This window comes from Eptesicus fuscus, chromosome 22 (assembly GCF_027574615.1).
Source record: "Eptesicus fuscus isolate TK198812 chromosome 22, DD_ASM_mEF_20220401, whole genome shotgun sequence".
Lineage (NCBI taxonomy): Eukaryota > Metazoa > Chordata > Mammalia > Chiroptera > Vespertilionidae > Eptesicus > Eptesicus fuscus.
This window is the reverse complement of record NC_072494.1, coordinates 13939379-14008217: the sequence shown is the minus strand read 5'-3', so window position 1 is coordinate 14008217 and position 68839 is coordinate 13939379. Positions and strand designations below refer to the sequence as shown.

Here is a 68839-nt window from a genome sequence, read left to right as displayed (position 1 = left end):
CGCGTGGTCCGTCCCCGCTCGGGGAGGGCACCAGGGGGGCTGCTCTCCTGCCATGGAGTTGGAACCTTTCAAAGCTTCCTCCTGGGCCCCCTCTGGGGTGTCAGCTTTCCCTGCCGGTCTCCAAACTGTCAACTCAGTAACAATCTCCACCAATGTCGGTGGGGAGTCACAGTGCACCGGGCATCGTCCCATTAAAACTGTCTCCATCTCGCCCTAACCGGTTTGGCTCAGTGGATAGAACGTCGGTCTGCAGACTGAAGGGTCCCAGGTTCGATTCCGGTCAAGGGCACGTACCTTGGTTGCAGGCACATCCCCGGGGGGGGGGGTGTGCAGGAGGCAGCTGATCGATGTTTCTCTCTCATCGATGTTTCTAACTCTCTCTCCCTCTCCCTTCCTCTCTGTAAAAAATCAATAAAATATATTTTTAAAAATACTGTCTCCATCTCATTTAAACCCCACAGAACCCGAGGTGGTGGCCTGGTGACGTGCCCCCTTCACAGGGCCCGTCGGGGAGGGAACTGCAGTGGGACCCCGAGCTCACCCACAGACAGAGCGAGTCGCAGGAGGGCCCGCAGCCTTGCACAGGGGATCCCACCTGGGCCCGCAGCAGAGCACACAGGTCCTGCCTGGTCCTCGCGCGATGGGAAACCAGCACAATGTGGGCCACCCGTGGCCTGGAGCTGGGACGTGGGCTCCGGGCTCTGCACCCCCCACCATGTGGCTCCAGCAGCTCACAACCCCCTGGGTCGGGGTGGGGGTGGGGGAGGGGGACCCTGTTCCTCTGCAAATTAAGGGGATGGCCTGCACCTCTCCAGCCCTCCCAGCCCCAAAAGGTGTGAGCTCCTCCGGCTGGGACGCTGGCACCGGAAAACGCTGGCTGAGCCGCCAGCCCTCCTCCTTGCCCCGGCGCGCCCAGGAAGGCGCCGGAAAGGTGCTGGCAAAGGGGCCGGGGACCGAGTTCTGGCTCCAGGGCTGCTTCCAAAGTCCCACGCTTGGCCTCCCCTGCCTCTGGCTCTCCTCTGATCAATGAAAGCAGCGCCCACCAGCCCCTCCCCCCTTTACAGGGCTGAGACGGTGGGTCTGAACCGCCCTGGGAGACTGGGGGGCTCTCCGCACACTGAGGAGTTAGGGCTGTGATGCCCTCTTACCCTCTACCTGCTGCCGTTTCCCAGTCGCTGAGATGAGGACGGGACCGATGTGAGAAACGACAGGCGGGACTGGGCATGACTGCCGCCTCGGGCTCACCAAACCACCGCCGCCGGGACCAGGCACCCAACCCGACCCGACCGACCGGCGGCAGCAGGCCCTGCGGTGGGGGAGGAAGGCCGGAGCAGCCTGGGGGTGAATTGCCTTCAGGTGGCCAGGTGAGGCCCGGGCCGTGGGGGAGCCAGCGAGAGGGGTTTTCCTTCTGGCGCTGGCCCTGCGCGGGCTCACGGGGGCTCACAGGTGAAGCCTCAGGGAGCTGACCCCAAAATGACAATCGTTCATTAGACACTGTCACTGAGCTCCCACCATGTACCAGACACTGGGAAACAGCTGCAGAATGCCCGAGGGGGAGCCCCGCCGCGGAGTTTCCGCGCGCCCCTGCCCTTCCAGAGCCCCCAGCGTCAAGGACTGCGGGCCTCCCTGGGGACAGCACAGGAGAGAGGCAAGTTGGAGTGGCAGCCGGAGCCGGACGAGGGAAGCTGGGGAGCCCAAGCCCCGGCTTGCACAGGAGGCCTCTGAGCAGGGACGGGCACACGTCTCAGCCCCAGGAAGAGCCGTGGTCACGTTAGAGCCCCAGCACTGCCACTGGGCCGCGGGGACAGCCAGAGGCAGGCGCGTCTTGCCTGTGTGGGCAATGGCCCCGGGCTGTGCTGACCTCCGGCCTCGGCCTGCGCCTCCTCCACAAGCCCCCCGCCCCGGCCTGACCTCGGGCCTTGGTGTGCAGTCTTCCCCCTGGTCCCCAACAAGGTGCCTGCTGGGCGGAGGCAGGTCTCCCCCTCGCCTTAGCCGCTCCGCCACCTCGCTCACCCCACGCACCCAACTTTTCCTTCTCGGTTTGTGTCCCCAGTTCGCGAGGGCCAAGGGCTCCGTGAACGTTTATTTCTAAGCCTGTTGCTGGTTCCCCTCATGGCACACGCCACGTCAACAGCGACTGACGTGTCATCAGGGAGTCCTCAATGCCAGGTCCTCGGGGAAACCCAGAGGTGTAAGGCGAGGCCTGCTCTTAGGAGTGTCTGATCTGCTCTTAGGAGTGTCTGATCTGCTCTTAGGAGTGTCTGATCTGCTCTTAGGAGTGTCTGATCTGCTCTTAGGAGTGTCTGATCTGCTCTTAGGAGTGACTGATCTAGTTACTGAAACGTAATCATCGCGTGAGGAAGCAGCCTGCCGACAATCCTCCTGCCCCCGGATGGTGGATTACGTGCTGAACGCCGCGGCGGGGAGAGGTCATGCCCGGGCAGCTTAGGCTCTTGCGAGAGGCAGCAGTGAGCCGCCTGGAAGGATGAGTGGGGTGTGAGGGAAGAGGCAGGAGGCATTCCGTGGAGGGCAGCCCTAGCTGCCTGGCTCAGTGGATAGAGCGTCAGCCTGCCCACGCCCGGGTTGTGGGCTCGATCCCCATTAGGGGGCCTGCAGGAGGCAGCCGATCAATGATTCTCTCTCATCATTGATGTTTCTCTATCCCTCTCCCTCTCCTTTCCTCTCTGAAATCAATTGAGAGAGAGAGAGAGAGAGAGAGAGAGAGAGAGAGAGAGAGAGAAGAAGGCATTCCATGGATGCCATGGCCAGTGTCATGCATTCTTTTTAAAATGTATTTTATTGATTTTTTACAGAGAGAAAGGGAGAGGGATAGAGAGTTAGAAACATCGATGAGAGAGAAACATTCATCAGCTACCTCCTGCACACACCCCACCGGGGATGTGCCCGCAACCAAGGTATGTGCCCTTGACCAGAATCGAACCCGGGACCCTTCAGTCCGCAGGCCGACGCTCTATTCACTGAGCCAAACCAGTCAGGGCTTGTCATGCATTTTGTATTGATCACTGTCACTGTGATCCAATAGGAGGTGATAGCTTAGTCAGGTGGTGGACTAGGACACATTACTTTGTCTGCTACTCCCTCGGGGAATAAATGCCTTCAGCATCACCTCACAATCTAAGTGTGAGGTGCTATCAGCCCCGACAGGCGAGGTAGGAATCCCCTAAACTGACACATTTCCATTGGCCCAGGGGAAGGGACTCTTGAAACAGAAATCAGGCTTTTATTGGGAAATAATTTGAAGTGTGCTTCCTGCATACGTGTGATCACTCAGACTGGTGACCAGGCACCTCTATTTCTATGATCCCCGCAGGCAACTGTCAGGCACACCTAAGTGAGAGACTCCCTGGCCCGGAGAGAGAGTTGTTGTGGGGGGGTTGGGGGGGTGGGATGTAGGGGAGTAGAGGGTCAGAGGGACCCGGGGAGAGAGATGGAGGTGGCCCTGGCAGGTGAGGGGCTCACTCAGAGAGAAGCAGAGCTGGGGCTGGGAGGCTGGATGTTCCAAGTTCAGAAGATAGGGAGGGAGGCGTTGCAGGAAAGAAGGCCCTGGCTTGAGGGGGGGGCGGGTAGGGTTTCAGCCTGTTTCGGGTGAGGGAGGCAGGCTGCCACCACAGGGCAAGGCTTTGAACTCCAGGCTAAGAGCCAGGACCAGATCCTGAAGCTGCCAAAGGCAGGGAAGCCCTAGCCGGTTTGGCTCAGTGGATAGAGCGTCGGCCTGTGGACTGAAGGGTCCCAGGGTTCGATTCCAGTCAAGGGCACATTCCCCAGGTTGTGGGCTCAATCCCCAATAGGGGGCGTGCAGGAGGCAGCCAATCAATGATTCTCTCTCATCATTGATGTTTCTATCTTTCCCTCTCCCTTCCTCTCTGAAATCAATTTAAAAAATAGATTAAGAAAACAAACAAACAAACAAAAACAAAAGCAGGGGAGGCTGTGAGCAGAAGAGGGAGACCCTTTCCAGCACCAGGAGCAAACGGAGCTTCTTCTTCACCCACTCAGGGCCCTCGGGGTCTCGGAGGTGAGCCAGGCCTGTGGTCAGAGGGGCAGCCCACGCCACCTTCTGCCTCAACTCCTATTGCCTTCACAGCATGCCCTGACTTCTATTTCTGACTTCAAGTCCTTGGTATGTACAAAATTCTTACTTCTCCTCTGCCTGCCCTGCCCGCCTCTCTGGCCACAGTTTTGAGTTCTGTACCCTGATTCTACCCTTTTATGTTTGCTTTTCTTAGGCCTTCAGCACAATCTGTCAAGATTAGTTTGACACCAAACTGGCTCTCTCTAGAACATGCCTAGAAACCGGCTTCCTCTAGGCACAAGAGCAAGATTCACACAGGGAGAATGGCGCCTTCCTAGGGCAGTCCTGGGGTAGAGTCCTCTGTCTCCAGGGACAACTCACTGGAGAAAGAAGCCATTTCTTTTATTTTTAAAAAATATTTTTTTACTGATTTCAGAGAGAAGATGGGAGAGGGAGAGCTAGAAACATCAATGATGAGAGCATATCATTGATTGGCTGCCTCCTGCATGCCCCCTAGTGAGAGAGAGAGAGAGAGAGAGAGAGAGAGAGAGAGAGAGAGAGAGCGCGCGCGAGCAGAAGGCATTCCATGGATGCCATGGCCAAAGTGTCATGCATTTTTAAAAATATATATTTTTTATTGATTTTTTTACAGAGAGAAAGGGAGAGGGATAGAGAGTTAGAAACATCGATGAGAGAGAAACATTCATCAGTTGCCTCCCACAACCAGGGCATGTGCCCTGACTGGGAATTGAACCTTGACCTCCCTGGTTCATAGGTCAACACTCAACCACTGAGCCACACCAGGCAGGCAAAGAAGCCATTTCTTGAAGCTCAGTTGGTAGAAGTAACTTGCTATGAGTCTGGCCCATGGAATCCAGCCCTCACGTGATCTTCCCTGCTCTGCTCGGAAAGGGATACCTTCCTGCAGCCATGATAGGGCCCACACCACCTCCCGGGCCTGCCACTCTGTATGCCTCCGCCTTACTCAGAAAAATATTCTTCATTTACTGCTGGGCTTAGGTGAGAGGGTGGACATTGGGCCCAATTATCACACGGACTTTTATTCTCTTGTAGGAGCCTCTTTGGGGAGGGAAGATGAGTTTCTGACACCTTCCTTCCTTGGGACAAAATGCACTATTTCCTGCTCTTCAGTTACATCTGCAGTTGATCTTGGAATTGGTCACAGTACCTTGTGTGGCCAGTACACTGAGTGCAATCTCAGACTCAAGAATGAGACAATAGGTGGCTCTGTTTTCTCAAAATTCTTGGAGTCCTCAAGCCTCGTCCCCACCACATCCTCCCAGAGCATCTCTGTCCTCAGCAGCTGCTAAACCTGTGCCAGCCCACAGCACCTCACATTGTTGTTTTTGTTTTGATTTTTTAAAAAAAATATATTTTATTGAATTTTACAGAGAGGAAAGGGAGAGAGAGTTAGAAACATCGGTGAGAGAGAAACATTGATCAGCTGCCTCCTGCACACCTCCCACTGGGGATGTGTCTGCAACCAAGGTACATGCCCTTGACCGGAATCGAACCTGGGACCCTTGAGTCCGCAGGCCGACGCTCTGGCCCCTGAGCCAAACCAGTCAGGGCTTGTTTTGATTTTTATTGATTTTATTCTTCTATGTTTTTATTGATTTTGAGAGAGAGAGAGGAAGGGAGAGGGATAGAGAGACAGAAACTTCGATGAGTTTCATGGGCTGCCTCCTACAAGCCTTCCACTGGGGATCTGCAACCTGGGCATGTGTCCTGACCTGAAATCAAACCAGTGACCTCTTGGTTCTTGGGTCAACACTCAACCACTGAGCCACGCCGGCTGGGCTATTTGTTGATTTTAGAGAGAAAGAGAAGCTTGTTGTTCCACTTATTTATGCACTCATTGGTTGATTCTTGTATGTTCCCTGACCAGCGATCGAACCCAAAACCTTGGCATCGCGGGAGGATGCTCCAACTAACTGAGCCACCCAGCCAGGGCCAGCACCTCACATTCTGGTCCAGGAACCCCAAGGCACAAGGAGCCTGCCAAGCTGGGACGACATTACAGAACTTGGTCCTGCTGGCGTATCTGCTGCCAGATTTCTTAGTCAGAAAGACAGGTTCTGCCCAAATGGCAACATCACGTTTTTCCCCAACCCCTGGCACAGATGCCAGGCCTGCTGTGAGAACACATGAACGTACTCGGTCACTGGCGCCTCCCTGCTGAGACTTGCTGGGCTCTGAGCGAGAGAGCATCTGAGACAGCGAAGAACTCTGGGCGTCATGACGGGGCGGCTTTCAGTCCTCACACGACGCTGAGTCTTGATTTATGTGGCATATGAACTAAAAATAAATTTGAACAGCATTGTTAATCATAACACTGGCTTATTTTTCTATATGACTCTACATTTTTTCACACACATGCGATCATTTTTATTTTGTGTGTGTGTGTTTTTTTTACAATAGCCTAGGAAGTAGATAAGCTGGGGATGGCTGTCACTTTCTAAGATCCCAAGGATGGGGCTGAGTGGAGGCTTGTGTCAGAGGGAGGAGTCCTGGCTGGCTGCTCCTCATTCCCAGTGATGGGTACCATTTTATTAAATCTGTTATATCTGTTATGTCAAGACTATAACAGGGAAAATATCACTGGAGGAATCTTCCTGATTTAGCAGACAATGAGTATCCTCAAACATTCTGGATGCCTAATCCAGAAGCTCTTGCTCACGGCCATGTTTTCCAAACCCACACGTAAGAAGCTGGGCACCTGGGTTCAAACCACTTAACATAGTTGTCAAACGTGCTGATGATTTTGCAAACTTAATGGCTGCCAAGGTTATGCCCCATCAATTCATTCAATTCCACAAACATTTACTGAGCACTTCCTGTTTTCAGAATGCCAACGGACAGACGCATGGCTCAGGGCAAAGGCTGCCCCCAAGGACCCCGGGACCTGCTGAGAGGCACGGCTAGATTGACATTTGGAAATTAAATCAAGGAGCATTCTGGCTTTGGGGGTTTCTGACCAAATTAGGAGATCGGGGCATCCATCCACGTCTTGGTCCTCATCTTACCAGACGGGTCATCTCCTGTTTTTTCATCATTTCATCAGCCTAGAGCCAGCTCAGCCCATGATGGGGCGAAACAACCACCAGAAAGTGCTGGGACGTGGCCAAAGCGGAGGCAGTGCTCCCCATTTCTCACTCGTGGGCTAACCCCCCAGCATGTACTAAATGCCTACCATGTGCGAGGTGAGGTGACGCACAGAAAGGTAAGCATGGCCAGGTGGTCCCCACCCTCTAGGCTCCTGGTAGAGAACAGGTCACAACAGGCTGCTCTCCTGACTGCTGGAGGGTGAGCTAACCGGCCACGGCAAAGCCAGACCGTCAGGAGGATGGCTCAGGGAAAGAACAGGGTGAAATAATGCTCAGGAGGATGGCTCAGGGAAAGAACAGGGTGAAATAATGCGAGGGGACGCTGGGAATGAGTGGCTGGAGGCCAGCCTGGTGTAGCAATTGGGAATAGAGTGGTTCTTCTGGAACAAAGGAGTTGAGCAAACTGTGATTCCAAGAGGCCGAAAGGCAAACACCAGGCTTTCTGAAAACGGTTGCCATGACCACAGACCAAAAACAGACAGTTCCACATCAGTTTCTGGCCCCACCTGTACCCACTGGTATTAGCATCAGTATTTTCTTGGGGTAGGAACCATGCCTGACAGGAAACATTAGTTTACGATGTTATTTAATTCAACACAAATACAACTTCCTTAGTTGTCACTGGCCAACTAGCAGAGAGAAAAAAAAGTTGAACGAACTCAGCTAAATTTCTCAAAAATTTCACTTGCATACAATCTATACAGATAGTAGCTTCTAATTGTGAGATTTGGGGCAGATTACTGAATTTCTCTTTGTGTCTTTGATTCCAAATCTGTTACGATGAGGACTGTACACAGAGTAAGTGCTATAAGATGTTAACTATACCTTATTATTTTTATTAAATCACTCTGCTAAGCTCAAAGTCAGACCCATGCTCAGCGTTTCCCTGCTCTTTATCCTTTATCTGTCCTATCCCTAGAGATGCTTTTGGGTGAACATCTCCTTATTACAGAGTCTTTTAAGAAGCGTCTTTTTTATTTTTTATTTATTTATTTATTTTTTAATATATTTTATTGATTTTTTACAGAGAGGAAGGGAGAGGGATAAAGAGTTAGAAACATCGATGAGAGAGAGGCATCGATCAGCTGCCTCCTGCACACCTCCTACTGGGGATGTGCCCGCAACCAAGGTACATGCCCTTGACCGGGAATCGAACCCGGGACCCTTCAGTCCGCAGGCCGACGCTCTATCCACTGAGCCAAACCGGCCAGGGCAAGAAGCGTCTTTTTTAATCTTTGAGACAGTGTCCACAGATTTTCCTGGTACTTCCCAAGTTGCTGAGGCATCGTAAATTCTTTTCTTTATACCATATTTTCAGCCCACCAAGTCAGGAGCGGTGACAGCTGTGGTAAGCCTCCCGAGCTCTTTGGTCTGCAGCCACTACTTAATGGAAAGGGCTATTTCTGACCTTCGGTGCAGGGCAGTGACAAATGTCAAAGGCAGACCTCTCCCATCCCGCCAGGCTCCCTTCCCGCTCCGCTGTCTTCGGCCCACCTTCCTGTCCCGTCCCGTGCCTCCTTGTAGATGAGTGAATGCCGATGGGGTGTGACTGGGGGCACTGACCTAAAATACCTTCCTGCCCCTTTGGCTGGGCGTTTCATCATCTGCTTTGAACTCTGAGGTCTGAGCAAAGGGGCTTCCTGCTCCAAGTCCATGACTATAAATATGCCTCTTGGTTAGGACTGTCACCAACAGTCCCTAGATAAACCACCCTCCTGGGAAGGGGACATTAACCTGTTATTTTCCCGGGCTCTTTAGGACACAGGACCAAAACATCATCATGGATGTCTCTCTCTCTCTCCCTTCCTCTCTGAAATCAATAAAAATATATTTTAAAATTTTTTTAAATCAACCAATGAAAGCATATATAAGTGGAATAACAAATCTCTCTCTCTCAAATTAATTAAAAAGAAAATACTTTTTTAGTAGACCCAAAAATGCACAATGGCTCATGAGTAAATGGCAAATAAACATTTTTAAGTGATAGTGACCATACTTACCTGGCAGGGGAGATACATGGATCACGAAAGTGGTTTTCCCAGGGTGATGCTTATCCATTGCACTCTGCATGTGCTGACCCCTGCGATTTCCCCAAATGTGGGAAACTCCACAGCATAATTTGTGGTAGTGGGGGGCTGCGTTCATTCGCTCCCCTAAAAATAAATAAATAAATAGTAGTGACCATTTATCACCTATTCTATATCAGCCATTTTATATATACTGTATATATTATTTATGTTTAAATAAATAATTTAAAATCAAAATTAAACAAATATTTTTATTATTTATTTTTAAACTTAACACAGGTAACCCTTGTGGTTAAAAATTCAAAAACATACCGTTTTAAAAGTGAAAACCTGTTTTTTTCCTCCCCAACCCTGCACCCCATCATCTCATGGGTCGCTGCATATTCTGACTTTGGGGTACATTATTCCGAATGTGAATGGATACAGACCCATTTCCAAGTCAATCATACATATCAGACCAGCCCCATTTCACAGATGAGGACACTGCAGCACAGAGTGATTGGAGTCTCCATCCCAGACCGTAAGTACAGGAGCCGGGACTGAAATCCAGGTCTGACTCCCAAATCAGCGCATTCTTCCCGCAAAATGTTGTGGGTGAAGAACCCTGAGCCCTCGGAACGGCCTGGGCCCGACCCCGCCTGGGAGGTGCCGGGCCGGCACGAGGCTGGTGGGGAGAGGGCCTGACGCACGCGGGTCTGGGGGCGCGCGGGGCCACCCGCCCGGGCGCACAGCCCACCTGGGCCCGGGCTCGCCCACGCTGCTCGGGGACAGGCGCCGCCAGCTCCTCGGCGCCGGCTCGCAGCGCCCCCTCGGAGCGGGTCGGAGGACGGGGTCCCCCGGTGCCGAGTCCCGGCCGACCCCGCGCAGGGCCCCAGGGACAGCGCCCGGGGCGACGGCTGCCTCCAAACCGGCTGGGACCACCCGTGTCTCACCCCTGGAGCCGTCGGCGGGCCACCCCGAGTGGGTGGCCTTGGCGAACAGGGGTTGGGGGTGGGCCGCCCCACGCGGGGGCCGCCGAGGGGCGCGGGCTGGGCGCGTGGCGGGCGTGGCGGGGGCGTGGCGGGGGGCGGAGCGGCGGCCGGAGGCGGCAGAGTCCGGAGCTGGGCTCAGGGGCCGCCGTGGCCGCCGCGGAGCCTGGCCGCCTCCGGAGAGCGCCCGGGCGCAGAGGGGTTAACGGGCCGCCGGGGCCGCGCAGAGCAGGTACAGAGCTTCCCTGGGATCCCCGGCCCCGGCGCCCTCCGTCCCCGGTCCCGTTAGGCCACCCGCCCCGCGCGCCCGCGCAGCCCCCGCTCCCTGCGCCCCGCGGATGCCTTCTCACCACGACCCTGACCCCCGCTCTCATAGCCTCGCAAGACCCTCCGGTCCCTGAGGTCGAATTCCTGGGGAGGGGGCCCTGATCCCGCGGACTCTGTCCCGGTCACCCTGGAGAAGAACCAGCCAGAATTCCTGCTAAGTCACATAGTGAAATTGGAAAACATACTCAGGACGTCCTCGCACGCGCCAGCGCCTCCCGCCCTCCCCTGGAGGATGGTGTGCCCCCCCCCTTCCCCGTCGCGCCTAGAGTTGGGGGACAGGGGCGCTGGGAGGGATGCAAGTGGGTGCCCGAGATCCAGCCCAGCCTGATGACTGGGAGGAAGACACCTGCTGGGGCGGTCCTCCAGGACCCAGGAATGGAGGGCACACTGAGGACCCAGGAGTTCTACCCAGGGTAGGGGCTCCGTGCCAGCCTGAACATGCTGCCCAGCCCTCTCCCCCAAGCACCCCCACTTCTCAGAGGTGGGTGCCTCTGGGGGTAAAAGGGTCAGGTAGCCCTGCCCAGGTCTCTCTCCTCTTGGATCTTCACCGGCCAGGGTGGAGGTGTGGCCAGGAGCCGCCCAGGTTTGCCCAGAGCAGTGTCCAGCCTGGCACGGGAGCACCGCTCTGACCTCTCCCTCCTCACCCTGGGCAGCGAGAGACCCACCAGACGCGGGACATGGAAAGGGATAAAAGGCACATGTGTGTCCTGTTTCTGCAGTGGAGGGGCCGTCGGCCCCCTGCCCGGCTGTGCAGGGGGGCTGGGGTGGGACTTTTCCAGAGAGGGAGCCAGGCCTGGCGAGGGCCCCAGGAGCTCACGTCACCCCCACCCTCCACCCCTCACTTCTCCAGGGAACTGCCAAAGCCAAACCCAGCTCAGGACAGGATTATGTGTGCTGGGTAGATCCATGGGAGAGACGACAAGACGCAGAGCTGGGGTAGCAGAGAGAAGCAGAGTCAGAGGAGGAGAGGAAAGGGGACCCCGAAGCAGAGAAGGGACCCACGGTGACCATCACCCTCATCTCTCCTTCCCCTTCAGCCTCAAGTAACGGCGTCAGGCCGAGTGGAAGGTTTGGGTGGAACTCTGGCCCTTCTCTGGAACCACCACCTCCCGCCCTCTCCGTCAGGGTGGAGTTACTGACCTCAGTGGTCAGCCCAGCCAACAGCAACCCCCTCCCCAGCCCCAAGCAGCTGGGGTGACCCTGCAGGTCAGGCGCAACCATGGTGATCCTGCCCTCAAATTCCCAAGTCCTGGGGTCTTGGGGCGGGAGTGGGCTGAACGTTGCTCTCCCCAAGCACACTCCTGCCCTCCCCGCTGTCATTTCCCGGCCCCGGAGCCGGCCCACCTCGGCACTGGCTCCTTGGACTCCTTTCCCGGGTGCCTTTCAGATCCAACAGAAACATTTTTTTTTTTTCCTGGAAAGCACAACGAAGAGTGGGATGAAGAGTGGGGGTGGGAAGGGCTGGTACTGAACAGGAAGGGGCTGGAGGGCCATGGGGGAGCCACAGGAAAGTCAGGCCTTGAGTCCGGGGAGGGTTCCAAGCGCCCCTTTCCCGATGGATCGAAGCTAGACTTCGGGACGGACTCCTGGGCTCTTCAGAATGGCAGGCCTGTGACTATAGCTGCATCTTTCCTCCCCAGGTTCCCCCAGCCCATCACGGTCACCCCCGAAATAAGCTCTCATTGAACCAGTGCTGGACGCTGGCCCCTAAAGGGAGGTTCAATCGAAATGGGAAAATCCCCTGCTTCTCTAGAGATTAAGCCATCAGCCCACTTAGCTGATCCCACTTAGTTTAAGGCAGGCAGACATGTGCCCGAGCGCTTCAGAAGCAGCTTAGCTGAAAAGGGAAAAGACTGGGAGGCAGGTTGGAAACAGCAAGCCCAAGGGCTTTTTTGTCATCGCCTCAAGGGGGCGTCCGGCATGTCCTCATCCGAGCCTCCCTCCCCCCACAGGCCCTCCAGGAGGGCCGGAGTGCGAGCCAGAGGAAGACCATCCTAAGAGAGACGCACGGGCCTGAGCTGGCCTCGGAACAGTTCCTAGCTGGGCCGGGGGAGGAGCTAAGACGTTCCTGCGGGGCTGGGGGAGGAGGCCGAGGCTGAGCCCTCCACCCTCTGGCCTCAGCCGCTGGACCAGGGCGCATGCCTTCTCCCGCTCACCCTTAGGATCATAAAGGGATGGGCCAGTCTCCCCCCCCACCCACATCCTCACTTGGAGATGACCTTCTGCGGAGTCATCCCTCTCAACCCCAAGCTTTCCGGAGTAACCACCGGGCTTCTGTCCCTGCAGGGAGCACCCCTCTGCGTCCAGATGACTGAGTAGTGTGTTTACTTCCGGTCCCCTCCTCCTTTGCCCCATCGAGGAGGAGTGATGGAGAAGTGGGCAGGCAGGTAAGAAGAGGAGGGTTCCCCGGGGGTGGAGGAATGGCTGGGTCCCTGGAAGCGAGGGGAAGGAGAAGACTGGGAGGGGCGGGGGGAAGTGATGAGGTAACTTCTGCTTTCTGAGAAATCTGCATCAGGATGTGGGGAGCCTGCTGGGGTGAGGGGCTGTGTCGCAAGACCAACTCCGGCTTCCATCCGATGTCCCCACTCCGCCCTTGGTTTGCAGGCCCCCGTTTGGTCTGATGCTGCTTCTGACCCTCCCGCAGCTCTGCCTGGATCAGGAGGTGAGCCAGGGACCAGAGGCTGTGATGCTTGTCTCTCCCCTGACCTCCCACCCACCTCTCCAGGTCATGCCTCCATTTTCCAAAGCCTGTGATGAGCCCCGCCCCTTCCGCCCCCGGCCTCCCCAGCTCCCCAGCTCCCCAGCTCCTTGCCAAATAACCCCTCTGCTACTGAATGTCACTTTGGGCCGGTAACAGCCTCCCTGAGCCTTGGGCATTGGACTAGAGCCTCTCTGTATGGGTCCCTCTAAAATCATTCTAATTTTGTGTGACCTTTTTGTCTCCATAGGTGTTGTCTGGACACGCTCTTCAAACACCCCCCGAGGACGGCCAGGGCCCTGCGGGCGTCTGGGGTCCTTGGCACCAGTGGGCCCCTTGCTCCCAGCCATGTGGGGTGGGGGTGCAACACAGGAGCCGGACTTGTCAGCTCCCTACAGCTCAACTCCACCAGGGCCCACCCTTCCCATCCCGGCCCCCAAGAAATCCAGAAATCTTGCTCCCCCGGAGTCAGGGCCCCAGACCCCAAACTCCCCAAGAAACTCTCCCCCTGTACAGGCCACAGCCTCGAGGAAGAGGTGGCCCACTTCGAGGTCCTGCTTCCCAGTTAGGGAGAGAGGAGGCCCAGGAGATCCCGGGAGCCAGGAGGTGAGGGGCGGGGCTTTGAGGGAAGGGGCGGGGCTTCGGCAAGGGCTGGGGCTTGGAATAAAGGAACCGGGGAGGAAGGACAAAGGGCTGGAGCGGGTGCTTATCTCTGGTGCCAGGAAGTAGAGGGGGCAGGGGAGGCAGGGTAACAGACGACCGGAGCCATGACCCTATGTCTGCAACACCTTCTCAGGTCCCGGGTTCGAGACCCCATCAAGCCAGGAATGTTTGGTTACGGGAGAGTGCCTTTTGCTTTGCCACTCCATCGGAACCGCAGGCACCGCCAGAGACCACGCAGATCTGAGCTCTCCCAGACCTCAGAGCTTCTTCCATCCCTGACTCCAGGAGCAGAGCCATCCTCTGCAAACCACACCCCTCAAACTCACTTCCCTCCTATGCAACCATCTGCTCACACCCTGTCCCCCGCTGCAGAATCCCCAGGCCCTGAGGCTGCTCGGACAGAGGTGCCTTCGAGAACCAGGCCCCCTCCCAGGGCTCAGGCCTCTGGCAAAGAGCCCCCCTCGCTTACCCCCTCCCCAGGAGACAGTGGCTCCTTCCATGTGTCCCCTGAGCCAAGAATGCCAAGTTCCCAGGGTTGGGCCAGTCCCCAGGTGGCAGAGAGACACCCTAATCCTTTCCTTTCTGTCCCTCGGGGCTGGGGCCGAGGCCAACAGAGCCCGGAGCACTGGAGATCTGGGGGGAATCGCCACAGGTCCCCCGCAGAGTCTGCCCCTCGCTACCAGGATGGCTGGTTGCCTCTGCTAAGGGATGGCCCCCGCTCCAGCTCCCAGTGGAGCCTCTTTGCTCCCAGTAGCCCCGTCCCAAGATGTTCTGGGGAGAGTGAGCAGCTGAGAGCCTGCAGCCAAGCGGTGAGTTCTTCCTTGGACCCCCCCCCCCCCCCTCCATTACTGCTTCCCTGACCCTGCATCTGGGTCCTCAGCTTGTCAGATCTGGACCTGAGCGGGAGGGGCCTTCCATTTGACCTCCTCAGGGTAAGGGCCTTGGGGCCCCTCCATAGACCCGACTTCCTCCCTACTCCCCAAACCCAGCCCTGACCCACACCCCCGTTTTCCTCCCCAGCTTTGACTCCTCTGTATCCCCCCACCTCAGCCCTGCCCCCCTGAGCATCCAGACCCCCGGGCCCTGCAGTGTGCAGCCTTTAACTCCCAGGAGTTCATGGGCCAGCTGTACCAGTGGGAACCCTTCACAGAAGGTGAGGTTCCCAACCCATCCCTGGACAGGGAGGAGGGGGGACAGGCGGGGGCTTCAGACTGGGGGATGATCGGGAAAGGGACACCTAACCCCTCTTTTCCTCCTCTGTGGGCCCTCATGTTTCTACTCTGTCCTGTTTTCTTTCTGTTTCCCAGGACTGGGGTGAAGGAACAGCTCGGGCCCGGAAAGGGGGAGGGTCTCAGACGGGGTCAGATTGAGGGGTGGTCGGTGGAGGGGTCAGGCTGGGAGAGGATGTGTCAGGAGGTGCCCGTTGGCTGGTTTCCTCTGGGAAGAAGGCCTCCCAGGAGGTGAAGTAGACACAGTGGGCGGGGTCCTGTCCAGGAGTGACAGCCGTGGGCGGGTGCCAGGAGCCTGGGTGGGGTTATATCACCAGCTCCCCAGTCACCATCCGCTTGATTTGGGGGCCTGTCAACTTGATACCGAGACAGCCCCTCAGGAGCTCTGAGCTCACATAATCAAGCGTTTCAAGTGTCTCTCCTCTTTCACCGCCCCGGTCTCCGTGACCTAAAGTGACCTGACCCAACTTCTAAGTGACCCTCAGACGAACTTTCCAGAGCACAGAACTGTCATTGTTCCTTCATCCACAGTGACCTAGGCGACCTCCAGATGTCCAGTAGCTGATAGAAGCCAAGCTTCTGTCAGGACCCGGGGGCCTTTCCCAGTCAGCCTCCCGCCAGGGACGCCAGCTGACCACCCACCCTCCGGCCCTGTCTCTTAGTTCAGGGATCCCAACGCTGTGAGCTGAACTGCCGTCCCCGTGGCTTCCGCTTCTATGTCCGTCACACGGAGAAGGTCCAGGACGGGACCCTGTGTCAGCCAGGAGCCCTAGACATGTGTGTGGCGGGACGCTGTCTGGTGAGGAAGGACGGTCTCCTCATTTATCACCACCACCACCACGCAGCAGGCTGAGGTGGAGGCGGACAGCTCTCACCTGCCAAGCGGGGCTCGCAGGGCCGGGAGGTGGGCTGCCAGACGGCTCCCCTGCGGCTGTGGGGCTGAGAGAGAAACACATTCTCACTGTGGTGCAGAGGTCCAGGCGCACGGAGGGCCGAACGGTCCCAGGAGCACCAGGCTGGGGTGCGAGGTGGTGTCTGGCTTCGAGTGGCCCCTGCCTCACTCCCCTTTCCTCCAGAGCCCTGGCTGTGACGGGATCCTCGGCTCTGGCAGGCGTCCAGATGGCTGTGGAGTCTGTGGGGGGGACGATTCTACCTGTCACCTCGTCTCGGGGAACCTCACTGACCGCGGGGGCCCCCTGGGTTATCAGAAGATCCTGCGGATTCCGGCCGGAGCCTCCCGGCTCCAGATTGCCCAACTCCGGCCCAGCTCCAACTACCTTGGTGAGCTCCCCGGGCTCTGGGCTCTGGGCTCTGCCCTCCACACCCCCGTGCAGCCTGGCAGGCCAGCCCCAAGGGGGGGGGAGGAGGAAGCCAAGAGAGCAGGCGGGGCTGGGGCTCTGAATGGTTAGGAAGCGGTGGGACAGGACAGCGGACTCACCTCCTGCGTCCTGGCCGCCCCTGCAGCGCTTCGAGGCCCTGGGGGCCGGTCCATCATCAACGGGAACTGGGCTGTGGATCCCCCGGGGTCCTACTCGGCCGGCGGGACCGTCTTCCAGTACAACCGTCCTCCTCGGGAGGAGGGCGCAGGCGAGAGCCTGTCCGCCGAGGGCCCCACCACCCAGCCCGTGGATGTCTACGTGAGCTGGGGGCCTGGGGAAGCAGGGCTGCCGGGGAGGGGGGCCTTTCCCTCTGGGGGCAAAGATGGGGGGAAGGCGAGTGGTATGGGACCCTTGCCACCCCAAACATTCGTTATCTTCTCTTTTTCTGCCCAGATGATCTTTCAGGAGGAAAACCCAGGTGTTTTTTATCAGTATGTCATCTCTTCACCTCCTCCGAGCCCTGAGAGCCCCCCAGCGGCAGAGCCCCGTGTCCCCCAGCTCCAGCCGGGTGAGATGCCGGACCCGAGACCTAGAAGGAGGGGGAGGGGGAAAGGGAAGCTCCCCGGCAGTGGGAGCATCTGCTTTGCCTACTCCATTCTCCCTGCGCAGAGATTTTAAGGATAGAGCCCCCACCTGCTTCAGCGCCCCGCCCCACCCGGACCCCCGGCACCCTCCAGCGTCAGGTGCGGATCCCCCAGATGCCTGCCCCACCCCACCCCAGGACACCCCTGGGGTCTCCAACCGGATTCTGGAAACGAGTGGGACACTCCGAGTGCTCAGCATCCTGTGGAAAAGGTGGGACTCACACACCAGCCTGTACTCCTGGCTCCCTCAGCCCAGGTCCCCCCCCCCCTTGACACTCCTGATTGCAAACCCGAGATCCCTCGCCTGGGGGCCACACCTCGCCGACTCTGTGCCAAACCCGGGACCCCACTGACTCTGGAGCCACCCCACCCCCCTGGCTTCCCTCTCTCCCTGCAGGCGTTTGGAGCCCCATCTTCCTCTGCATTTCTCGAGAGTCAGGAGAGGAACTGGATGAACGCAGCTGTGCTGTGGGCACCAGACCCCCCGTCTCTACGGAACCCTGCCACGGCCCCCCGTGTCCCCCATAGTGAGTATGACCCACAGGGAGGGTCAGTCTGGGGAACACAGTAGTTGCTCCAGGCAGACACATCCTCGCGGCCCAGGCCTTACCTGGACCCTGCGGGCAAATGAATCTCCTGGCCACAGAGACTATGTCCGATTAACAAGGCTGGCATTCCATAGGCAGCTAGGAAATCCCCGCAGCCTGAGCCCCACAGGAGAACCCAGACTCCAGTGCTAAACATGCCCACTCCCCTCTGAGGGTCCCCGCCCCCCGCACATGGCAGCCCCCACACAGCTGTCTTCTCTTTTGCCACCGGTGGCTCTGCCTCTTCCCCGCCCCGCGCACAACCACAGCTGGGAGGCCGGTGAGTGGACGTCCTGCAGCCGCTCCTGTGGCCCTGGCACCCAGCACCGCCAGCTACGCTGCCGGCAGGAGTTTGGGGGGGGTGGCTCCTCAGTGCCCCCCGAGCGCTGTGGACACCTCCCCCGGCCCAACATCACCCAACCCTGCCAGCTGCGCCTCTGTGGCCATTGGGAGGTTCGTTCCCCCTGGAGCCAGGTGAGTGGGACCAGACAAGCAGGCTTTCCGAGGGGGCGGATCTTAAGGGAGTGGGCCCCGGGGAGCTAGAGCAGTGGTTTTCCAACTTATTTTTAATCAGCAGAAATGTTTTACAAACAACATCTCTCATGGAACCCCAATCTGTAAGTCGGATAAGAGGCTGAATCTGGGATTGGGCCCAGAGTCCCAGGCTCACCCCACAAAGCCATGTACCGGTTGAGCCAGGAATCAAAGGCAGAGCCTTGTTCAAAAGCCACAGAGCTACATATGTAATACTTTCAACAATAAAGAATGTAATTAAAAAAAAAAAAAAAGCCACAGAGCTGGAGGCTGGTGAGGAAGCCAGGCCCAGCCCCGTGGACCCCCTCCTCCCCTCAGTGTTCTGTGCGCTGTGGGCGCGGCCAGAGGAGCCGGCAGGTTCGCTGTGTCGGAAACAACGGTGATGAAGTGAGCGAACGGGAGTGCGCGTCAGGACCCCCGCGGCCCCCCAGCAAAGAGGCCTGTAACATGGGGCCCTGTACGATGGCCTGGTTCCACAGCGACTGGAGCTCCAAGGTGGGCCCCACACCCAGCACAACCTTCAATACGCATTTACTGCCTGGCCAGTGTGGCTCAGTGGTTGAGCACCGACCTATGAACCAGGAGGTCATGGTTCAATTCCCAGTCAGGGCACATGCCTGGGTTGGGGGCTCAGTCCCCAGGAGGGGGTGTGCAGGAGGCAGCCAATCAATGATTATCATCATTGATGTTTCTCTCTCTCTCCCTCTTCCTTCCTCTCTGAAATCAATTATATATAATATATATATGTATATATATACACACATACACACACACACACACACACATACATATATATAAATAAAATAAACATTTACTGAGCAAGCGCCTACTGGGTGCCAGACACTGCTGATGCTGGGAACATGGAGATAAGTGAGAAAAATTTCCACTATGAACAAAACTTCCAGCAAAGGTTCCCCTTTTCTGGCTGGTACCCTTGGGACATTCCCTAACTCCCAGGATCTGGATCCAGGACACGTCAGTCCTCTCAGCCCCTGCCTCTTCCCCTCTTCATCACCAGCATCCCCCCTCACACAGCCCCCTCTGCTCTGCTTCTCAACAGTGCTCAGCCGAGTGTGGGACTGGCATCCAGCGGCGTTCTGTGGTCTGCCTCGGGAGCGGGGAGGCCCGTGGGGCAGGCCAGGAGGACGCGGGCGCGGGAACCAGTGAGCAGAGCTGTGCCCTGGGAAGCCGCCCCCCAGACATGCGTGCCTGCAGCTTGGGCCCCTGTGAGATGACATGGTGCTGGTACACGGGGCCCTGGGCTGAGGTGAGCGGGAAGCCTGGGAGGGGGTGCCTGTCGGCGGATTCCCCGTGGGCAGTTGGGAGTGATCCCTGTTCTCCCTTCCCCTTGTACACCCAATGCTTCCTCTCCATCAGTGCTCCTCAGATTGTGGCTCAGGCACACAGCGTCGAGATGTCATCTGTGTGTCCAAACTGGGGACTGAGTTCAACGTGACTTCTCCTAGCAACTGTTCCCACCTGCCCAGGCCCCCTGCCCTGCAGCCCTGTCAGGGGCAGGACTGCCAGGACCGATGGTTCTCTACACCCTGGAGTCCGGTGAGTGCCTGGCTCCCGTGCCCTGCTCAGCGTGGGAAGGGGAGGCTCCTCTCACCAAACCCGGCACCTGTGCCCAGGACAAGGCCAGCTGCAGTTTAACACTGTCCCAGTTCCTGTTCACCTGAAAAGCAGGTGGGCCCTCTCCATGCGGGATGTCGTCATGTTCCAGGGCAGTCTCGCTCACACCCTCCTTTCAGAGGAGGAGGAGAGGCCTGGGGTTCAGGAGGAGCCTGGGGCACAGCAAAGGTTTGATTTGGTAGCTGGGGTCTCCCCAGTGTTCTCGCTCCTGCCAGGGTGGTGTGCAGACAAGGGAGGTCCAGTGCCTGACTGCCAACCAGACTCTCAGCACACGCTGCCCGGTTCACCTGCGGCCCTCCAGGAAACGGCCCTGTAACAGCCAACCCTGCAGCCAGCGCCCTGGTAAATGCCCCCCTCCCACCTCCCAGTAGAATGGAGTTGGCTGAGGTGTGGGTGGGAATGAGAAAGGACCAGCGGAGAGGGCAACACTTCTCCAGAGGGATGCATCTTGTGCCCACTGGCCTCCTCTTTCCCCAGATGACCAATGCAAGGACAGCTCTCCACACTGCCCCCTGGTGGTCCAGGCCCGGCTCTGCGTCTATCCCTACTACACAGCCACCTGTTGCCGCTCTTGTGCCCATGCCCTGGAGCGGTCTCCCCCGGAGCCCGCCTGAAATGGGTCCAGGAGAACCTCTCCTCATGGTTTCTCATGCCACCGTCGGTCACCCATCAATCGGCTCGCTTTGCACCCTCTGGCTCTCCACTTTGTCCTAGCCTCACCAGGGATGTCCCCCAGGGTGGTTGAAGGAGGCAAGATGACTGACAGTGACTATCAGACGTGTGGTTGGGTCTGTGTGGTGGTGGTGATGGTGTATGTGCACATATGTCCCCAAATGTGTATCTGGACCTGCATGGGCGTGTGTGCACTCACCAGTGTGTGTCACTTCTCACAAAGAAGTTAGACTGTGAAGGAAGGGGGAGGGGATGGTGGCGGTTTCCCCGAGACTTTTCTAGGCTGAGAGGAGAGCAAGTTTGCAGCTCCTTAGTAATCCGAGCTGCTTAGTGACTGCCCGCCCACAATCAATTCCAACTTTGTGCCCTAAACCTCAGTTCTTGTGGTCAGGCCTCACTTTCCTAAACCACCCTTTTGTCCTCAGACCCCTTCTCCCCTTACCTCGTCTCTCTATCCCACCCCTCACAGTTAATTAGCTAGGGGTGGGGGTCAGCCACTGCCAAGCTTGTCTTATCCCAGGAAAAGTGACTAACGTCCCAGAACCGGGACCAGCTGGGCAGAAGATGGAAAGAGAAAGGTTAGAATAAGGCAACCTAGCCCCTGCTCCTGCTGCCCACCTCCTGAAATGGTCCCCACCCCAGAACTAATTTATTTTTTATTAAAGAAGATTATGACAAATGAGAAACAGGCTCTTTATTGTCTTCATGGAAACCCAGCCGTACGGGCCACCTACACAGGCAGTGTCCGGTCAGAATGAAGGGTGAGAAGAGGCAACAGCACTCAGCCGTGTGTGGGGGACAGGAAGAGCCCAGGTGGAGAGAATCTGGGCCCAGAAAGGCTAATGTGTGAGCCCCCATCACCTGAGCTCAGAAGCCTGGGTCCCAGGGCTAGGATCCTGGCCAGCCACAGCCCCTGCAGATTGGTCATTGGCCACTAGAGGTCATCACTTCTCCCAGTTTAGGTTATGGAGTTGGGAGCTTGGGTCTGTGGTGAGTTTCTCGGTAGGCTGGGTCTTTCTGTCAAGTCTCTTGGAATCTAATAGCACTACTTTCAATTTGGGGCTGAGCTGAAATGGCAGCCAGCTTTTCAAGGGTCTTTTTTCCTGTTCTCTCTCTTTGGCCCTGTCTTCCAGCCTCCCCCATCCTTTCTGCTATTACCCATTTCCCTATGAAGCCATTGGTTTATTGCTTTTCAGGGGGTGTGTATGGGGTAGGGGGGTGATTTCCGTGGGCCCCTCTCCCCCCTTCCCTCAGCAGAACTAAATGGCTGGAGGAGGTGGGGCCTGGCCTGGCTCTAAGCAGTACTGGATGTCCTGCCAGAGACACATTCTTCAGAGATGTCTCACCCTAGTCTCCGCCCTCCTGCCTCCCCCTCTCGTTTACTCTCTCAAGGTAAATAGCTTGCTGGAGGTGGTGAGAGAGCAGGCAGCCTTTTCCCTGACCCCAGCCAACCTGAGGGCCGAGCCCAGGTCTCCACTGCTGGAAGCATCCCTCCCCACCCATCCACCCGCCTCTGCACCTCCGCAGTCTGCCCGAGAAGACCACCAATAAAGGCCTGCAGGAACGGAACTCAGTCCTCCTGTTTCCCGAGCACACCGGCACGCACAGTTGCCTTGGGACTTGGGCTCTCCCTGGGCTGGAAGTGGCCGAGAAGGAAGACTTTGGACTATACCTGGAGAGTGGGTGAGGAAGGAGGCAAAAAGGGCAAGGAGCGAAAGGAAAACAAAACTGACTTTAGCCCTGGACAAGGAATGAGGGAGGAAAGGGGGTCCGAGGAAACCCCAGCCGGGAAGGCTCTGCTCAGCCTAAACAGGAACACTCAAGAGATTTGTTCCTCTCTGGTGAACCTGTAAGGGATCAAAGATCTGCGGGACCAGGGAAGCGAGACCCGCCCCGCCCAGCAGATACGGAAGGTGGAGTCCTTAGATTAGGGAGGGGTGGTGGTGAGTAGCTTGGGGCCCTCCCATCGATTCCTGGAAGCCGGCTGGGCGGTGGCCCCAGCTCAGCTGACTTCCCCGAAGTTCCCCCTCCCTGGTAGGGCCTCTCAAGGCTGTTGCTGGGCAGGTTTGGCCTGAGCGAGAACCAATCACAGGTGGGGAAAGCAGCCACACCCCCTCTCACGGCTCCCCCGCCTTCAGGACCTCCTTTGAGCAGCTTCCTCTTGGCCTCCAGTCCCCGACTTCTCAGGAGGGGGCTTTCCTCTGGGGTCACCCCTTCCCCCTCTCGTTTTAAAGCTAGGATTCTTCGAGGTCCCTAAGGATTCTTCCCCCTGGTGACTGAGCTCAGTATGGGGTCAGTATGGAAGTTTCCAGGAAGGGGAACCTGACCCCAAGCAACTCCTTTTCCTGGATCCATAGAGGGGAGTAGTGTGGCCAGATACCTTGTTTTTAAAATGTGTTTTTATTGATTTGGGGGAGAGAGAAAGAAGAGGGATAGAGAAACACTGATAAAAGAGAAACATCGGCTGCCTCTAGCACGCCCTCTATTGGGGATTGAGCCCACAACCTGGGCTTGTGACCTTACCAGGAATTGAACCTGTAACCTCTTGGTTCATGCATCAAAGCTCAACCACTGAGCAACACCAGCCAGGCCAGCTAGGTCGTTGCTGACCTCTGAAGCCCTCTGGAAGGACTTGGGGGAGAGGAAGCTGCACCCTCAAGCCAGGAAGGTGTGGAGGGGCCTGCCGTCTAGTGTACTGAGGGGAATTTGGGGCAGGACTCAGAGGAAGTGCACCCCTGAGAACTAAGGTGAGGTGGGGGTGGTGATAGGAACAACCTTGATATGCAAAGGGAGATGAAGCATGTAGAAGGCCAGCAAATGCTGAGGACTCCTCATTTCTGAGGTCTGCAAGGGAAGTGTGGTTCTGTGTCAGTGTACTTAGGGGTGAACTTGTGAGGTCTTAGTTCAGCTGGGTCAGTCTTCTCCCCTCCCCCTCCCAGCTTCCCCAGGGTAATTACCCACCCAATTAAGCTGTGGCCTTCAGACTAAATTTAGCTCCTAGACTTCCCCAACCCCTTGGGCCTCCCTGCAAGCCCGAGCTCACAGCTGCCCTGCAATCAGGTGCACTCACAGCTGCAAGGCAGGACCTGTGGAGGCTTTTTTTGGTCCCTGTCACCTCCATAGTCCAGAGTCAACCTCTCTGGGAACTAGGAGGGAAGCAGAGCACAGGAACTCAGCTGCTGGCCTAGGCATGAGTGTCTCAGCTGGAAGTCACCTCTCCCAGGAGCTTGAGAACTGTGGTTGGAGCATCTAGATAGACCTTGAGGGTAGTGGGAAGGCAGAGAGAGAAACAAACACAAGGAGAAGCAACCCTTCAGATTCTCTCCAAACAGATCCTCTTTCATTTCTTGCTTTCCTCTTCTCCTCAGTTTTACAAATAGAGAACTTCATTTTAATTTAACAACCTCCCCCACTGGGGTAAATGACCCAGGGAGACCAATCCTCTCTTGAACCATGGAGAATCATGCTAGACTAGAGAGTTGTAGTTTGGGACTCTGTGTGGTGAGGGTGGGGATTCCCACCCTCTCTCCTATGAGCATGCCTCAATTCCACCATCTCTAGCGCTGGGAATCAGTTGAGTGGGGAGGTTAGTGAAGAGGGGGCTTATCTGTCACAGGTGATGAAGAGGTGTCAGCTTTAAAGGGCGAGAGGTACCTTTACAGGAAGTAGAACGCCTCAGGAAAGTACCTAGTCTAAGTTTGTCAACAAGAGTGGTTTTGTGTTAACCTTAAACTAGCCAGCGCACAGCATGATGTGATTTGGGGCTGCGTGACCCAGGAAACAACTCTAGAGGAGGGTGTTTCAGGGCTGAGGGCTGAAGACAGAAAGGATTTGAGAGAGGAATGTACAAGACTAGTCAAATCAAGTATGCGTGAGCCATGGCCACCAGATTTTAGGGAACCCATCAGCCACATCAGCTGAAGGGGGAAGTGCAGTGGACAGAACAGAGCATTTTCTCAGGGAGCGCCGGAGAACTATGAGTGGCCTGGGAAAGACCCTCCGTGGTTGTAGGAGGGATGGGATCCATTTCAGGAAGGTCCCATGTTGGGGTTAGAATACGTGTGTTGTACCCTCTAAGCCTTGAGTGAATCTCTTGATGACACAGCGCCACAGAACTCTGAGTGGAGGGAAAGAAACAGGGGAAAGAGTGTGGGGTTACTCATAAAAAAGAGCAAACTGTGTCTCTGGGACCCCTAGGCTAAAAGGCAAGGTGGCAAAGGCCCTGCCCTTGACAGGAGGGGAAGTTTATCTGCCCTTGGAACCAGAGTATCTCTTCTTTCATCCTCCCCCGCCCCCCTCTATTGATTCATCACATTGTAAGGCTCTTTTTTAGCTCCCGTAGAGGAGTGGGCAACCATTTTCTCTAAAGGACCCGTGAGTAAAGGACTTTGTAGGCCACAGGATCTGTGCTGCATCGCCTCACCTCTGCTATTATAGCCCCAAAGCAGCCCAGGACCACATGTAAACAAATGGGCCTGGTGGCTGTGTTCCCATCAACTTTTTGACACTGAAATTTTAGTTTTATATAATTTTAACCATTCATAAAATATTAATTTTTTCAATTATTTTATATGCAAAAAACCTTTCTTAGCTTTCAGGCTGGACAAAAATGGGTACTAGGGCCAATTTGGCAGACAGGTAGTATACGGACCCCTGGGATTTTTTCTATTTGGCTGATCTGCTCTGTCCAGAAAGTCCTGTTTGTGTCCCCTCTGGGCTTCCGAATACAGCTGTAGAACCTTTTAGCTCAGCCTCCTACCTACTGATGTCTGCTGCTTAGTGGCTTCTCCCAGGGCAGTGGTCGGCAAACTCATTAGTCAACAGAGCCAAATATTAACAGTACAACGATTGAAATTTCTTTTGAGAGCCAAAAACCGACTTCTGTGCATGGGGCCACAAAGTTTCAATCGCACTGTGTGTGCGTGCCCGCACGTGGTATTTTGTGGAAGAGCCACACTTAAGGGGCCAAAGAGCCGCATGTGGCTCTCGAGCCTCGGTTTGCCGACCACTGCCTTAGGTCTTCTGGCTGGTTGATTAATTCAAATGACATACAGCAGATTAACAAGAGAACATCAAATTTTAATAATGTGTTGCATGGGGAATTCACATAAGCATGAATATTCTAAAGACAGTGAGGCAAAATAAGGTATATATGTCATTTTGGACTAAGGAGGAGGTGACCAGTTTTGCCACCCCAAAATATGGCTTTGGGGATATTGATTTTAAACTGGTTTTTAAGAAATAAGACTGGAGAAAAACCTTTGACCTTCCCCCAAATTGTGGGCATTATGTCCATCTGTAATAAATTTTGGACATTTTTCTCCTGCTAATCTGTGTCTGTTAATTTGATGATTAGACTCACCAGAAGAATTTAGGAAGATGGAAGGAAAATTATTTTTCACTTCCCCACAGAGGCACTTCCCGGGTAGATGAGAAAAGAGCAAACATTTTGTAAACAAATTCCTGCAGGGCCCCCCAGAAACAATGGGCCACGAAGGGGAATCTAAGGAACAGATTTTTGCTGGGATCCTCCCAGTCTGCCACTTAATTCATAATTCATCTGTGCTAAGGTGATTATGTTAAGGTTACCTTCCGGAAGCAGGTTTTTTAATCTGAATCTCTTTAGGCAGGTTAAAAAAAAACAACAAAAAACCTCTTCCTGAGTTTGTTCAGGCTTTGTTTTCAGTTCAAAAGAATGTGCATGTGAGTTTGGCACATTCTGGGGAGACTTGCTCCAGACCCTCACAAAATCCTACCTCATTTCTTTGTTCTCAGACTCAGTTTCACTCAGCTAGGGCACCCTTTATCAAAACACTGCGTAATTTGGGCCACAGTGATCCAGAACTTGAATGGTTTTAAGTGTTTTTGTTGTTTTCAAATGTCTTTCATGACTTCTCAGCATTTTAGGAAAAAGAATACTATCTAAATTTTTATTTTTCAACCCAAAGTTGCAAGGAATTAAACATCGTTTCAAATGTATTCAGTGTTTGGGTCCAAGGGAGTAATAAAACAAATATACTTGGTCTAGCTCAGTTAGTTAGAGCCTACCCACCAAGTTGTGGGTTAGATCCCCACTCAGGGCACATAAAAGAACCAACCAATGAATGCATAAATAATTGGACTAGATGTTTCTCTCCCTCCCCCTCTCTCTAAAATAAATTAAAAAAAATAACCTACATCAGGGATTGCTTCCAAATCCTTATTGCTATTAGAAGTTTTTCTTTCATTCACTAGAATTTACATATATCTTTCATGCTTCACAATTGGGAACCCTATCCTGGTTCAGACCTAAAACTTGGAGGTGGGGGGAAGGGGCAAGCAAGCAGGTAAACCACCCCTCCCCACCATTACTAAGCTCTGAAAACAAGACCTCATTTCAAAACAAAGCTTCCTTTTCCTCTTTCTGTTTCTTCACTTGCCTCAAGAGGGATTTCTGAGAAATGAGAACTGTCACCTCCCACAACTTCAGACTAGTTTTTTTTTTTAAACACTGAAAAGGAGATGGTTGGTGGAAAGGAACTGCTTAACCATATAGTGTTAATCCAAAACTTAAAGAGAAATGCCCTATCAGTGGATGGTCCCACCTTGCCGCCTTAGATCTGAGCTTTGAGAGTCTAAGGAAATAAACAAGCTATCCTCCCAGGAAATTTCAGTAACAAGCAGTGAAACCCAACAGCTGCTCCTTGCAGGAGCCCAGCTGTCTCTCCTCGGCCCAACCCCCACCCCCTTTGCCACCGAGGACAGGAGATGGGTGGTAACTGCTCCAGGCAACCTCAAGAATGGAGGTGTGAGCTGAGAATGGAATGCATGGGAGAACTGAGTATAGAGATTGCGGAATATAATGCATATGAAAGCAATGTTTCCTAGGGGAAATCCCTATCTCCCCCCCAAAATCTGGACACCCGAGAGTCATACCAGCCTGGTAAGGGAGACCATGAAATAAATGTCTAGCAAAACTTTCAAGACCAGGTCCTTCTACTAGACAATTAACTTTTTTTAGAGGCAGAGTTTAAACGTTTCTTAATCAAAATAACGTGGAAAACTCAACTTTCAATGCCAGGATGAAACCCAACAGTTAAACGTTCTTTTCCTTGGCTCTCTTTCCCAGCACACCTTGTCCCCAGGCTAACTTGAATAAACACACACATGTGACCACAGGAGGGCGGGAAGAAAACCAAGTGGGGGTGGTGAAATTCTGAATGGAATGCAGCTCCAGCTAGTTAGGGGCCTCGGCTGAGACCTCTGGCACTGGCTGTGGATTTATACAGGCAGAGGAGCCAAAACAATGAGCTCATAGGCAAGAATGCAGCCGGTGGGGAAGTCTGGGCAGTCAGAGCAAACTGGTTTTTTGCACCAGGATGGCAATAGCTGTAAGTCTCCCACGGGAACAAGATTAGGGAGAGTAGAGCCACCATTCAGTATCTGGAGGTCCAGTTAAATAACTATGGGGGAGGGGAGGGGACTGTTCCTTATTAAAATTCTGTTCTGCAGAGAGCATAGCACTCAGTCCTACATTCCATGGTTATGTGAACCTGGGTGGGGGAAGATACAAAGCTGGTGAGATGTGTGAGCTATCCCAGGTGATGCTCTGAGGACTTTATTCAAAGCAGGCCTGCCAGTGCCAACACCTGCACTCACAATCCTAAAAGTGTGTGCTCAGGGCCACAATTTTAACATGATAGTTAACCAAGACTATCTTTACTTCTCAAGTAAATACAATGCACTGTCATTTACACCAAATTCAGACCTCTAAGACAAAAAATACATCTTTTTTTCTACACGTTTCCCAATAGCCTATATAATAAAAGCCTAATATGCAAATTGTCCCCTCGACTGGGAGTTTGACCGCTTGCTATGACGTGGGCTGACCACTAGGGGGCGACACAAAATATGGTGGGCGTCGGCAACACGGTGCTGGCAGTGGAGGCACTGCTGGCCCTGACGGGAGCAGGACTGTGGTGGGATGGTGGAGTAGGTGAGCAGGGCCTGATTTGATTGCCTCACCGATCACCCCACAGATGGTGACCAGTGGCGGTGGTGGGGGTGGGGGGCCGCTGCCCGGCTTCCAGGTGCTGAGGGAGCCAGCTGGGCATGATGACTCAGGTGGGAGGGGGCATGCAGGGGCCCAGGTGCTGCCCAGGGCTCAGAGGTCAGTTGGGACCTGCCCTTCCACGTCAGACACTCATGCTTCAATCACTGGCCAGGCCTAGGAACCACACCCGTGCATGAATTTCACGCATCAGGCCTCTAGTTTTTATATAAGGCCCCAAATGGGAAGAACTGAAGAGATAACATATATTCATTGGTCATGTATGGCAAAGGGGAAGGAAGGCAGGGAGGAAAGATGAAATGATGAGAAGAAAAAAAATCACCTATAAACCTCTCCCTCCTACAGCTGTATTTCTTTCTCAACTCCAGCATGTTGTTTCCACTCATTCTTTAAGGTCCAACCTCAAATGTTTCGTTTAAAGCCTTCTTGACCACCGTCTGCTTCCAGAAGTTGTCCCCTTGCTGTGTCCCACCTTATTCTTATACTACTTTTCCACAGTTTTACGCAGCGTTCTACGTATTTTTGTCACCCTACTCAACTGTGAGCTTTAATATTCTGCCACATTTGCTTTCTCATTCTAGTTATGCACAAATTTTTCAGAATGTATCTCTTAAAAAATACATTCTCTTACATTACCACAATATAATACACTCTAAAATTTAACACTGACACAGTATATCTAACAAATTGTCCATATTAAAATTTCCCCAATTGTCTCCGTGTCCTTTATATTTTTTTATTCATTCAGGATCCAGAGATCACCTTGCATTTAGTTGTCATGTTTCTTTTGACTGTTCCCTGTCTTTTATTATTATTATTATTATTATTGATTTTTTACAGAGAGGAAGGGAGAGGGACAGAGACCTAAAAACATCGATGAGAGAGAAACATCAACCAGCCGCCTCCTGCACACCCCCTACCGGGGATGTGCCCACAACCAAGGCACATGCCCTTGACCAGAATCGAACCTGGGACCTTTCAGTCCGCAGGCTGACGCTCTATCCACTGAGCCAAACCGGTTTCGGCTGTTCCCTTTTTTGACGGAGTTTCTTAAAGAATTATTCCCTTTATAATTTCCACATCCAATAGTGCATAGTACACAATAAGCAGTCCACTGCCATGTAATGGGATTGAGACTCAACATCTGGTTGCCTACAGCTCGTTAAATGTCCCAGCTCATTGCAGTGTTAAAGAATCTATAATAAAAGGCCTGTGGCCGAAACGCCGTAACACCCAAAGACTAGCATGGGTGGGTGGAGTACGTGATAGGCTTCTAATTTTTAATAAACTAAGTTAATCCCTGAACAGGGAATGAGAGAAGGCAAAGAATACAGAAACCAATGGCAGAAATAAGCTATGGAAATGGTTATTTGCAAGGGGTAAAACTGGCCCTAACACACTTCCCAACAGTCGGGAACTACTATTCTAATCAGGTAAGGAAAGGAACTCTTAAGAGACACCAGGCACAGTGTGGGAACAAAAGTTTGCCACTCGTATTTTTTTTTTTTTTTTACTTCACAAGAATCTTTAGTAAGAACACTGAATTCTCAGAAAGGTCTTCTACTTCTGCCTGGAGGCAGATTCCCAACCCTCATCTTTCCACATGCTTCACATAACCAAGAGAACACGGTAACTCTGAAACAAAAGAGGGACAAAGTTTTCAAATCTTGAATCCCAGAACCCTTGGAACAGTGTGGGAGGGTTCAAGACAGAGTTCTGTATCACTGAACAAGTGGAGCCAACTGAGAACTAGGATAAATTAAGACTCAACTGATCATCTTGAACCCCAGGAATTAATGGCCTATGTTCTGGGAATCTGGCTAGAACAAGTTATTCTACTTTAATTTTTGTAAAATTTCCCACTTGTCAATTTCTTTAAACTTTCTGAAACTGTGAAAAGCTGGCTCTAGTCACAAAACAGGAACTGAAAGTCTGGTTGTGTCAGATGAAGGTAAGTGTTGACTATTTTGACTTGCTCAGTGACTCATGGTACCTGGTTACCCAAGTTTTTGGGGTGTTCCACTAAGGAATATTGCCACAGACATGGCTTCACGTCAGAACATATAACTGGGAATAGTACTCCTTAGACTCAGGCCAAGCAAGGTTTGGGCCCTTGTGTCCTATTACCCTCCCTCCACCCCTCTCCTTGGGTATGCACTTGTACAAAAACCCCATTCTTTGCAATAAAATGTTGCTGTCTGGGGGGGAAAGCAGAATCCCTGCTTACATATTAGCATTTTGTGCTCAGGACTTGAAACCAATATGCAAACCTCCTATTTGCACATTTCCATGGTGACTCTAAGCTAGCAGAAAATACAGGATAGCATTTCTAAAACTGACTTGCTTATTCTCACCTCTTTTGGCAGAGGAAAGGGGAAAAGTACTGAAACATTAGTACCAAGAATCTTACTAAAAAAACCCTTAACTTTGGGTGTTAATTCTTCTAGAGATGGGGAGATCGAACCCTCTGACCTCAAAATTATACCAGCAGTTGATGACTAAAAGAAAACCTGAACAAAAATTACGATTTTTGCATTAAAATGTACAGGAACTACTCCAAAGTACAACAGTAATACATTTAATTAAAAATCCAACATCTCTAATTTGAATGAAAGTAACTATTCTGAAGGGAACTGTCCTTTGCTCTAAGGCAAATTAGCTTTATGGGGCTGCTTTTGTTTGTTAATTCACCTTTTATTTGCTCAGCTGACTTTCCTAAAATGCTTGCCTAAGACGGGGCAGGAAGACAGGCAGCAGATTAGAAAACACCCATACCACACCTTGCATTTGAATAAAGATTTATTATTTTCTTCTCAGGAAAAAAACAGGAAGTTAGGGAAACACACTACATTTTACAGCCCACATTTAATTTGTAGTTGGTCCTAACCCCAATGGTACAGCTGTTAACAACAGCAGCTGCTTAACTAGAACCAAGGTGTCCACCTCTATGGGATGTTACACTAGAGGCCTGAAGGTTTTTCCCTGAGAGAAGCATAAGACAGAATAGCTGAGACAGCCATCTTTCCAAGCATTCCCTCCCTTCCCATTTGGGAGGATTTGCCTGAAGTATGTAGCTAGTCAGCACTTAGAACAAGTGCCTCCTCTCCCTATAAAACCATCCACCCTTTCCCAAAGTACTTGGGCTCCCTAAGCCCTCACGAACAATATTCACTAAGACCCTCATTTCAGCAGTCACACCTAGTAAACTGGGCCCCTAAATGCCACCAACTTACATCTATGCATTCATTCCCACAACTGGATATGGGGAGACAGGCCTTTTAGTCACCTTAACCAGATCTTAAGTTTTATTAAAAACTACATAAAGTGCTTTTAGGTCCTTAGAGACAGACATGATATAAATAAGTGGTTTATGATCAAGAATGATAAATACATAGGTAAAAATAGCTCTAGCTAGATGACCTTATGGCTCGGAGATGGGCAGGCAGGGCATTCTTCCCTATTACATTCTTAGTCATTTTATTCATGCCTATTTTTATCTGGAGTCCACAGACTAAAGATCACGTTCTGAGGCTGACGCTTTCAAATGACCCTAGTTCCAACATTGCTTTCTGCAGCTTGACTTGTAGCCTTTATAGCACTCTGTACCTAGTTCTACAATTTTAAACGATCATATTCAAAGGAATCTAGAGAAAGTCATGTAAGATATTCTCCCCTCTAAAAAATTGTTAAGGGGACTTTTGAAATTCCCTCCCCTCCCCCCAAAAAGGTAGGAAAAGCTAAAACCGAAAAGGTACCAGTCCAAGGAAAAGGGACTCCTCCCACCTCACAGAGCCCCTTGTACTACCAAGGATAAAGGTCTGTGGACTCCTATAGGGGTGGTTACTTAGGTTCCTAGTGCCCAAAACTAAATAGGCTAGAGTTCAGGGATGACAGGGTTGTAGAATTTATCTAAATATCTGTAGAGGGAGCAGAACAAGCAGCAAATAATTCAAAGGGAAAATAGGAAACAAATGGTAAGTTCAATAGAACAAGTTCTGAAATCCGAAGGGATGCCAATGCAAAAACTTAAAACAAAATTTGGGAATCATTAATAGAAATGAAACAATTAAGTATTTGCTTTATTTATATATTAGGCTTAGACCCGTGTTTAACAAGCCAGCCTAAAATAGCACCATGGTTAGACTAGAGCCTGTTTTTCAAAGCCATCATTTTACAACTTATTAAGCAAAGGGATCAAACATCTCTCATCCACCTGATGAGATCTTTTTATACACATACTGCTAGTAAATCCCATTTGGAACAGCTGAAAATCTTTTTAAAAGCTTTGCAGATGAGCTCATGAACACAAATTTCACCAGTTAAGCTAGGTCGAACAGAAGAACTCAAAACAAGTTGTTGCCCAATCAGAGCTCATTATTTGTAAATCAATGGCCTGCTCCCCATCTCCCACCCCCCTTAAAACAACCTGACTCAATTATTGAAAATCTACATGTAACGAAGTGAAAGAATTTCCATCACCCAATTTCTCAACCCAGATTAAAAAAAAAAAAAAGCCCTATAAGGAATACTTACCAAAATCTGATAGGAAAATTAAAGCCTGCATAGTTATGAATCAGAATTGTTCCATCACAACCAGGTTGCATACAATTACATCAACTGGTTCTGTATACAATCTAGAATTGACCAGGACAAAGTTTAGGATAGAAAAGCTGTAAGAAATAGGTTCCTAACTATAGAAATTGTAAATTTCAAAAGGGTATGAAAAAACTAATGGAAATTCTACTCTTGTGTCTTTACATTTCAAAGAAATAGACTTTCTGTAAAAATATATACAATTTTTACAGACACATTTACAAGTTGTTTTTATCTTAAAAATTGAGGATAATCCACATTTGTAACTACAATTATTGAGCCTTAAGTCAAGTATTTGTGGCCATTACAAGGCTAACAAACTAAACCACTCAAACCAAGTCAAAGTAGAACAGGTAATAAGTCCTGAGCACTTGGACTTTCTATTCTTCAAGAAGCATACTTGGGAAAGCCAATTATACAGAGGAAAAAGCTTCCCTTCACACTCTGTTGTACAGTACTGAGGCTTCTAGTCATATTTCTGTTGTAGCTTAAATCCACTTTACAGTTCACTGGCATTGTTAGTGCTTCTCTTTTAACACTAGAGAAATCAATGGGCATATCTAATGAACTCTTTATGACTAGCCTGGCTACTGGCCACTCTCCTGTTCTAGGCAAGGATAGCAAGTCTCTCCACCCTACCATCTTCACTAAATCTAAAAGTCCTCCTTTCAGGGCCTCCCAAAGTTTGCAGGTTGCTGAAACTTAACTTTGCTTCTTTTAGAGACAGTGACTCTTCAATGGGGACTACTTTTTCCATGAAATTTATTCCTGTTAGCCATAATCCTCTTGCCACTTGTTTTTCTACGTTGCTTTGAGGTTACAGCCTGGACAGCTTTGAAGTCCAACTTCATAAATACACTGGTTTCACAGCAGATGGTTGTGGATCTGATGCCTGGAGTTGGTTAAGAGTCAATTCTTTCACTTAAAAGGCTATCTTATTAGATATGCCAAACCAGCTCCTACTCCAGCAACACCTGCAAAAGCCAGCAGCACATTTCTGATGCCGCCTTCTAGGTCCTCTACATGGAAGAATTCCACAAACCCATCCTAGAAAACAAAAAGAAAAGCACATTTTCAAGTACGGGGTTTTCCCACTGACCTACAAATAAAAGGCAAATTGAAACATCTAAGCCCCAGTCTCCATGAAACATTCACTTAAAATGAGGGTGGGTGTGCAGCAAGGAATGCATTTTACTATCCCCAGGTGATTAAGTTGCCAGGTAACACTGCTTCATAATTTGAATCCACTGGTGTCACGAGGAACCAACTGAATTACAATAAAATAACAAAAGCAAGACTCAGTACCCCGTAAAATAGCCTACAGGAAACCAGGATTTTTGATGCAACAAATTAAAGACAGTCATACCACCATCTCTTTGGACTCTCTATTCACATCAACATCAAGCAACCGGAGGTCCACAAGTGAGAGCGTGAAAACTGAGCTGTGCATCGTAAAAACCTTTAGCTATATCCCCACCTTCTCTGTAAAACCCCTCCGTGCCCATTGCACCCCAAGTCCCCTCTAGAACCTTCCAACAAACTTACCCAGCCTCTTTGTTTCACTAGCCAGTCTCGCTTCGTCCTCACGAGAACATCTGTGATGCTTTCTGCTAATGGGTCAATGCAGCTTTCTTGGTTTATGCTCTTCAAGTGTTTGGCCACAAAGGCACCAAAAGAAATGAGAGTCACAATCCTGCCCCAGTTTGTTACGCCGTCACTGAACACGTGAACCATCACGCGAGACAAAGACTTGACGTCGTCCTCGTTCTTGATGTCCAGCTTCCGAAGCATACCTGGGAGAAGAAAAGCACGCGGGTTCTCACGGCCGCCTTTGTCTAGGCCGGAGCGCGCCCGCGGCCCGCGGCCCGCAGCCCGCAGCCCGCGGCCCACCCACGGAGGGGGAAGTCGCTCTCGGGGCCCCGCAGCGCTCCGGCGACCCCGGTGGAAAACTGACATCCCACCCTTTCCGGCCTTTGAACAGAGCCATTCCCCAAGAATCGAGTGGGCGGAAACAATGACTCATGGCCAGAATATTCCGGTTTCGGAAATAGGATGAGAGCCGTCTCAACATTGACAAAAAAAAAAAAAAAAAAAGAGAGAGAGAGAGAGAGCAGCCTCCGCCACTCGCCCTCCTACCTTGGAAGGCCATCTCGTGGTTCCGCTGCACGCCGTCGCCGACCCGCCGAAGGGTCTCTAACGCCTTCCGGCTGGAGGCCGCAGGCCCGCCCAGGGGCTTCGCGTCCTTGGCGCCGGTCGCCTGCTCCCTAAGGTACCGAGAGATAATCTCCAGCGACTGCCGGAACAGCTCGTCCTCCTCCTCCTCCTCCGCTGGGGGCGGCGTGGAGGGCAGCGAGCCACCCGCGCCGGGGCCGGGGCCGGCCTCCCCGACCAGCTCCAGCAAGGGCAGGACAGCCGGCCGCTTCCCGAGAGGCTCCGGCTCGTACCCGTCCAGCTCCTCTTCCGGCGACATGATGGCGTCGGCGGCCGCGGCTTCCATCTCCTTCTCAGGCAGCGACGCGCGGCCGACGGGCGCGAACAGCAGCCTCGTGGGGGTCGCGGTGACGTCGGGGCCCTCGGCGCCAATGGGCGAGGGCCGCGCGACCCTCCGGGCGTCCGGCGCCAGAGTGGCCGGGGGGCTCGCGCCGGCGCTGCCGCCCATCACCGGGCCCGCCTCCCCTCCCCCGGCCTCTCGCCGGGCCGCGGCCTCCTTCCCCGCAGTCAGAAGCCCTTTTCCCGAAGGCGAGGCGTCGCCGCCGCCGCCGCTGGCCCCCAACTTGGCCCCCCCACAGTAGAGGTTGAGTCCGATCACTGCGTTTCTCTTGAGGCCAAACATCTCAAGCCTACGCCGCCGTCGCCGGGCTGAGAAAAAAGGGGAAGGCACCGACTCCTTACTTGAAGGAAGCGGAAGTAAGGAGTGAGAGAGGCGTTCCCTGCACACGGTTTTAGGGCCGGGGTGACGCTGTGGCGTCCAATAAAGAATAAAACCCTTCCCATAAAAGGCGAAAGGGCGGGAGCTTCCGCCGAGCAACGAACCGGCGTCAGGAGGGGCGGGGCCTTCCGGCTCGTGGGCCGCCCCTCCCCCCACCGGTTACGTAACGGCGGCCCCGGCACGTAGGTCGGGGGTCTCGTGCTTGCTCTCGGTGTGGACGTGACCTGCTCACCAGGGCTGCGCTGCCCTTGCTTTTGTGCGGGAGGTTTTTTCCACGCCAGAACCTTAGCCAGACTGAGGAGAGGACGAGGCCGTCCTGCCTCGGATGGGGCACAACCGTCTTAGGTAATCTGGGTAAATGAGGGCACTGGGGGGGCACCTGTAGTTATTTTGCATATCGGCAAATGAGCTCCATTAGTTGTTGTTTTTTAAAAATATATATTTCTATTGATTTCAGAGAGGAAGAGAGAGAGAGAAACATCAATAATGGGAGAGAATCATTGATCGGCTGCCTCCTGCCCACCCTTGACTGGGGATCCAGCCTGCAACCCAGGCATGTGCCCTTGACCGGAATCCAACCTGGGACCCTTCAGTCTGCAGGCTGACGCTCTATCCACTGAGCCAAACCAGCTAGGGCGCTCCATTAGTTTTTAAAGAACAAGTTTTTTAAAAACCATAGTTCGTTGACTTTTAGAGAGAGGAACCGAGAGAGAAACATTGAAGTGAAAGCATCGCCTCCATCAGCTGCCTCCTGCACTCCCCCCACCCCCAGGAGTGAGCCCTCAACCCTGCAAGTGCTCTTGACCTGGAGTCCAAATGGTCATCGCTTGGTGCACAGGATGACGCCCAACGGAGCCACACTGGCCAGGGCTGCCTTCTCACTTTTGAAGGTTGTAAGACTTCTGGGTGCTAATCAAACAAAATTAGATTCCTCAAGATAATCTGGTGACCCTGAGGCCGACTTTACTTGAAAATGCTCTAGCGTGGCATGAAAAGATCATGTCATCTTTTTGCCTTGTTTCTAACATGTGCATAACTTTTTCTAAACCACTCTCCCTGTGACTACAAATAATCTCTAATAATATATTCTTGTTTTTTTTTAAAAAAAAGATTATTCTTTTAAAAAATATATATATTTTTATTGATTTCAGAGAGGAAGGGAGAGAGAAACATCAATGATGAGAGAGAATCTTTAATCCACTGAGCCAAATCAGCTAGGGTTTTTTAAAGATTATTCTTGATGACACACTGAGAAGGTTGATTTCATGTTTTTGTGTCAAAATCATTAATTGAACTTCTTGCACAGTTGGCCATTTTCTATACTGCTTGCTGCATGCTATATTCTTTCATACTGTGTCTCCAGCATCAGTATCTTCCTGCCTTACCACTGCAATACCATAATTATCATCTTTGCCTACAAGATCATAATTTCAGGCCCTAACCTCCATAAGTAACACTAGCATACAACTAGAGTTCAGTAGCCTCTCTGAAGGTATGACAGACACTGCTAACTGCCTTATTCAGTATTCATTCTTCTTCCTCTCTGACAGAACCCAGAATTGGCGTGGTAGTTCCGTAATGATCAAGAACTCATATTCCGCCGAAACCGGTTTGGCTCAGTGGATAGAGCGTCAGCCTGCAGACTGAAGGGTCCCGGGTTCGATTCCGGTCAAGGGCATGTAACTTGGTTGCGGGCACATCCCCTGTGGGGGGTGTGCAGGAGGCGGCTGATCGATGTTTCTAGCTCTCTATCCCTCTCCCTTCCTCTCTGTAAAAAAATCAATAAAATATATTTAAAAAAAAAAAAAAAAAAAAAAGAACTCATATTCCTTCCATTATGTTGCTGTCCTCAGACATGCTTTTCTACCTATGGTCCAAGATGGTTAGCATCACCCATGTTATCTGTGTTCCAACCAGCAGAAAGGAGAAAAGGGAAGGCAAAGGGTACCTAACTTCCTTTAATGACGCTTACTATAAGTTGCATATCATTTTTGCTAATATCCTGTTATCTAGAAAATAGTTATATGGTCTTCTAGTTGCAAGGAAGGCTACAAAATACAGTCTTCATTCTGAGTGTCTGCGTGCCCAGCTAAAAATTGTGGATTCTGTTACTGTAAAAGGAAGCAAAACCATCAATATCTGCTACTATGTGCAAAACTATATGGAGAAAATTATAAAACTAGTGAAATACATTAAAGAAAACCCAAATAGAGACATAAACCATGTTTACATATATAAAGACTCATAATTATAAAAATGTCAGTTTTCCTTCAAACTGATGTATAGATTGAGTACAGTTCCAAATAAGGAACTGGATAAGTTGATTCTAAAACATACAAGGAAAGGGCCAAGACTAGCCAAGATACTCTTTTTAAAAAAAAATTTTTTTTTTTATTGATTTCAGAGAGGAAGGGAGAGGGAGAGAGAGAGGGAAACATAAATGAGGAGAGAGAATAATTAATCAGCTGCCTCCTGCATGCCCCCCACGGGGGATCGAGCCCCCAACCCGGGCATGTGCCCTTTACTGGACTCGAACCTGGTACCCTTCAGTCTGCAGACCGATGCTGTATCCATTGAGCCAAACCAGCTAGGGCATAGCCAAGATATGCTTGAAGAAAAAGACAAATGGATCAATGTAACAGAATAGAGAGCCTACAAATAGACTTATACGCATATGGAAACTTGATAACAGAAGCAGCATTGCAGATCAGTAGGGAAAAGATGGGTTGCTCAACACATGGATCTATTTTGTTTCGTTTTGTTAACCCTCATTTGAGGATATTTTTCTACTGATTTTTAGAAAGAGTGGAAGGGAGTAGGAGAGACAGAAACACTGATTTGAGAGAGAAACATCGATTGGTTGCCTTCTGCACATGCCCTGACCTGGGCTGGGGATTGAGCTTGCAACCGAGGTATGTGCCCTTGACCTGAGTTGAACCCATGACCTTCAGTCTGTGGGCCTACACTCTATCCACTGAGCAAACTGGCTAGGGCTGAATATATATATATATTTTAATTTTTTTAAATTGATTTTAGAAACAGGGAGGATAGAGAGATAGAAACATTGATGAGCCCTAGCCAGTTTGATTCAGCGGATAGAGCGTCAGCCTGCGGACCAAAGGGTCCTGGGTTTGTACCTTGGTTGCAGGCTCCTCCCCAGCCCTGGCCCTGGTCAGGGCTTGTGCAGGAGGTAACCAATTGATGTTACTCTCACATCAATGTTTCTCTCTGTCTTTCCCTCTCTCTTCCACTCTCCCTAAAAATCAATGGAAAAATATCCTTGAGTGAGGTTTAACATAAGAAAAAGAAACATCGTCAAAGAGATACATTGATCAGCTGCCTTCTCCATGCCCCCTACTGGGGATCGAGCCCACAACCCAGGCATGTGCCCTGACCGGGAATCGAACCAGTGATCTCTTGGTTCATGGTTCAACACTCAACCACTGAGCTACACCAACCGGGCGACAACTGAATATTTATAAGAAAAAATAAAACTAGTTATCTACCTTATATAAAAAATAAATTCTAGCCGAAACCGGTTTGGCTCAGTGGATAGAGTGTCGGCCTGCAGACTGGAAGGTCCCAGGTTGGATTCTGGTCAGGGGCATGTACCTTGGTTGCGGGCACATCCCTGGTGGGGGGTGTGCGGGAGGCAGCTGGTCGATGTTTCTCTCTCATCGACATTTCTAGCTCTCTATCCTTCTCCCTTCCTCTCTGTAAAAATCAATAAAATATATATTTTTTAAAAAAGTAAAAAAAATAAATTCTAGATGGATTAGAAACTTCAAAGATTACTAGGTGTACCAGTTAATAATGCGGAATTTCTCTGTACTGGTTAATAGTGTGGAATTTTTTCAATAGATGGAGTTACACATATGTTGATATATATGCAATTTGATATGTATGCTATTTTTTTGTATTGACAACAAGCTTCAAAACTTCATATGTCGCCCTGACCGGTTTGGCTCAGTGGATAGAGTGTCGGCCTGTGGACTCAGGGGTCCCGGGTTCGGTTCCAGTCAAGGGCGTGTACCTTGGTTGCGGGCACATCCCCGGTGGGAGGTGTGCAGGAGGCAGTTGATTGACGTTTCTCTCTCATCGATGTTTCTAACTTATCCCTCTCTCTTCCTCTCTGTAAAAAAATCAATAAAATACATTTAAAAAAAAAAAAAAACTTCATATGTCAAATTTTCTGAAGGTGTTAACATCATAGATATTTCTACACTTAAAAATGTCGAATTTCGTGCCCTACTGGTTTGGCTCAGTGGATGGAGCATCAGCCTGTGGACTGAAGGGTCTCGGGTTCGATTCTGGTTAGGGGCACATGCCTGGGTTTCGGGCTCGGTCCCCAGTGGGGGGCGTGCAGGAGGCAGTCAATCAGTGATTCTCATCATTGATGTTTCTATCTCTCTCTCCCTCTCCCTCCTCTCTGAAATCAATAAAAATATATATTTTTAAAAATGTCAAATTTCGTGCCAAACAGAGCATTTGTGGGAAGTTTTAATTCATTATTTATTTTTATTTTTAAAAAATACATTTTATTGATTTTTTACAGAGAGGAAGGGAGAGGGATAGAGAGTTAGAAACATCGATCAGCTGCCTCCTGCACACTCCCTACTGGTTATGTGCCTGCAATTCCAAGGTACATGCCCTTGACCGGAATCGAACCTGGGAACCTTGAGTCCGCAGGCCGTCGCTCAGGCCGCTGAGCCAAACTGGTTAGGGCTCATTACTTTATTCTGAAGAAAAGTGCTGCTGAAAGTTATCGTATACTTCGGGAAACTTATGGTGAACGTGCTCCATCTCAAGATACTTGTGAACGCTGGTTTAAACGCTTTAAAAGTGACAATTTCAATGTGAAAGACAAAGAACGTCCAGGTCAACCAAAAAAGTTTGAAGACCAACAATTACAAGCATTATTGGATGAAGATGTGTGTCAAACTCAAAAACAACTTGCAGAAAGATTAAACGTTGCTCAGCAAACAATTTCCGATCGTTTACAAGCAATGGGAAAGATTTTAAAGGAAGGAAAATGGGTGCCACATCAACTGAACGGAAGACAAATGGAAAACCGAAAAGTCATCAGTAAAATCTTGCTTCCAAGGCACAAAAGAAAGCCTTTTTTGCACTGAATTGTGATTGGCCTTGAAAAGTGGATTTATTTTGAGAATCCCAAACGCACAAAATCATGGGTTGATCCAGGTCAACCATCAACATGGACTGCAAGGCCAAATCGCTTCGGAAAGAAGACAATGCTCTGCGTTTGGTGGGATCAGGAAGGCGTGGTGTATTATGAACTTCTAAAACCAGGTGAAACTGTTAATACTGACTGATCACTACCGACAACAAATAATCAATTGGAACCACACTTTGATCATAAAAGGACCAGAATGGGCCGGAAGACACAGCAAAGTAATTTTGCTTCATGATGTCACACCATCACACACTTCAAAACCAGTTAAAGACACGTTAAAAGATCTTGCCTGGGAAGTATTAACTTGCTCCTTCAGATTATCACTTGTTCTGATCGATGGCACATGCACTTTCTGAGCAGCACTTCAAAATGTACGAAGAAGTGGAAAATTGTGTCTCTGAATACTTTGCCTTAAAACAAGAAAAGTTCTATTGGGACGGTATCCACAAATCACCTGAAAGATGGGGGATATGTGTAGCTAGCGATGGACATTACTTTGAATAAAGCACTTTTGATGTTTCTCTTGGAATTATCGTGTTTTCTTTGATTACAAAATCCGCCATTATTAACCAATACACCTAGTATATATAGGAAAATATTTTGTGACCTCAGGGTAGGAAAGAGTTATTAACATATGAGAAGCAATAACCATAGAGGAAAAAATTTGACAAATATGACATTAAAATGAAAAACAACGTATTTGGTGCCAAATTTAGACTAATGAGCAAAATACATAAGCACACAGAGGAGGGAGCAATTGACTCTACCTCAGGAGAAAGTAATTATAAGGTGGGTGTTGAGCTGTGTGTGAGTGTTCACCAGGGCAAAACATTCTAAGCAGAGAGAAGAGCATATGCAAAAGTACAGAGCCAAAACAGTGTGGTGTAGGGGGCAAAGGGAGAAAATGGGAGACATCTGTAATACTGTCAACAAAATAAAACAAACAAGCAAAACAGTGCGGTATATTCAAGGAAGCACCAGTGGTGAAATATACAGTAGAGAGGGGCTGCGTGAGAACACAGGCTTTCAAATCAAATCACTCAGCCGTCCCACTTCCAGTTCAGTGACCTTGGGCATATGATTTGGTTTCTGAGTACCAGGTATGTTTGCTCACCTGTAAAGAGAATATTCCTACCTCATGAAATTGTAAGGACCTAAGGATCTAAGACAGCTGTTTTCTAAGTGGGATACACAGACTCTAAGACCTTTTGGGGGTCCGTGAGGTCAAAAGTATTTTCACAATACTAGATATTATTTTCCTTTTTCACCAATCATGCAAAAGCAATGGGGGTAAAACTGCTGATACCTTAGCGTATATCAAGGCAATGGACTAGTAGTCATTGTATTCTTTACTGCCACACACTTGTAATGAAAAAAGGGTCAGTTTCACTTAAGAATGACCTTGAAGAAGCAGTAAAAATGGTTAATTTTATTAAACCTCATTTATTGAGTGCATGGCATTTACTATTCTGTTTGACAAAATGAACCCAGCCCATGTGGCTCAGGAGTTGAGCGTTGACCTATGAACCAGGAGGTCACAGTTTGATTCCCAGTCAAGGCACATGCCTGGTTTGCAGGCTCGATCCCCAGTAGGGGGCGTGCAGAAGGCAGCTGATCAGTGTTCTTCTCACATCATGTTTCTCTCTTTCTCTCTCCCTCTCCCTTCCCCATTCTCTAAAAATCAAAACACATTAAAAAAAAATGAACAAAGTGAACCTGTGACTTAAAGGAAAACAACTTATAATATTTGTTGCCAATGATAAAATTTGAGAATTCAAGTGAAAATTATACTTTTGGAAAACCTGTATCTATACAGTGAACTTGGCGGTTTCCCAACACTTAAAGATTTTGCTGATGGGATTGGTTGTGATTTGAATGAATGCGATTATTTTTTATATTGAATAATGAAATATATCAACATTTGGAATATCTGCATAACTGAGTGAACCAATATTTTCCAAGTGACCAATGCATGATCACGCTTGGGAAGAAGATCCATTCAAATCGCAAAATAGACCAATGGGTTTTATGTTAAAATATATTTTTGCCGAAACCGGTTTGGCTCAGTGGATAGAGCGTCGGCCTGCGGACTGAAGGGTCCCAAGTTCGATTCCGGTCAAGGGCATGTACCTTGGTTGCGGGCACATCCCCAGTAGGGGGTGTGCAAGAGGCAGCTGATCGATGTTTCTCTCTCATCGATGTTTCTAACTCTCTAACCCTCTCTCTTCCTCTCTGTAAAGAATCAATAAAATATATTTAAAAAAAGAAAAAATATATATTTTTATTGATTTTTAGAGGGAAAGGGAGGGAGAGGGAGAGAGAAACATCGATGTGAGAGTGAAACATCGATTGGCTGCCTCCTGTCCTGACGGGGAATCAAACTGTTAGAGTAAGCAAGTAGAAAGCTATAAGCTGGGAGAGGCAGTTGAAGCTTGGAAGAAATAAGTGTGAGACGTGACAAACTGAGAATAGACAATGGAGGTGGCAGGCCCTATGTGAGCAGGAGAGATGCAGAGCTCTCTAGAATGTGGTCTAACCAGTGGAATAACACCTAGATGAGGCAGCCTTATAACTTAGATACTTTTTTTTTTTTTTTTAGAAACAAGGGAGGGGGAGACTTATTGAGACCTACTCCAGTCTATGGATATAAATTTTCCAAATCCTAACGAAGAGGGGCACTCAGTTCGATCTCTGACAGCTGACCTGCCCACTCAGGGCACTCAGTTTGGTTTCATCCAGCTGCATTGCCCACTCAGGTCCTCTTTGAGTGTATTGCTTTCCTTCAGATAAATCCCTGCCTCCTTTGCTGTTATTTGTTGTCTCGTTTGAATTTATTCCTACAAGCAAGACAAGAACTGGGGGCTCAGAGTACTGTCTCTGGCCAGAGGTTATCTCCGGCCAGAGACCCTCTTGTCCACGCTGACAGAATCAGCAACTGCTTGGTGCACAGGACAACACCCAACCAACTGAGCCACACCGGCCAGGGCTCAAGTTACTTTTAATTAAATCAAGTATTAAGAGATTTATAAAAGTGTAGAACAATGATACTTTTCTTACTATTTTTTTGAAAATATGACATATTGCAATTGGTTTATTATTATTATTTTTTTAATCCTCACCCAAGGATATGTTTTTTACTTTTTTTCTAGAGAGAGGAATGGGGTGAGAGAGAAACATCGATCAGTTGCTCCACTGACCCCCCACATGCAGCCCGACCAGGAATTGAACCCACAACCCAGATATGTGCCCTGACTAGAAATCAAACCCCCAACCTTTTAGGTGTACGGGATGATGCTCCAACCAACTGAATCACTTGGCCAGGATTATTATTTTTTTTAAATAAATTTTTAAAAATATATTTTTATTGATTTCAGAGAGGAAGGGGAGGGAGAGAAACATCAATGATGAGAGAGAATTATTGATTGGCCCCTTCTGCAACCCCTACTGGGGATCAAGGCTGCAACCCCGGCATGTGCCCTTGTCTGGAATTGAACCTGGGACCCTTCAGTCTGCAGGCCTGATGCTCTATCCACTGAGCCAAACCAGATGGCTAAAGAGAATTTTTAAGAGGAGACAAACAAAGGAGAGAATGTGCAAGTATGTCAGTTTACTGCTAACCCTTGTGTTGTTAACATCTCAGGAAATTGTACTGTGAATATTTTTGTGTTTTTTTTTTTTTTTTTTTTTTTGCTTTGGGTGTGTGTGTGTGTGTGTGTCTAGCTGAGAAGGTACCCCCTTATTTGTGCATTAATTCAATTTACATTATTTCTAATGGAAGAAAATGATTTGGTTTTCGAACAAATCACTTCTGGAACAGCCTTCCGGAATGAATTAAGTTCAAGAACTGAGGTTCCACTGTACAATTATCCAGCTGTGGAGCCTTATCAACAGTCAGTGTTGATCAGGTACTGTGTGACTACCCATTGGGCTCCCGCTGCCCTAGTGACACCATCTGCCCCCCCCCCCTTACTGCCCCCCCCCTCGCCCCGCCTGGTTGCTAGGGGCGAGCAGCAGCTCTGCTGATGGCTCTCTCCACCACCTCGGCCAGGAGCGGTTGCCACGGGCTGGCGGAAGCCCGAGTCCCAGCGGGGCAGCTCCAGCTGGTGGCTTTCCCTGCGCCCAGGCTGCACTGCGTGCCGGAGAGCGACACCTCAGCCGGCGCCCCTCCCCGCCGGCGCCCGGCTGCAGCGGGTGGCACCGTCAGGATGAAGGCAGAGGGAAGCCGGAGGCGGAGGCCCGATCCAGAGACAGTGGCTCACGCGGCCGCGGGGATGGAGAGGTGGAAGAGGCGAGCCGCTGGGTTGCCAGCCCTGCCCTAAGGCCCCCGGGTTAGCAGCAGGTGATCGCTGGCTGCCCCTTGGACAGAGCAAACTGGGGTGGAGGCGGGAGGAGCGGAAGGGGGATGGAACCTGTGTGCCTAGGCTACGGGCAGCTCGGCGAGCACCGCCGCCCAGAAGGTACCCCATTATTTGTGCTGGGCGCGCAGAGCTGCGAGTGGGGAAAGGAATCTGGCCTGCGCCCCAGGTTTCCCGCGGTAGGAGTAAATTCCAAGGCGTGCGCCCCGGCTCCCTGCATTCTGCTTTCCCTGGCCCCCATGTACCCATTGCCCTGCAGGGACCTACAGCGCTGGGGCGGACTTGCGCTCCGGCCAGGGGGTTTCCAAGCCGCAGTACGAGCCGCGGGGCGGGGCGGGGCGGGGCGGGGCGAGGGAGGGCGGCGCAGGGAAGATAAGACGGGAGAAACCTGGCCGGAGCAGCAGAGGGTGGGGAGAGGAGTAACGCTGAGATTGAGCAGTCTTCTTGCCACAAGCCAGGGCACCTTCCACTCCGGCTAACTTGCCAAATGCTGAACTGAACTAATCTTTAACCTGATGAAGAATCTCTGGACATTGACTCTATTTATGACCCTCATTTCCCCTGATGATACGGACAGAGATGGGACACTGAGGAACTCCCTTAATTTTGCTTCCCAAATAAATCCTCCTCTCCTCTGGGTCCTTGGAAATGATTTTTTTTTGCGACACTGCAAGAACCCCACATCCACCGGCAACAGAAAGTGGCGCCCAACATAATTTTATATCTCTCCATCCATTTTACAATGAAATGTTTTTTACCTGTAAAAAAATAGCACAGCCTGAGCCGGTCGCTCAGTGGTTAGAGCACCGGCCCAAGGACTGAAGCGTTGCGGCTTCCATTCCCATCCAGGGCAGGTACCTCGGTTGCAGACTCCACCCCGCAAGGGGGAGACAACCAATCCTTGCATTTCTCACATCAATGTTTCTCTCTCAGCCTTTCTCCCCTCCCTTCCACTCTCTAAAAATCAATGGAAAAAATATCCTCCGGTGAGGATAAACAACAACAAAAAATAGGACAGTAATATCTATTCTGTGAAACAGAGCAGAGTTGGAAATGCACGGGGCATGTTTCCTGCCATGTCCTCCGCGGGTTGGAAGGAGTTGAGACCTCCTGCAGGAACATCGCTCTACAGTAAATTCAAGCTGATGAAGTGAAATCTTACCTATTTCCAGGGGTGGAACTACCTGTCCTACTATCTAGTATTAGAAAAGACCATGTTTTTAGTTTTGTGGGTTTTTTTCCAAAAAATTCAACAGACGTCATGCACAGACTCTACAGTAGGAACAAGCCCCAGCCGGTTCCACAGACAGTCAAAGGCCCAGGAGCATTCTGCCTCCTTTGTACTTTCATTTTAGCTGGGTAAGGATGGTTTTGTCTTGTCTTTTCTTCCTGTGCCTTTCATTTCAGATTGCAGAAAGAGAGATCAGATGCCCAGATTTGTTTCTCCGAAACAGCTTTCCAGCTGAATACAACAAAGACAAAAAACGAAACAACCTTCCTTCCCCCACAATCCTGCTCTTCTGTCACTCCATTTGTTTGTATTATAATTATCCTCATATTACAGGTGAATGGGCTAAAAGACATTAAGTAATTCTAGTCTTAAATTGTGACTTCCTGAGGCAAAGGAGCTGTTGGTGCCCTAGCCGGGTTAGCTCAGTGGATAGAGCCTGCGGACCAAAGGGTCCCAGGGTTCAATGCCGGTCAAGGGCACGAATGTAGGTTGCAGGCTTCTCCCCGGCCTGGGCCCTGGTCGGGGCTCAATGACATTGATGTTTTTCTAACTCTTTCCTTCTCTATTCCACTCCTTAAAAATCAATGGAAAAACATCCTCGGGTGAGGGTTTAGTGGGAAGTGGCATCTGGTAGCAGAAATGAGAAGCAAGAAAATGTGGAAGGATAGAAGAGGAAAGGTAAGAGGAAATTAAGAAAAACACATGTCCCAGCAAGAACTGCTATTCACCCCTACCACTCAGCTGGAGCCACGCTCTAGGGTGTGTTTAAACCTCCATAGCAACCATCTGGTTTCTGTCTTTCTATGACAACACAGGCTTTTGGTTTCTAAATATGGGCACTAGAGAGAACTACTGAGGGCTGGGAGGCGGGTGGGGGGGAGGACTGTGCAGAAAACACAGATTTCTTTGGTATGCCTTCAATTATCCCTCCCAGTTCACCCTCAAGGTAGGAAAGGGGCTTAAGGTCTTTTCTTGATTCACAACAGTCACAATTAAGACCCGAGTCCTGCATACCTTTGTATTCTTTTAACCAATCATGTAAATTCCTTTCCTGTCAGGGGGAGCCCCCTGGGGCAAGAGGGGAGAGAGAGAGAGAAACTTGCTTCCCATTTTCACTCCAGGTGCCACTTTCGGGCAGAGGTCAGAGGATCCCCTCCAATGATGGTGTGGTGGCCCCGGAGGGAGAGAAGCGTGGACAGGAGTGTGAGTAAGGATAGGCACTGCTGAGATTCAGTGGGCCCAGGCCAGGGTAATGAGAGCCCCTTCCTCCAGGCAGCACAGTGACTCTCCACCAGGGGACCCCAAGGGACATTTGGTCATGTCTGGGGGCTTTTTGATAGTCCTGACTGAGCATCTAGTGGGTAGAGGAAGGAGATGCTGTTAATATTTATCCTAAAACACGCAGGACAAAAAAACCTAACCAAAACAACAAACAACAAAAAACCACCCAGGACAGTCCTCACAACAAAGAAGTACCTGCTCCAAAATGTCAGCGGTCCCGAGGCTGAAACCCTGAGTTAGAAGATGCAGGTCCTGCAGGCTCCTCTCCGTGCTCAGGGGCCGCAGTGATAGGTCACATTACTGGAAGGGATACCATGGGTGCCAGCTTGTTCCCTTGGGCCCTGAGTTCCTTCCAAACTTTCAACCCAAGTATTTATGTACTTTGTTTACTTCTAACAATAATAAATCTCATCCAAGTCCCACATTTGCTGTGAAATTCGCTTCTCCTAAGGCAGGCCTTGGGTATAGGAAAAGCGCCTGACAGGGGTGGTGTAACCAGGTAAAAGGCACAACCTCTTGGCCTCAGTTTTACCATTTGTCACATGAGTACACTGAACAAAATGATCTCTAATGGCCCTTTAGCCCCAAAACTCTGTACATTAGGGTTTTGTAGACTTAGCTGTACCCAGTCAATGGAAAAGGAAATGACTCAGAGATGTAATGGAGGGAAGGCTGAGGGTGACTCAGGCTTTCCTAGTCATGAAGGACGCTTCAGACATGTACCCAATACCAAAGCAGAACTCATGACCGCTGAATGATGCCAGGACTTTCCTCTGTATGTTCCAGGAGGTGGTTTCCACATAAGGTGATTTTAGCAACAGTAAGTTGCCTCTACAAAAAAGAAAAAATTAAAAAAAAAAAAATCCCTCCAAGGTCTGAATGTTTTAATTTCTACCGTGAGAGTTTTATCTCCAGTGAAAAATATAAATATTCCAGCATAGGTACAAGTTTGGTGTTACTAATTGCGTTTGGGACTCTGAGGTAAGTAGCTGGCACTAAATCAAGAATGATGCTTGTTGGTGTGTATGTAGACCTAGCTAATATAAATAATTTGAGAAAAGTTCGTGTACTGTGTAAATTCTATTCAGTCTTTTCAATCTAAATATATTATTGATGTGGCACTCCTTTTTTGTTATTTTCTAAACTAGAAACTTTAGTTTTCCTTTTATATAAAAAAAATACAGTTGGATTTAACAAGCGATAATAGAACAAAACCCCAAATACATGAGCCACCTACCTTCAAAGCTGGATGTAGGAACTTGCTTAGTTCCTTCCCTAACACTCTCGTGACCTTCACCTTTACTCCACTTCTTAGTGTCTTGTCATTAAATGGAAGAGTTCTAACTCTAAAATCTTAACTCTAACATCATTTTGACTACGGTGTCCTGAGCTTCCGGCTTAATCATCTACTCTTTGACCTTATCAAAATTTCTCTTGACCAGCGTTTACCATACTTTAAAAATATATATATACTTTTATTGATTTTTAGAGAGAAAGGGAGAGGGATAGAGAAATAGAAATATTGATGATGAGAATCATTGATTGGCTGCCTCTTGCATGGCCCCCACTGGGGATCAAGCCCACAACCTGGGCATGTGCCCTGACCAGGAATCAAACCAATGACCTCTTGGTTCCTGGGTCGATGCTCAACCGCTGACCCACACCAGCCAGTCTGAATCAGCTGGAATCCTTGAATTGTCTTTTACCAGCACCTTTAATCCCTTTGCTCCCCTGTCAGTCCACTTCATGTCTACAAATCATGATCCAGGATCTACACAGTAATATATCTCGTCTGCTCCTAATTATATAGGTTGTCCCAAAAAATGAATACACGCGTTACAGCTGATAGCTCAATGGATGCTTCTTTCTTTTCAGATTTAACCCATTGGAATTAATAATTATTCAAAGTGTGAATACATTTTTTGGGGACACCCTGTATATATATTCTCTAACAACACCCAGCTGCCTGGGTAAGGGTGTGTGTATGTATGCACATCCTCTTGCTTGAGACCAATTTCTCACTCAGCTGGCTTCCCAGCTAAATTAACCCCATGACCTCGCCTTGTACAGTGGCTGGCACATAGTAAGTGCTCAACAAACGTTTGTTGAACTGTTGTTTAATTAACCACATCCATCTGAGCTCTAGTTTCAATCCCTCCTCTGCAGAAGGACCCTTTTTGGTTACTGTCATTTTCTATGGAGCTTCAACTTTTACTTGTTCCTTTCACCCAGTCAATAAACATGCTTAAATCATCCTATCCTAAAACAACGACAAAACCTTCCCACACCACTCAGTTCTACAAGCAAGATTTTACCTCTACCAACCCAATGAAACTTGTCTCAAAAAGGTTACTAATTGCCAAATCATTTGGACACCCTTTAGTAAAAAATAGTGATTTTAATGTTTTTGAAATTTAAATGATCTCCAATTATCAAATACATGCTCACTGCCAACATCTTGAAAAGTACAAAAAATAGATACATACTCCCTAAACCATAATTCTGACAAATTTTGTGGCTGAACATTTTGGGCACTTTTTAACAATACAGGGAGAGTCTCATTTCTTACTTCATATGCCCTCCAACAGCACTTCACACTGTGGACTGATCCTGTTCCTCCATCATACTGTCCTTCACACCACATTTCCTCACTCTCCTGTTTTATTGGGCCCTTCTCTCTATTCCCTTCGGATGTTAGCTCTCATCAGGGACAGCTCTACAACCTTCTGCTCTAAGTGCTTTCACTTTCATGGCTTTACTGTTATATCTTGAAGTCCACAGAATCTAGTATATTTTTTAAAAATACATATTTTTATTGATTTCAGAGAGGGACATGGAGAGATAGAAACATCAATGATGAGAATCATTGAGTGGCTGCCTCCTGCACGCCCCCTACTGGGGATCAAGTCTGCCTCCCGGACATGTGCCCTTGACTGGAATTGAACCTGGGACCCTTCAGTCCACAGGCTGACGCTCTATCCACTGAGCCAAACCAGCTAGGGCAGAATCTACTATCCTGACTTCTTCTCTAACCTCTAGACTTAAAGATCCAATAACTTATTGATCATCTAATCCTCGATGTCCTATAGTCACCTCAAATCAACCCTTCTGCAAAACAGAACTCATTATCTTCCTTGCTAAACTTGCTCTTCCAGCTGTATTCTTTTTTTTTTTTAATATATATTTTATTGATTTTTTACAGAGAGGAAGGGAGAGGGATAGAGAGTTAGAAACATCGATCAGCTGCCTCCTGCACCCCCCTACTGGGGATGTGCCCGCAACCAAGGTACATGCCCTTGACTGGAATCGAACCTGGGACCCTTCAGTCCGCAAGTCGATGCTCTATCCACTGAGCCAAACTGGTTAGGGCCCAGCTGTATTCTTTTGAAAAACAAAAAAAAGAGTTTTTATTGATTTTAGAGAGAAAAGGAGAGGGAAACATCAATGAGAGAGAAACATCAATCAGCTGCCTCCTGCACACCCTACACTGGGGATTGAGCCTGCAACCCGGGCATATGCCCTGGCTGGGAATCAAACCAGTGACTTCTTGGTGCATGGGACGATGCAACCTATCTAAAACACAGATTGGCCCAGGTCTCCTGTCTGCCTTCCTGACCTGGTCTTCAGCTACTTACTCCCCAGGACTCACTCCATCCTGGTCCTGCTGAAACACCAGATTCCACACGGTCTCATTCTTCTCTAAGTATTGGTTCCTCTACCAAAATGTCCATTTTCACTTACCTTTCTAGAGAAACCCTGTTCATCCTTCAGAACTTACTCCATGAAACCTTTCCTGATCACTGTTTCCCCTCTTCCCCTGCGGGCAACGCAGAGAATCCTGTCTTCACTCTCAGAAGCTGTGTGACTTGGGCAAGTTACGGTTTTAGTTGTGCCATTTGTATAATAGCAATAGTAACACTACCTACCGTATAGAATCCTTGAGGGTTAAATGAGATGATGTAAAATAAACCCATAGCGTGGGGCTAGGCACTTGGTAAGCTCTCAAAACATTTAGCAATTGTTAAGTACGCATCCCTCTGCTCTATGTAGATAGGCCTCTTCTGCTGCAAGTTTAACACTGCAGTATGATTTCTTCGTGTACAGTTTCCACACCAGAGTATAATCTCCTTGAAAGAAGCACCCACATATCACACATCTTATATGTTAGCACAGTGCCTGGCATATTATGGGAACTTATTCAATGACAATTGAACTAGACTATTTAAGTACTACCCATCTTTCAAGGCCCAGTTCAATTTCCATTTCCTCCACTAATATTTACCTAATGATTCCAGCCCTCTGGATTGTACCTTCTCAGAAATATCTTACCACTGTTTGAATAATCACATGCTATCTTGTGTTGTATTTAGAAGCGCTATCTCTCTGAGGCCTCCATTTCCTCCAGGGCACACACCATTTCTTATTGTTTACCTGCCCAATGACAGCTAATATCTCCAACTGCACAGTGAGTGTTCAACAATTACCTTTTTAAAAAATATGGTTTTTATTTATTGATTTTTAGAGAGACAGAAAGGGAGAGGGAGAGAGAAATATCAATGTGTGAGAGAGAAACATCGATAGGTTGCCTCCCATACATACCCCGACCAGGGACTGAACCGCAACCTGGGCATGTGACCTGACTGGGAATGGAACTGGTGACCTTTTGGTTCACGGGATGACACTCAACACACTGAACCAAACTGGCCAGGGCAACAATTATTTTTGAATTAAAATATTTCTGCCCAAGCATGGGAGGCCTCACCTTATCTTTTTTTAATTTTATTTTGAGAGTACGTTTATTAAAGCTGGGGACAGTGAAACAAGAAAGGGCTTAGCATTGAAGAAGCAACAGGAGAGAACCTAGGTGGGGCTGCTGTTGGCTTCATGAAAAGTCAGAGAAAAGGGGGCCCTGGAGACAGGTTCAGGGTTTTATCTTGGGACGAACTGGCGCTGCCCATTGCTTCCCTGGTTGCAGGTCTCGGGGACCCTTAGCGTTCAGGTGAGAAAGTAAAGACGCACGCCTGAGAGGGAAGAAAGCAGGCCTGCTCCTGAGAGGGAAGCACGCCCCTCCTTATCTTTCATTAGTCATCTGCCTCTAAGAAAACTCAGCTAACAACACATCTGACTCTCCTTCCCTTAGCTTATTATTATTATTATTTTTTTGGGTGCCCTTGACTGGAATTGAATTCGGGACCCTTCGGTCCACAGGCCAATGCTCTATCCGCTAAGCCAAACTAGTTAGGGCTCCCTTAGCTCTTGAAATTCTGCTTGGAACTACATTAATTTGCTTTTATTTGTATGCCACTGTCATGTCTTGGCTTCCCAAGGAAGAAATCTTCCCTTTCCTTGCTAACTTCCCGCAAGACCCAGCAGAGGGCATTATACACACAAGGGCTGTTTGTGTGGGTGCCGCTGGCTCACTGTAGATACCCTCCATGGCAACTTGAAGCAATTTTTCTTTTGCCTGTATTGTCTACGCTCAGGCCACAGCAGCTTAAAATAAATGCCACCGGACAATAATAATGGTGACGCCATCTCTGACACCCTGCATATCAGATGGCCAAGATGCTTGTCAGCACAATCCTCACTCAACTAAGTTGGAGGAGAAGAACCCTTGATCCACAATTTGGAATAAAGATTTTAGAAAATATCTAACTAAAACACTGGCAGGAACAGCTACTTGAAGCACTGCAGAATCGGTCTGCCTTGGCTGCCTGGAGTAAGGGAATGAAAAACCAAGAAATGGCAAGTTTTAAACTGAAATAGAGATAGCCACAAACATTTCTTGCCACCCCAGGATTCCTAAGACTACAGCTTAAAACGAAGGACCAGGGAAGCCAGGAATAATGAAAAAATCATATAGAAGCCTAGATACTAACTCGCAAGCTCTTTCGTAAACTAGCTTTGCCACCTTATAAGTAACTTATTTCTACACCTCAATTTCCTTACCTGTATTAAAATGAAATTGCACTAACTGAATGGTCCCACTCAGCCTCCCTGACCTCACTGCCCAGCTGTATCTACCTGGCGAACACAAACCAGGAACATGCTCAAAAAGTAGAGGATTGGTTTAGGACATACGGGGTGAGGCAAAAGTAGGTTTACAGTTGTGAATCCTTAAAACAGCTTATTCTTTATATTATTTATTGTTTTATTTCCCATATGAACTGTAAACCTACTTTTGCTCCACCCTGTGTATATATCCTAGCTTTTGAAGTATATGAACTTTTTCATATATTTTCTTCCAGCTAGACAATAATCCCCACAATGGTAGGGAATGCTTTTTTTAAAAAAATATATTTTTTTAATTGATATCAGAGAGAAAGGGAGAGGGAGAGATAGAAACATCAATGATGAGAGAGAATCACGGATCAGCTGTCTCCTGCATGCCCCCCACTGGGGATTGAGCCCACCACCCTGGGCATGTGCCCTGACCGGGAATCGAACCGTGACCTCCTGGTCCATAGGTCGATGCTCAACCACTGAGCCACGCCGGCCAGGCTAGGGAATGCTTTAAAAAAAAAAAAAAAAAATCCTCCCCTGAGATATGTTTTATTGATTTTAGAGAAAGAGAAGCATCGATGTGAGAAACATTGATTGGTTGCCTCCTGTACATGCTCCAACAGAGGATCAAACTTGCAACCTAGGTATGTGCCCTGACTGGGAATCAAACCCTCAACCTTTTGGTGTATGGTATGACACTCCAACCAACCGAGCCACCTGGCCAGGGCATGCCCTTCTTTAACCTAGCGCCAGACTACCTGGCTCACTCAGTGTCGAGCATGCTGTTCAGAAAAGCCAATGGTTAGGATGCATCCCAGTCCCCTGGCTAAATTTAGAGAGAGCAAGCCAGGAATACCTCAATTGAAAACTTATTTAGAAAGATGCTCATTAAGGAGAATGAGTTAGATACCAAGAACAACATTTCTTCTCCAGTTTAGAAGTACCCCCCTCCCTCAATAAGATGGAGATTTCTCTAAAATATCTGTCTCCTGGGCCCTGTTTATCTTCCTTGATGCACACTTATTTGAAAAGCCATTCACATTTGGGAAAATACCATGATAAACTCTCCTAATCAAACTTGGGCAAAATGGGTGTTTCATTTAACACAGGCGTCCTCAAACTACGGCCCGCGGGCCACATGCGGGTGTTTTTGCCGTTTTGTTTTTTTTACTTCAAAATAAGATATGTGCAGTGTGCATAGGTATTTGTTCATAGTTTTTTTTTAAACTATAGTCCGGCCCTCCAACGGTCTGAGGGACAGTGAACTGGCCCCCTGTTTAAAAAGTTTGAGGACCCCTGATTTAACACGTGTGAATGTTGGTGGGGCCAGGAGAGACAGAATGGAGTCTGTTTCTATTTTGGTCACGTTCCTTTTGTATATTACATTCACAGGTCTTCTTACCCTCTGTCAGTGGCAGGATTTGGGATTGTTTTGATAACATGAGGAAAGAAGTCACTGTGCCTCCTGCTGGCCACAGGCAGAGAGGCTCAAGTTCCTTTTGGCTTATTACTAGAGGTCCCATTTCTCCTTCACCAACAGAACTGTGAAGGAATACACGACTGAAAAGGAAGAGTGGGCTTCCTTTTTGCTTAGTCTGGACTAAGCTTTAGGTGTCAATAAATCGTTAAGATCAAACGCTCTCAAATTCCTCCTTCTGTGAGCCCAAACCTGAGGTTGATGCATCTGTATTAGGTACAGGAACCAAGGGTGGACAGGGGTCAGGAAAAACCCTGGTCTGCATGCCAACATCCTCGTTCCCTCTCCCTAAGTGATGGAAGTGTGCAGCCTAAGCACATCCTATATTAAGAGGATCCTTAAAAAACTTAGGGCCACACACCAGCTTCTCCCCTGAATGGTACCTTTCTTTCCTTCCCTCTCCCCAAACCCCAATAAAACACACCAACTGCTTCAGAGTATTTATGGGTTGGGTTTTTTTTGTGGGTCTTTTTTTTTTTAATTTCAAATACTGAAAAAGTCCCCTGGGCTCTGTGGGGCTCCCCATACTCACTGCCCTTCTCCCCACAGTAAATCTGTTTCAAGGACATTTTAAAAAATGAACAATTAACATTAATTGCATTCTCAGCTTGCTCTGCAGAACCAGAGGAGCTGTCTGCATCTGTCATATTTAGATGGACAGTTTCTTTTATCTGACACCAGGTCCCCAGCCATGTCTAAGCAAACATTGCATTTTTCTACAGTTAAATTGGAAACCCACATCTTTCGTTTACTCCATTTCCTTCCCCTCACACCAGCCACATGGTTAAGAAGGATTGTCAGGAATGTTATCAACTCCGAGCGCTAATTCATATTCCCCTAAATCTCCCACCCACCCTCTCAAACATCTCCCCAGTCCCACCCCACTCCCTAGGATTTCACTGAGATTTCTCCCAAGAGTTATTTGGAAGAAAGGTAAAACAAAAAAGGTTCAAGGTCTTGGTGCTCGGCCCAAGGGGCTCCATGCGCTGGGACACCGACGGGCAGGGGCTTCTGCCTCTCCAGCCCGTGCCCGAGCCACCTCCTGAGCCCTCTGCAAATGCAGGGAGGGGCAGGAGCCAGCGCAGGACCCAGGGGGGGGCAGCGTCTCAGGATCTGGCGGAGCCCCGGGCAGCATCATTCAACTTGGCCACTGCGGATGAACATAGAAGAAGAAAAAAAAAAACACTGTCAAGTAATAAGGGAAAAATACCTAAATTCCATCCCAGTCTCTATTCCATGACTCTTCTATACTTAACAATCATTAGGCTACCTAGCATATGCCTCAATCCCATCCATAGAAAATTGAGAGGGAGAGAGATAGAGAGGTAGAGATAGAGATAGAGATAGAGAGAGAGAGAGAGAGAGAGAGAGAGAGAGAGAGAATGAGAATGAATAAATTTGAGTCTTATCCACAAAACAAAACATTCTCTGCCTTTTTTTAAGATACCCATAAAAACAAAGACAGAAAAGCAATTCGTTAGACAAGATCAAAATAACTGGAAGCTCATAGGGATGCAGCTGCCTCCTGGCTTGGAGCAGCTCCGTTTCATACGCAAAGCACAGTCACTGAGAGCAGCAGAGACCGACCGTGGGCACGCAGTGATGAGGTGGTGACCGGGTGGAGGCCAGGGCCAGACAACACAGGTTGTTTTGAGTGGATTTAATAATCTAGGTTTAATCAAAGCAACTGGGATTTGGATTTTTCTTTGCCATGGACTTATGTACTTCATGCTGTGGCAACATGTGGCAAACACAGAATGTAGCTTGAGTCTTTTCTTAAACTCGAATATGACCAGATGAAGAGAGAGAGAGAGACCAACAGTTTTCTGATTTCTCTATTTCTTCTATTCCTTCCTAATACCAGATTCATTGTGACCTCAGTTTTGAGTATTCAAATTGACCCATAGAGAAAGTGGCTCAGACAGAAACGAAAAAAGTACAAACTTTGAGAAAATCAGAGATGAAGAAAACGTACAAAATTATATATATATTTATATATATAATAACATGACATATCTATGTACAACATGGCTGGGACAGTTGAGGAAACTATACAAGGATGTTCGGCATTTTCCCCTTCCCACATGGATTTTAGACTAAGGAAGACAGCATGAGGAAATGGAGCAAGAAACACAAAAATTATATACAATTACAAGTGACAGTCGAGGAGTCTGGGGGCCAAGGAATTCCGGGATCCTGCTCTCTCCATTCCTTCCTCACCAACTTTTTCCTACCCAACCTGAATGACAGCCTGAAAAGTGACTGGCTGGTCAGGAGAGAAGTGTATACGCATCCCATCCCCACACATGCATCCCATCAAGTTCATCAGACGTATCAGAGTCTGTGAGAGGGCAAGAGAGGATTACAAAATCTTGCTCTCTTGAACAGTTAGTTCTCACCCTGACCCTCTCTATCATAACTAGCAGGTTGCATTCAGTAAGATTCAGGCCAAGCTAGTGATAACTGGACTGAAGATGCTGGCCAACTGCATCCCCTTTCCTCCACACATTCATGAATCAGCACTGCTTCTTCTCAGCAAACAGGTGCCGGGTTACTGAGCTCTAGGAAGGCAGAGATTTCTGTGTTCCTCTTCTCTCCTTAACCACCTTCCCCAGCATTCTCCAACTTGAATTATCTCCGAAGAACCTGCTACTCCAGCCCTGCTGTAGTACTAAGCCCTAGAGGCTAGCTCAGTGCATCCCTTTTCTTCTTGTCTCCCTAAACAATACACCTGGCACCCGATTACATCAGAAACGTGGGCCTCCATATGTGCGAGACTGAGCATGTTTCCTCAGGCCCACAGCTCAGCGGCCAGAGCAGCCTTTTGAGCAGCAGAGTTGCAGACTGCAGGCTAGGAAGGTGGGTTGAGCAGAGGCAGGAGCTTCCATGGCTAGCTTCTTAGAATTGTTTTCTTGACCCTATCACCATATTTATGAGGCCCTCTTGCCTGAATTCATCCCTCCCTCCCCCCCCCGCCCCAATCTCTACTTCCTCTCTCCCCATGTAGTCTTCAAATGGTTCCCCTGTGTAGGCAGATAACTGATGGGCCTGCCTCGTTAGTTTTATAAAGAACAGCAGAGTTTTTCAACTGCCAGTTACAGAATTCTAAAATCAGAATCAATTTTATCCATATTCAACTCTATTTTACAGATGACAAAATAAATTCTGAGAGGCTAAATGACTTGACCAAGGTTACATATCACTTCTACATGGAACTAGACCCAAACCCAGATATCTTGACTCCTAAACCAGTGCTCCTTCCGCTATTCCACAATGCTTTCAAAAGCAACATGCTGGGAGAAAGAGAAAGAAAGAGAGAAAGAGAGAGAGAGCGAGCTAGAGAGAGCGCCCATTTTATACAATGTTTTCCAATCTTTACATTAAGAGCCAGGGCAAACTGTAAGACACTGACTAAGGGAGGTTAAGTGGGCATTGTAGTTTTAGGCAAGCAAATCAGTTTTTCTTTTTTCAGGATTCTCTAAACCTGCCATAATGGAAACATGAAGCAATAGCAGCCTAAGACAAAACACTTAGAAGCACAGAAAAACGATCTCATTCAATCTACCTTTCCCAATAATGTCAGGTTAGCCTTGGATGTTAAAACCTGCCACATTATTCCCAAGGCTTAGCCTAATCAATTTTGAGATATTCTCTTCCGAAAAAGAAATGTCTCCCCAGTTTCTTGTACAGAAGGAAAAAAGTTTGCAGTATTACTCAATCCTAGTCTCCTACTTCTGGGCTATAGTGAGGGTGTGGCAATACCAATTTAACCAAAGAAATGAACTCAGAGCCCCTCTTCCACACACACATTACCTTCTCAGCAGCCCCCAGCTGAATCACAGTCATTGCTGGCTAGCAAGCTGAGAAGTTCTCTAACTAGGTGCCCATTCCAGTCCTGCCTATGATATATAAAAGTCCAGTGGGTGAGGAAGGGGAAAAGAGGGGCCCAGGTTACCCCGCAAGCTTGCTGGTGACGAGCGAGGACTTTCTCTGGGGCAGATCCTGTGGGGTAGGGATGTGGTCACCAGTCACCAGGTTCTTGTCTGGTCCTGCACTTGGCAGCTGCTTGTTCTTCATCTTGGCTTTGGCCATGTTGTAGTCTCCTGAGTCAAAGTACTTTTGCTAAGAGACAAGAGGAAGGTTTAGGTGAGTGAGGAGGCCTGGCCATCCGCAAAAACAAGGAGACCCACATCCATTACGAATCCTCATCCACTCTCAGATCTTTCAAGTCTTTCATGATTAATCTCATGCATACACAGCTGGGTTAAAGGTAATACCTACAAGTACTTGTGTCTTCTCCCCAAATGTATGTAAGCAGTTTTCCAGCAAGAGTATAGATTTTTGGAGTTAAGAAATAGCCTCTACATCCTTTGTACCCACATCATTTGTAGCCTCATCAGCACAAAATGGTTCAACAAAATTATTGATTTACACCTAAAGGCTTACTGAGGACCTATTAGTCACCAACAGATTTGGTGCTGGGGAAACAGATATAAAGAAGGGTTAATCTGGGGCTACCCTAGCAAACAGCAGATTAACCTCCAGCCAACAACCTCAAAACTGAAAAGTGTTTTCTCAGACCATGAATAGAAACCGGGCTTGTTCATGAGGATAATGTCCTTTTCCTCTGCCTCCCACTGCCTCCACAGGTTCATGGTTGTGAAACCTGCCCGTGCCTGCCTTGCCTACAGCAAGGTAAACTGCAAATCAGCATCACATCATCATCTGTGGCTACGTCTCAGCAACTGGGAGTCTTCATGGGTCTATTTCACTCTCCATTTCACCCACAGAGGAATACACTCTGGCTTAATGATTCCCAATCCCTCAGTAGGTTTAGGTACCTTGGGGACTGAGAAACCTGATCAGGAGCTAGATGGCTAGGAAGGTAGATTCTCCCTTGGTGAGGAGAACCACTCTGGACAGAAAGGAGTAAATGGCTAGTGCTAACTTCAAGGGTCTGAATAAAACTATTCATTTTAAGTTCAGGAAGTCTGTAGGACAGATGGTTTGATCTTTTTCTGACATGATGTACCTACAACATATAGCTCTAACTCTAAAAAATGCAGTCTTAAAATTCCCACCATCCAAAAAGGCAAATGCCTAGTGAGACCAGTGTTCCAGTCTCTAACATCCTTCCTTTACCCCCTTAATCCCCCATAGCCAAATGCCCCTACAAAAGCCTTAATATCCTATATGGGGAACCAGAAGATAAACTGATACCATATCAGAGATTTATAATAATCTGCTTTGCTCATTGTAAGTTTCTAATTCCTTTCCACTGCTGCCCAACAAATAACAAAACTTCCAGGTCAGCATTCAGTAGAACCTCTATAGATCTCATCCCCTTTGGCTCCAAAGAAGAGGGTAAGACTGTGTCCCATACCCCTTTCTGGAGTCTCTTCATGAGGAAGTCGGAGCCTCCAGGCTTTTGTCCTAGGCTTGGATATTTGGCCTTTAGCTTTGCCTCCTCAGCTCTCTCAGGGAGAATACCTTCTTTCTCCTGCGTGTCCTGGAAGGAACAAATGGGCAGATAAAATTAAAGACTGAGAAGCAACTCCTTCTAATATTTGATAACCTTTATACTATTTTTTCCTGAAGATCCACTTACTTGTAAACATGCTATTTCCACTCTACTCTCAAATAAAGCCAGACCTTTGTTCAAATTCCTAAAGCTCAAGAACACTGTACTGTGAGAAGAAGAGACAAGGTGCTTCTCACACTATACCCAGGGAACCGCCTTGGTGACCTGTACTGGGTTAAAGGTAATACCTAAACACAATACGTTAATCACAGAGCAAGCCATAGCTCACTCAGCACAGAAGCTAGGGAAGACAAAGAGAGAAAAGAACCCGTCAAGGCTTTTTGGTGACACATGATGAGTAGGAAAGTCCCCTGGCTGCTCCTAACACACAGTACAGGGCAAATGGGAAAGCAAAAGGGATAGATAATGCTGCTGAAATGCTCCCTCCCTATTTAGAATCTAAGATAGTCATCTGAGAAGTCTCTCTGTGGAGGAGGCTAGAGCTACGCAGCCTTCTCCAAAAATCTCCACCTTAGTAATGAGAGGACACTGCTTCAGCATTTCCATAAACATGTGGCAGGGAGATGGTAGGTAAACAGAGATGAAAATGACCCTATTTTCAATCTCGGGAAAATTAAGATACAGTAGGTTCACTAGTATTTACCCAGTTTTTGCCAAAAAGTAAACACCAACCCTAGTGGGGCAAGTGATGGCAGTTTGGGGAACATGACAGGAGCGCCAATGGCTTGCAGCTGGTCTCACTGTCTACGCTCCTCGCTGTTTGTGGGCCCCGCTGCCCTTTTCTTCAGTAACTTTTTAGAATAATCTAAAGCCACTCTTGGCTCTTCTTGGTGGGATTATATTACCTCTCCTTGGTGTTCCGGCACAGATATAACAACAGGTGCATTTCATGAGCCTCTGAGCCCAGTACTAAATGCTGTAAGTCAAACACAACCCCCAAGAAGAGGTCTAATTGGCGTGTTTTCATCACAGAATTGCGGGTGAACTAAGTCTCGCTGCCTTGGAAGTCTGGGGGAAATAGGGTGATAGAGTGGCGTCTTTCTGGTCACGACTCTCTTGGTGTCTTTTCTAAATTTAATAACCTCTCTTATTATTCTGTACGAACCTTCATTCCTCTTCAATCTTGTTCCGTCCTCACAGAAGATGGGCAACAGACCATCCCCAATCGTCAAAATAGGTTATCTTGATAAAGTTGCCGCCTTTAACTAACCATGGTAAGAATTACTCTTCTCCCTTCCCCCAATGCTGGTCCTTTTTTTTTAAACGTCTTTACCTCAACCTGAATCTTTCGAAGGATTTAGGATGCAGGCCCCAGCCTGGTAGTCGTGTTATTTACCCCTAATAACCAATAATACACATCACATCCAGGGACCACCAGCCCCCTTTCATTCACCCAGTCTTTCCAAACACCCGCCCCGCGCCCAAGCTCGGCCAATTATAGCACAGCTTGAATGAGCTGAGCGGTAGGCTTATTGGCCAATGAGGAAGTGTAAGGCACTGACTGACAACCGACCCAACCAACCAGCGCCAAAGCAGCAAGTCGCGTTGAAGCTCACTCGGCGTGACGCAAGAAGTGGCCAACCCCTGCAGAGCCTGAGATCAGGGCAACCAATCCGCACTGGTGGGAGACCGTCTCCCGCCCCATCACTGTCGCCCCCGGCTCGCTCGCCCGCACCCCCTCCATTTCACCTGCTTCTCCTCGCCGGTCTCCTCCGCAGGGTTCTCCTCTTCTTGTTTCTGAGACATGGCGGGACCGGGACTGTGGAGTGTAAGGGGCCCGGGAAGTCAAACGGAGAAGGGAAGGGGGAGGGGAAATGGGGACAGCCTGCGCTGCTCCTTCGGCTCCTGTCACTAGGGTTGCTCAGTTAAAATGGCGGCCCTTGCCTGTGACGTTGCGACCGCCCCTGCCCACGGGAACCAATAGGAGTGAGGTAGATGGGACAATGACGTAACGATCTACCAATAGTCGCTGGCTAAAGGTGGGGTCTATGGAGGCGACGGGCAAGCTGGAACACCAATCTGGAGCCACGAGGACCAATTGGGAGCCCGTGGGGAAAGGAAGGGGGCGGTGCTGCTAGGTTTGGCATATTTGTTCCTTTGGTGGGAACCGACTTCCTTCAGCTTCACGGGCCCCTCTCCTTGGAACCTTTGCTGAACTGAAGACGGGAGAGCGAAAGGATGTAACCCTTTATTTTCAGGTGGAGAGGATTAAGCTGTGCGCAGTGTTGGCAGAAAGTTATCGAGCTCCAGAAGATAATTCGGAGGTCAGAGTGGACCATAAAGTGGTACTCAACACGATTCCGATGTGTCACTTGGTGTGTGGAACCGAGCGACTGAGTTCCCAACCTGAGCCTTTTGCAGAACACAAATGACTTAGGCTTTATGATTTAACTCTTATGTATAGTTTTTACTTGTTTAAGGTCATCCTATGGACTTGGACTAAGCTCCTTGAAACAGAGCACCGTTCTAATGGTAAACATTTAGTAAATACTGTTAACACTAGTTAACCTATCCCGAGTCACAGTTCAATATTTCTCGAGCGTTTGTAGATGGCACGGTATTAGTTTTACAGGGGTTTCATATATAGTAAGGCATTCATTCCCCTTAGGTTAGTGGGCATGTGGGGAGGGTTTTCCCAGTGTTCCAGGTGGACCCAAGTCCCTCAAATTAAATAGACCCATCTTCCTGGAATGTTAAGTCACATCATTTTTATATTGAAAACAAACATTAGTCTAATACTAATAACACTCTAAAATTCATATTAAAATTTAATTTTCCAGGCGGCTTTTGTGACAGGTAGTCTTGGCCATCAGTTCATTTTTCTGTTAACTAGGTGCACTTCTAAAAAGTCTGAGGAGCACTGGAATACACAGATTATCATACAAGGCAAAATTTGGTAAGTATTGAAATAAAACTGTTAATGATGTGCGATAGGAGTTCAAAGGAAGGCTCATAGTTTAGGGTGGAAAAAAAAAAGACTGTGATGGAAGTGGCATTTATTTCAGATACCGTTATTTATTTCAAATAGCTTTAAAGAACTTAGGAGTTTGCCAGGTAAAGATGAAGGAAGGATATTCTGGGTGATGGGCACAGCATAAAGGCTAGAAAAATAGAATTGAGTCCCGAACTTGTGAGTAATTTAGTAATCAATGAGAGACAGTTAAGGTTTTTAGGCCAGAGAGTGGCAGGTCAGAACTGCTCTTTAGAAAGATTAATTTGGTGGTAATGAACAAAAATAATTCAGAATTCCAAGTAGAAAGATACTAGACTAGAGGTGGGTGGTCTATCCAGGAGTCCACTGCAATACTCTAGATAGTATGTAGTGTTTAAACTAGAAATGTGGTAGTTTAGAATAGAAAACAGGGAATGTAATTGAGAGAGTCTGTGGCAATGGAATCTACTAGATTAGTAGCTGATTGAATACAGGGAATAAGGAGGCTGTGTGCCTCAGGGTGACTGTTGTAGAAATAATTAATTCAAGAAGAGGAATAATTTTGGGAATGGAATTGGAAGCAGACAGAAAATGAGGTGGTCAGTTTTAGAAACACTGCCTTTTTTTAAAAGCCAGTGAGTCATTTGGTAGAGATACCTAGGCAATGAAGACTTAGGATACATGACCTCTGAGAACCCCTCCATATCTAAAATTTTAGCGTTCTACAAAAATGTAAATTTGGAGTTGGGGAGAAAAGTAGAAGCTAAATATGAATAAAATTTGGACCTTTTCACATAAATATTAGTAAAGTTGTATAAGTAGATGGGACCATCAAAGTAGAAAAAATAAGTCCCAAGACAGAAACTTGGGGAAAATTGGCCAGGGTCACAGAGACAAATGATCAGAGTGGTAAGGATAAGAACCAGGAGAGAAGTGACAGAGAAGTTAAAAATGGAGGGGACAAAAGGTAATTGCAAGTGGTTAAAAAGTGGGGATGTGGTAGCAATATTTAACAGCAAGTAAATTAGGGCAATGAATTGAAGAGGAAGCAGCAAAAGATTTTATTTTTTGGAGGGTAGGCAAGACTCAAGCTTGTTTTCAGAAAAGGAGAGGGGCTAATTGAGAGAGAAACTAAAAATGTAATTATCCACTTTAAAGAGGAGATAATGAAAAAAAAAAGAGGAGATAATGAAATAATTAAAGTCTCAGAGGAGATCATTAGATCAAGAGGGAGAGAGGCAGACAGGTTGGCTTTGGCAATTATAAAGGAAGAGTTGGAGGAGAAATATACAGAGAGATTCTGAAGTGGCTAAACACGTAAGGAAGTCACATTAAATGGCCAGGCTATCTTTTGAGAATATAAAGGATGATTGGGTGGATAGAAATCTAGGAGAAATGGGGGTAGAAACAACTCTATAGAAAATAGCAGCCCTGACCGGTTTGGCTCAGTGGATAGAGCATATAGGCCTGCAGACTGAAAGGTCCCAGGTTCGATTCTGTTCAATGGCACATGCCCAGATTTTGGGCTTAATCTCCAGTAGGGGGTGTGCAGGAGGCAGCCAATCAATGATTCTCTCTCATCACTGATGTTTCTATTTCTCTCTCCCTCTCCCTTCCTCTCTGAAATCAATAAAAATATATTAAAAAAAAGAAAATAGCAATAATTCACACTGGCCAGGTAGCTCAGTTGGTTAGAGTATTGTCCCAATATGCCAAGATTGCAGGTTTAATCCCCAGTCAGGGCACAACCAATGAATGAATGCATAAAAAAGTGGAACAACAAATCTCTCTCTCCCTCTCCCTCTTCCCCACTCTCTTTCTCAAATCAATCAATTAAAAAAAATAGCAATAATTCAAAACAGCAAGAATGATCTACCTGAGATTAGATAAGTATGTGTTTGTGGTAGGTAGTCCCAACCAGTATGGCTTTGTGACTTTGGTCAATAACTCCTGGCTGGCTGCCTTGGAGTGGAGAAAACAGACAGCCAAAGTTAACTGGGACAAAAGGATTGGTAAAGAAAGAACAGAGGAGAAAAGATAATGACGAAGTCTAGATTGTTTGTTGAAATAGCTGATCATGCCATCTAGGCTCTCTAGGAGACAGAATACGATTGATAAATTGGGAGAATAGAAAGGAGTTGACCAAATTGTCATGAGACATACAAAGCTCAGATTTGGTGGGAGTGACTGGGAGAGGCAGAAAAGTAGGAGGTTGCAGTGAGAGGCAAATTTCAATTTGTATCTAGGAAGGTGGAGAAATTATAGGTTATCATGAGCTCTAGCCTATGATAATTGTAATTGGTGGCAGATATGGCATGGCTATAAAAGCCAGTGATGTTGATGCAATCAAGTAAATGTGAAGTCCCCAATGTTGAAGTCTCAGCATAATGATAGGGAAGGTGACTATGACCCATATATTGAGAATGAGCTGTAGGTCTCTAACACATGCATTTTAGTACGTAAGGCAGCGCTTTACATTGTAGAGGAATAACTACAATATTAGGTAATGTGCGACACCAAATAAATTAAATGTATGAGTGTTTAAAAAGTCATTTCTGGCTGGGCAAGTCGAATAATGTTTCAGACAAGGTAGTACCTAAGCTGGGACTATGAGGATAAATAGGAAGGTTGGAGACTGGCAGGGGGAGGGAGGAAAGGGAGACAATTTAGAGGACCACACTATCTTATAAAATGTTAGAAGATGACTGATCCATATCTGAGGACAATGGAAAAGGGAGAGAGAAACTATAGCAAGAGTAACAAGTTCCCAGAGGGAGTGAGATCATGCTAGCCCAGCAAGACTCCTCTTTCATCCAACAAATTTAATTTAGCAGTCATGTGCTAGGTATTGTGCTGGAAGCAAAGGTGAAAGAGGGTCTCTGTCTTCAAATTGTTCAGAGATGAGAGAGGAGATAAGAGAGAAAGACAATTTACACTGGATCAGCGTATTAAAGGCAGCTTCCTGGAGGAAATGACATTTGAAGGAACTGTAGTGGTATTTAAGGTAAAAAAAAAAAAAAAAAGCCGAAACCGGTTTGGCTCAGTGGATAGAGCGTTGGTCTGCGGACTGAAAGGTCCCAGGTTCGATTCTGGTCAAGGGCATGTACCTTGGTTGCGGGCACATCCCTGGTAAGGGGTGTGCAGGAGGCAGCTGATCGATGTTTCTCTCTCATCAGTGTTTCTAGCTCTCTATCCCTCTCCCTTCCTCTCTGTAAAAAATCAATAAAATATATTAAAAAAAAAAAAAAGAAAGTGGAAAACCCTTTTCAGGCAGAGGGAACCTTGTGTGAAAACACGCAGAACTTTAAGAAACTCCATGTACTAGATCAGGCGTCCTCAAACTACGGCCCGCGGGCCACATGCGGGTGTTTTTGCTATTTTGTTTTTTTACTTCAAAATAAGATATGTGCAGTGTGCATAGGAATTTGTTCATAGTTTTTGTTTTGTTTTTTAAATATATTTTATTGATTTTTTCACAGAGAGGAAGAGAGAGGGACAGAGAGCCAGAAACATCGATGAGAGAGAAACACCGATCAGCCGCCTCCTGCACAACCCCCACTGGGGATGTGCCCGCAACCAAGGCATATATGCCCCTGACCGGAATCGAACCTGGGACCCTTCAGTCTGCAGGCCGACGCTCTATCCACTGAGCCAAACCCGTTTTGGCTGGTCATAGTTTTTTTTAAACTATAGTCCGGCCCTCCAACGGTCTGAGGGACAGTGAACTGGCCCCCTGTTTAAAAAGTTTGAGGACCCCTGTACTAGATCCTTGGTTCTCAAACTTACATGATTAGAAGTTCCCAGGGAACTTGATGAAAATACAGATGTCCTTAGCCCTATTTCACCCCAATTGAATCAGCATCTCTGGGTTGTGGCCTGGGAATCTATATTTTTATAAGGAAATGTAAATTCTTTTAAAAATGTATTTTTATTGATTTTAGAGAGGAAGGAAGAGGGAGAGAAAGATAGAAACATCAATGATGAGGGAGAATCATCAATCGGCTGCCTTCTGCATGCCTCTTACCTAGAATGGAGCCAGCAACCCAAGCATGTGCCTTGACTGGGAATTGAACTGTGACCTCCTGATTCATAGGTTGATGCGCAACCATTGAACCACACGAGCTGGGTGGAAATCTGTATTTTTTAAAAGCTTTCTAAGGAGAGACTGCAAATAAGGCTGGAACTTTTGTGGAGCAGCAAGACATGACACTGTCCAGGCTGTTGAGGTTCTGAGGAGACTTGTAAGTCATGCTAAAGGGTTGGGGTTTAATGAAGGCAAAGGGGAACTTCCGATTTCAAGCAGGAAAATGGTATTGTTAGGGATGGAATTGGGAAAGATTTTACTGTGGTAGCCATGTGGAAATGGGACTGGAGTGGAGAGGGAGACCAGCTGGATCTCTATGATTATGGAAATCTAGGCAAGACCAGAGAGGCCTGGTCAAAGGCAGAGGCCATGCAAAAGGAGAGGAGCTGAAGAGACAAATAATATTGAGGTGGTGAATAAAGTTGAGGGCAGAACCAAGGATGGATCCCAAATTCCTGAGTGAAAGGTGGTGCTATTTGCAGAAAAGCATGGAAAAGAGCAGATTGGGGGCCGGGATGGGGCGGGGTGGAGAAGTGAGGTGGGAAGAGGACCTGAACTTCTTACACATTTATTCCTAGTCTTTTGGTCTTTTCTCTTGCTTATGTCTGACTTTTTCAGAGAAGGATCTAAATCTTTTGAGGATGAGATGAGATATCTGGAATGACAATGTACAAGCCATCAGTGCAAACGTAACATTCTTCTGA

General features: G+C 48.7%; 3 protein-coding genes, 2 long non-coding RNA genes and 1 other non-coding gene across 10 annotated transcripts; 3 read left to right on the top strand and 3 right to left on the bottom strand.

Annotated features, from left to right (window-relative positions):
- Window positions 1-5343: 5343 nt before the first annotated feature.
- Window positions 5344-10224, bottom strand: LOC129147909 (uncharacterized). The gene is made up of 3 exons (XR_008555130.1): window positions 10121-10224; window positions 9162-9314; window positions 5344-6352 (listed from the first exon to the last, which is right to left on the bottom strand). It is a non-coding gene; the product is annotated as an uncharacterized LOC129147909 (long non-coding RNA).
- Window positions 9154-9317, top strand: LOC114227846 (U1 spliceosomal RNA). Its single transcript, XR_003613945.2, has one exon. It is a non-coding gene; the product is annotated as a U1 spliceosomal RNA (small nuclear RNA).
- Window positions 10225-10306: 82 nt separating the features above from the next.
- ADAMTSL4 (ADAMTS like 4) lies at window positions 10307-21564 on the top strand. Of its 3 annotated transcripts, none has more exons than XM_054711757.1 (18): window positions 10307-10388; window positions 12770-12870; window positions 13088-13145; window positions 13432-13787; window positions 13978-14653; window positions 14895-14997; window positions 15736-15872; window positions 16150-16354; window positions 16538-16710; window positions 16846-16960; window positions 17062-17247; window positions 17434-17563; window positions 17893-18097; window positions 18476-18652; window positions 19218-19424; window positions 19535-19714; window positions 20008-20134; window positions 20270-21564. In XM_054711757.1, the coding sequence occupies exons 2-18, from the start codon at window positions 12851-12853 to the stop codon at window positions 20404-20406; spliced, it is 3192 nt and encodes a 1063-aa protein (XP_054567732.1). In that variant the 5' UTR covers window positions 10307-10388; window positions 12770-12850; the 3' UTR covers window positions 20407-21564. The 3 variants fall into 3 exon arrangements, with proteins under 3 accessions (XP_054567732.1, XP_008154052.2, XP_027987442.2); XM_008155830.3 differs by having other exon boundaries at window positions 19990-20134; XM_028131641.2 differs by having other exon boundaries at window positions 13088-13208; window positions 19975-20134.
- A 9731-nt stretch (window positions 21565-31295) lies between these two features.
- MCL1 (MCL1 apoptosis regulator, BCL2 family member) lies at window positions 31296-36067 on the bottom strand. Of its 2 annotated transcripts, XM_054711758.1 has the most exons (4): window positions 35552-36066; window positions 35244-35371; window positions 34653-34900; window positions 31296-34154 (listed from the first exon to the last, which is right to left on the bottom strand). In XM_054711758.1, exons 1-4 carry the CDS (start codon window positions 35938-35940, stop codon window positions 34038-34040), a joined length of 882 nt encoding a protein of 293 aa, XP_054567733.1. In that variant the 5' UTR covers window positions 35941-36066; the 3' UTR covers window positions 31296-34037. The 2 variants fall into 2 exon arrangements, with proteins under 2 accessions (XP_054567733.1, XP_008154053.1); XM_008155831.3 differs by having other exon boundaries at window positions 35244-36067.
- An 18549-nt stretch (window positions 36068-54616) lies between these two features.
- Window positions 54617-62886, bottom strand: ENSA (endosulfine alpha). Of its 2 annotated transcripts, XM_054711384.1 has the most exons (5): window positions 62809-62874; window positions 62225-62324; window positions 60961-61086; window positions 59533-59699; window positions 54617-56727 (listed from the first exon to the last, which is right to left on the bottom strand). In XM_054711384.1, the coding sequence occupies exons 2-5, from the start codon at window positions 62228-62230 to the stop codon at window positions 56712-56714; spliced, it is 315 nt and encodes a 104-aa protein (XP_054567359.1). In that variant the 5' UTR covers window positions 62231-62324; window positions 62809-62874; the 3' UTR covers window positions 54617-56711. The 2 variants fall into 2 exon arrangements, with proteins under 2 accessions (XP_054567359.1, XP_008154055.1); XM_008155833.3 differs by lacking the exon at window positions 62225-62324 and having other exon boundaries at window positions 62809-62886.
- On the top strand, window positions 62800-63417 carry LOC114227831 (uncharacterized). Its single transcript, XR_008555071.1, has 2 exons — window positions 62800-62887; window positions 63318-63417. It is a non-coding gene; the product is annotated as an uncharacterized LOC114227831 (long non-coding RNA).
- The last annotated feature ends 5422 nt before the right edge of the window (window positions 63418-68839 follow it).

What these genes read in the sequence shown, in the direction of transcription:
- ENSA (XM_008155833.3), bottom strand. Translation starts at nt 62,865, where the DNA reads ATGTCTCAGAAACAAGAAGAGGAGAACCCTGCGGAGGAGACCGGCGAG. An exon ending in AGACCGGCGAGGAGAAGCAG is followed by an intron (nt 61,087 to 62,808) that starts GTGAAATGGAGG and finishes TGTTCCTTCCAG; the next exon opens with GACACGCAGGAGAAAGAAGG. An exon ending in TGAAGAGACTCCAGAAAGGG is followed by an intron (nt 59,700 to 60,960) that starts GTATGGGACACA and finishes CTTGTCTCTTAG; the next exon opens with CAAAAGTACTTTGACTCAGG.
- ADAMTSL4 (XM_028131641.2), top strand. Translation starts at nt 12,851, where the DNA reads ATGGAGAAGTGGGCAGGCAG. An exon ending in CCTCCCACCCACCTCTCCAG is followed by an intron (nt 13,209 to 13,431) that starts GTCATGCCTCCA and finishes TTGTCTCCATAG; the next exon opens with GTGTTGTCTGGACACGCTCT. An exon ending in CCCAGCCCGTGGATGTCTAC is followed by an intron (nt 16,711 to 16,845) that starts GTGAGCTGGGGG and finishes TTTTCTGCCCAG; the next exon opens with ATGATCTTTCAGGAGGAAAA.
- MCL1 (XM_008155831.3), bottom strand. Translation starts at nt 35,940, where the DNA reads ATGTTTGGCCTCAAGAGAAACGCAGTGATCGGACTCAACCTCTACTGT. An exon ending in CCACGAGATGGCCTTCCAAG is followed by an intron (nt 34,901 to 35,243) that starts GTAGGAGGGCGA and finishes TTCTTCTCCCAG; the next exon opens with GTATGCTTCGGAAGCTGGAC. An exon ending in TAGTGAAACAAAGAGGCTGG is followed by an intron (nt 34,155 to 34,652) that starts GTAAGTTTGTTG and finishes TTTGTTTTCTAG; the next exon opens with GATGGGTTTGTGGAATTCTT.